At 36.4% G+C, this 72,089-nt stretch overlaps 3 protein-coding genes and 1 long non-coding RNA gene across 4 annotated transcripts; 2 read left to right on the forward strand and 2 right to left on the reverse strand.

Annotated features, from left to right (window-relative positions):
- Window positions 1–1,786: 1,786 nt before the first annotated feature.
- LOC143609428 (uncharacterized) lies at window positions 1,787–2,377 on the forward strand. The gene is made up of 3 exons (XR_013149419.1): window positions 1,787–1,967; window positions 2,073–2,163; window positions 2,252–2,377. It is a non-coding gene; the product is annotated as an uncharacterized LOC143609428 (long non-coding RNA).
- Window positions 2,378–15,075: 12,698 nt separating this feature from the next.
- LOC143609424 (uncharacterized) lies at window positions 15,076–15,543 on the forward strand. The gene has a single exon (XM_077084180.1). The coding sequence runs from the start codon at window positions 15,076–15,078 to the stop codon at window positions 15,541–15,543; it is 468 nt and encodes a 155-aa protein (XP_076940295.1).
- Window positions 15,544–45,243: 29,700 nt separating this feature from the next.
- On the reverse strand, window positions 45,244–45,690 carry LOC143609425 (uncharacterized). Its single transcript, XM_077084181.1, has one exon. It carries the CDS (start codon window positions 45,688–45,690, stop codon window positions 45,244–45,246), a length of 447 nt encoding a protein of 148 aa, XP_076940296.1.
- Window positions 45,691–64,524: 18,834 nt separating this feature from the next.
- LOC143609429 (uncharacterized) lies at window positions 64,525–65,915 on the reverse strand. The gene has a single exon (XM_077084183.1). The coding sequence runs from the start codon at window positions 65,839–65,841 to the stop codon at window positions 64,732–64,734; it is 1,110 nt and encodes a 369-aa protein (XP_076940298.1). The 5' UTR covers window positions 65,842–65,915; the 3' UTR covers window positions 64,525–64,731.
- Window positions 65,916–72,089: the final 6,174 nt, after the last annotated feature.

Here is a 72,089-nt window from a genome sequence, read left to right on the forward strand (position 1 = left end):
ACCCCTGAAAAAGATTTTGCAAACTGTGGACCATTGGATTTCTTGGGCGGGTCAGTCTGTCTCCTTGTCGTCAGTTGACCGTGAGTTGACTGACCAAAAAACATTAAAATTACCGTTTTACCCCTGAGCCTATAATTAATCCTAAAACTAATAATCCAAATCGTGTAGAGTGTGGGGTTCGAACCGGCGACGTCTCAGATAACAACAAACAAAACAAATCATTTGAACTAAACTAATGTTTGTTATATCTATACAACATGAAATATATATTCCTCACTTCATTAAGACTTCCTCATCATCATCTCCCTATCTCCAGCAATCAAACTAAATTAGATAAACAATCAGATCAAATGAATCTGAACCAGATCATACGAATATTTATATTAACCTATTTATCGAAACATAATGGAACACTCATTGTTATTATTATGATTAAAGAAGTGGTTTTTTTCCCATAACTTGTCTTCACGTTTGCGTTCAATGTCGGCAACTAATGGGTCGAAAGAGATGTGGTGGTCGGTGGTGAAATTGGACCGGAGTCTGAGGCGGCGGTGGCGACGGTGGGTGTTCCGGTGAGTTGAATTATCTAGGGAGTTGCTCATCTCATCGGCCGGCGGCAGTGGTGGTGGCGGCTGCGGCGGATTAATGGGTGGTTGAAGATCTTGATCAAGAATCAAGATTTTGATTAAAACTTTGGTAGATCTGTGTTCCGTTATACTATTATTATTATTATTATTATTATTATTATTGTTATGGTGTGAGATCTGCAACACCGTCGCTGGAATATATCTTGATCAAGAATCAAGTTTTAATTAATATTAACTATCACTTGCCATTATTATTATTATTATTATTATTATTATTATTATTATTATTATTATTATTATTATGGGACGTGTTAGGGTTGTGGTTATTGTTATGGTGGCGGTGTTGTCGGAGAAGACGGTGAGGATGTTATTGATCTAGGGTTTGGAATTGGATTGAATTGGGAATTTTGAAGGTGGAAGAAATCGTAGATCTGATAAGAGATGGGGTTAATATAGAAGATCCTGATGAACTGTGAAGATGATGATGTTGGTTGAGAAGATGATGATGATGATGATGATGATAACGATGATGATGATGATGATGATGATGATGAACTGAGAAGATGACTGGGAAGATGATGATGATGATGGTTGAGAAGATGAGCTGCTCTATTATTATCATTGTTGTTGTTGTTATTATTATTATTATTATTATGACAATGACAACTTTACCCTTCACCATTAACAGTCAAAGGACGGTCAACTGACGATAGGAGTCAAAGAAACCCGCCCGAGAAATCCAATGGTCCAAAGTTCGCAAAATCTTTTTCAGGGGTTAACCCATCGCGCGACGATATAAACCAGGGAGACAAAATGCAGATTTCTCAATAATTTATTCTAATCTTTTATATTTTAATTTTATTCATAGGACAATGGAAGCTCAAAAATTTACCATGCTTAATGATATTGATGTTCTCAAAACATCACCATCAACTCTGAAGGTTAGAGTTATAAGACGTGGAGCATAAAAGACAATAAAAATGTGAATGAGGATTTTCTTATAGAGATGGTGCTCATTGATGAAAATGTACGTATCTAATTATGAATCTGTATCTAATTATTGATTGACTTTTAATTGTAATTCTCATATATATTTTTTTCTTTAAAGACAGGAGAATCGAATCCAAGCAACCGTTTACAAACAGGATATCTTTAGATTCAAAAGATCCCTCAAGGAAAGCTCAACTCTGACTATAGTTAATCCGAGTGTTGGTTTAAATGGATCGAACTACCGTGTGATTGACTGTTCCAACAAATTGGTGTTGGGACCAAACACACATGTGAATTCATGTCAGGAGTTTGATGGTCGTCTGTTTGGTTTTAAGATGATTTCTTTTGAATCACTAATCAATAAAGATATTTATTTGAAATCGACAGCTGGTATAAAATAATTTTCTGACATGCAAATATATAGATTTATAATTTTAGCGTTAGATTTCCATTAAAACTGTTAATTAGTTATTTATTTATTTTTCTTTGTGTTAGATATTATTGGTCACGTGGTTCATGTGTTCAAGAGCAATGCTTCAAACGTCAAGGACAAAAACAAGCGTACAATGGAGATATCTGATTTACGGTATTACTATTACACCTAACATTTGATTACATATTTTTGTTAATAAACTTTATACTTATGACTGTTTGTAATGCTTCTGTAATTTCAGTGGAAATTGTGTGTATCTCACACTATGAGATCATTATGTGTCTGAGCTCTCCAAATATGTAATTGAACATTTTGATGAAGGCCAGGCCATTATTGTACTGCAGTTTGGTAGGGTTAAGTATTACACCGGTTCTGATGGTAAAGGTAACTATGTCTACTATTTTTAACTTTCTTGTGTTTTAACATGTCACTAACTTAAACTAATGTGTCGTTGTATAATTTTCATTTTTTTAGTGAAAGTGTATGTGTCAAATTCTTTTGGATCTAATGTTAGTCGTTTCTTTATAAACGACTTTTTATTTGAAATAGAATAATACAAAAACAGGTATATTATTAAACCAATATTGTTTTAGTTTATGTATTTAGTTTTTAAATTTCATATTACGTTACTTATTCCTAAATACATTAAATTTTAAATGTTGTAGTTTGGTGGATCTGCTAAATGGCAATAATGTTTCTGTTCGTAAACCGATTCCGGTGAAGATGCTTTCGTCTGTTGATGATGAGTTTTTTAGAGCAGCAGATTTTTTTAACATCGGTGATATTTGTACCATTATATTTGTAAGTTAAATATTACAATCTTTATTTTATCCTAATTATCTTTCAATACTAATTGAATATTTATTAAGTGCTTTTGTACTATAATGCAGCCTAAAAGTATCATTATCCTTGGTACAATTAAGGCAATCTGCCAAGATACGGAATTGAATTACATTGGTTGTAATACTTGTATCCGTAAGCTCATGGAAAATAATGGTGAAGGTGGAAAGGAGTATGAATGCAAAACAGTAAGATGCAATGTTTTAGGTCTTATCCCTACACCTAGGTATTTATTGAATTCAAATTCAAATATGTAATTAGTGCATTGTAAAAGTATATGTTTTTCTTTCTATTTACCTATTTATACACTTTTGTAGGTTCAAGATCAAAATAAGGGTGCAGGATTCCACTGGAGTTGTGTCGTTGACTCTGTTTGATAGAGATGCTAAAATGTTGACTAAGAAAACAGCAAAAGAATTGATTGATTCTCAAAATGAGGTTTGTTTTCAATTAAAATACTTTATTATTTATACATTGTCATCTATATAAGAGATGGTAAGTTTAACAATGATTAGTATTATATTTGTTTCTTTGTCATCTAATTTTATTACAGAATAAGGTGGAAAATGGTGGATTCCCTGCTGATTGGATTGTCTATTAGAAAAGATATTCGCTTTTAAGGTCGATGTGGCAGATTTCAACTTCAGAAACAATGTCGAGGACTATGGTATAAACAAGCTTACTGATGACAGCAATATTATCACAGAGTTACAGAAAAGGCTTAATGGTCGTTTGGTAATAATATAATCTGAATGTTAATTTAAACACCTAAATTTAATTTTATAATTATTTCAACTAACATATGTTGATTTTTCATTTTTTGTCTTATCAGCAATCAGATTCTAATTCTGTTACATTGGGAGCATCTATTTCTGAGTTCCAGTCATCCGGTTCTGTTTCTATTAAGGTATGGATATTTTTTTAATATAATACTTCAAACTTATAAATATAGTTAATAGAAAGATGTGTAACATGATTGTATATTGGCTCTTACTATTTTAATAACAGGTTTATGATATTGGAGATAATCAAACTCCAAGTTCAAATGTTGATGCTCAGGATGTGGCAACTGACACAAAAGGAATGTCAACGTCTTCTGACGATAAACTTAAGAGAAAACTGGTGGAAGTTTTTGAAGTTGAAGATGATACTAGCATGTCGGCCACTAAGATGAAGTCTAAGACTACCGAAGAGATGAGGACCACCAGTGAATCATGTGAAGGTGCAACACTTTTAACTCCTAAAGTGGAGAAATAATCTAAGTGAACAATTTCATTTTTGTCGGTTTATAGTTATGTTAACCTTTTTGAGAGGTTTGGAAATTTTATGTTTGGTTTTTCTCTTTTGTTTTTTTTAACGTGGTATGCTTGAATGTTGGTTGATTTGAACAATTTATTCTTCTTTGGTTGTAAGGTGATATTTATGTATGGATTTAATTTTATATTAAATTAATGTTTACTTGCTTCATGTCTGAGTTTGAAAACAACTTAAGTTCATATTAGTTTATTAACATGTTTTCTATTTTTCTTTTATACATTTAATCTAAAATAAATTTAAATTTCAAACCTTTTACTTATATGATAATATATTATAGTTGATTTTATCTATGCTGTCATATAGGTCCTTTGCATTATATAACTTATCTTTGCTTATCTAATGTCAACCATTTTGTAAACTGGTACTTTATTTACCTATATTTAATGTTACATTTGATTTTTGAAATCTGTATTTATGTATAAACTTTATGAGTTAATATATGGCTATTTTGGAATTGTTGTTAATATAATCCTTTTGTTTGTTTGGTCTGTATATAATATATTAATTTATAATATGCTATACAAGTAATCTTTTAATGTGAAACAGATATGTTTTATAATCGAAACATAATTTAATTTACAATAACCTTTTATTTTTATAATACGAAAATGTGTTTTTTCATTAAAAGTAAATAAATTAGTGTTTCCTTTTCAACTTTTTTTAATTTCTAACACGTATTTAATATAACAATAAATTAGTTTTTTGCTTTTCCACTTTTGTCTAATGTCTAATTTTTTATACAACGGTTTCGTTTTAATTTTTGTATTACAAATATATAGTATTTTGTATAATAAATTACTAAATGTTACACATTAATAAAAATGTTATTTATTAATTAAGTGTAATATATATTTATCAATATCTTTATAAAATACTGAATTTAAATTTTAATTTTGTAACAAATCAAGAATAGAAATTACTAATTAACTTCTATAAGTTTGTTAAAGATGTTGCCTAATTTTATAAACTTTTAATATGATCCAATACAAAAAGCCCATTCCATTAGGCCCATACCCATATTTTCTGTACACATTTTTTAAAATAAACGACTCTTTGTTTATTATTATTGTTAATTATCATCAAAAATTCTATTACTTCGCTTTTTCTAGAATTTCCTACCATTTGAACAGAAGATTGACCCATCTCTTCGAAATCCTTCTTCCTGTTTGATATAGATCTCAATCCATGGAGAATGTAAGTACTATTATGTGAGATACTTTAATTTTATTAATTTTCTTATTTAATAATGTTCTAATCTTTTTAGCCCTAATTTATATTAACCGAAGATGATTATTAGTCACAATCTTTAATGTTGTTGGTTAGGGTTTAGTGATAACATCAAGTTTTTCTATTTAGTTCGTCTTCAACTATTTTATAAACTGATTATACTCTCTGTGCATGCTTGAGGGTGTTAACAGTAATATTTGTATGTTTAAAGTAGACAGAATTGTGTTATCAGTTTGTTGATAACAACTTATTGGTTTTTGATTCTTAGTTTATTATTGTTATGTGTCAATGGATTTGTTTTGTTAAGATTTTGGCATAAACATGTTTTAATAGGTCTAATTACTATATTAACATAATCATATAATTATCAATGAAAGTATATGTATATATAATTTACATAATAACATATGAGTTAGTGTCTTTAACATTTTTTATTAACTCATAGTAAATTTTAACTAAACAGAATGTTATTCCTACGGTTTGCATTTTCTATCACAATTTAAACGGAGAGACGGTATGTATGATAAACTCTTTATTCATGTTTCAATTCTTGCATTATACTTTACCAACCACATTAAAATAATTTTAGACACTTCCAGCCGTGTTTTGTCAAGATATTTTTGAACCAGGTGCTAATAAACACCCGGTTGTTTTATATCACAAAGAAAAAGATTGATTTATTCAAGTTGAATTCACAAGCGGACGTTATGTTTTTCAAAATGGGTGGGCTCAATTTGTTGTAGACAATCAGTTGATGTTTGGAGATGTCTTGGTTTTTTCTCCAATTAACGAAAATGAATGGACATTCGTTTACGTTAGAGATCATTCTGTGCATGACGACATGGTTGTTGATGCTGTGGTTCATTATCATACTCTTAAATATCTTGTAAGTAACGGTGTAAATGAGTTATTAAATATTGAACAAACATTTTAGTCATTTATAAAAGGATTACCCTTATAAAATACTATTGTTTTTTTTTGTTTGTAGCCATTGAGAGATGATCACGTTAGAAGCTACTTTAGTTTACAGCTAGGACAGTATGATGAAATCATTGTTGAGTCTGTTGATGGATTAAAATGGAATCTATACATTCAGTGTGTCAAACCGACTACTCCGAGATTTGGTTTTACTGGTATGTTGGAAGACATGTCCAAGCATTGTAAGCTTTCTGTTAATGATTATTTGGTGTTTCAACGTCTTCAAGGTACGAGGACATTCAGAATGTATGTTTTTGATAACCGTGGTATCGAACGTGTAAATTTTAATGATTATTTGGTATACACTGGTCCAAATCTCCATCCCGAACTCGGTTATGTTCCAATGGTTATTGAGATTGAAAGTGATGACGAATCTGAACCTCACAACCTTGATGAAGGTACTTTTATCAATTTTTTTATATCTTATATATTTTTGTACACTTTAGTTTATTAATTACTTTATAACTTATATGATGTGTATTTCTAGGACTCAATGTTGCTATAGAAGATGTTGGTATAGAAGATGTTGATGAGCCAGTTTTGGATATTATTGTTCCTCATGTTCATGAAGATAACATTTTGGAAGTGATAGTACGGGATAGGCTGGTAAGTAAACTGATTTTATACAAATAGTTTAATTTCATATGATGGATGTTCAAACAAATAACTTTTTAATTCTACTTTTATTTATACTGTTTTCCTATTGAGTTTGCACGGAACAATAACTTGGATTACGAATCAGATTTGGTTTTAATAAATCCAAATGGTGTTGATGTCTCCACTGAAATTTCTATTGAAATGAATGGCTATAATGAGAGGTATAGGGTTAGAAATTGGACAAGTTTTGTTCGGTTGAATGGGCTTCAATATGGAACATTGGCGGTTTTCGAGTACAACGAGGCTACTCATTCGTTGATACTCACTGATGTTCTTGGTTGATGTTGAAGTTGATAATGGATTATTTTTTATTTTGATACATTAGGGTTTAAACACTACAATTTTGCTAACAGGTTCTATGTATATTCTGTTAGCTTTACTTATGTAAATTATCCTACTTATTATCACTTTATGTTATGGTTTTTTGGTTATAAGTATAAGTTCATTGTCATTAGTTTTCTTGTATGTATCTTTTATAAGTGAATATATATATATATATATATATATATATATATATATATATTTGTAAGAATTATTACCTATAATATTTATTGTCAGAAGTTCATTAGGAAACAAATATATGCAACCTAAACTTGAATGCCATTAAATATTTATTCTATACAAGAATTCCTATATAATTATCTATGCTATAAAATATTTATTTAAAAAAAGCTTTTAAATTATTAAATACGAATACTTATATGTTATTTATTTTTAGAAATTAATAATTAAATTAACTATAATATCGTAAAATTTATTATCATACATTCAGTGCAGGATTTTTTTTTTATTTTAGTCCTCATATTTCTAATTTATTATTAGCATATTTCTTCCAAAATTAAACAAATCCTAATATTATGACAATTATTGTTTCCATTCAAAGAATATATTTTACATTTTTTGTGTATATATACTTTGTCACTTTTCATTATAAATAAACTTCCTCAACAGCATAACTTAATTTTCGTTCCTTCATATTTGTTCTTTATAAACCAACCGAATTATTGATTTTGTAAGTCTTTTCTACATTCTATATTTATTTTCCGAAAATTTTTTGGGTAGGATGTGAAGCATGTCATAGGTTTATGTTTCGCAGAAACCAAACATTGTTTATATTCAAACAATAATTTCCGGATTAATTTTTCGTTCACAAATACCAATTATAAAGTTTTGTTTTTTTTTCAATTTCATTTTTATTTAACTATTGTGCCGACTTTGATTTTTATACAAATCCAAATATATAGATATATAAAATTGATTCTTAATAAAGCAGTTGTTAAATTTTGGTTTTTTCGTTTTTGTGTTTAAAATTTTATTGTTTAAGATATTCCGATATTCTTCATTTACATCGATTTTCATTTCGAGTTATATTATTTAATGGTGTTTTGAAGATTTAATCTATAAGACTTTATTTTTGTATCTTATGGTTCAGTAAAGTAGGCTTGACGCAACTTTGAGGGTTGTTATCTATATTTTTTGAAGATGTCTACATCCAAAAAAACAAAAAAATGAAGGATCTTCATCTTCTCAAAATAAGCTAAGTAATAGTGGTAGGTAGAATTATTTTATTTGTTTCTACCCAATTAATAAGTTTTCAATGGTTTTAATTTGTTTAACGGTGCAATAATGTTATTATTTTAATTTATCATTTTTTTTAATGTAGGCCAAAGTCAACGTTTACCATTGTCTACCATATCCAATAATAGAAACTACATCCATTATCAATCAACACCGATTGTCACTTTACCATATCAAGCAAGTATGTAAATTTTGTTAAATCATGATTTTCAATTTGAAATCACATTTTAAATAAAATAATATTTGATATTCTTAAATTTAGGTGGTTGTAATTTACCGCTTAATAGTTACCAAGATAATATAGATCGTTTATCTAATAATACAAATTCTTATCCGCATCCAACCTATTCCTCCTTTAATCCTTGTGTTCCTGGTACGTTAATAAAATAATCGTTATTACTATATTATTGATCAGTTTTTTGTTTCTCATTATGTTTTTAATATGTAAACGTTATAGTTATTCGCATCTTTGAGACCTTGCAAAATATTTCATCATCAACACAAGTATCGTGTTTACAATCTAATAAGGAGAACGTGTCTCCATCAACAATTTCGAATGTCTACTCTTCGAATGTAGTAAACAACGGTTAGTATTTACAAATTGTTTTCAACATAAATATACTCTTTGAATATTTTTATTAGTTTTTAAAACCTTTATTTTGGCTTAAATACTGATATTACAACCTTTGTAATTTCAAGACCCTCAAATATGTACACCATTTTTCAACTCAGTTAAGTCCAAAAGGAAAGAAAGACGATCAATTTTATATGCAAAAAGAACTTCCTCCGTTGATGGGAAGAAAAATGTTCTAAAAAATACCTGTTCAGGTATATTGCATTTTCTTTATAATTATTATTTTGCTTTTTTTGTATTATTTTTAAATAAATGATAAGCATTGGCGTAACACAATTTGCAAGTTTGTAAATTGTATTAAAATTATTAATTTTTATTATAAAATTTATTTATAAATGAAAATTAACAAAATCAAATGTCAGTTGCAGGTTCTTCTAATATACCTGTTAGTGGTTTAAGAAACAATCAAAATTATTTTCCCCATAGAGCATATAACTAACTCATTTATTCCTTGTGTCCCTGGTATGTTATTAAATTGTTGTTCACTATGTATTGTTGTCATCAAATTTGTTTCTCATGTTTATGATTAATATTTTAAACGATACAGTTAATCGAGATTTTCACAATTTAAAAAATATACACTCATCCACACAAGTAACGCGTGTACAATCTAATAAGGAGAACCTGTCTCCATCAACATCGCCAATGTCTACTCTTCGATTGTATTAAACAACGGTTAGTGTTTTAAAATATTTAAAAGTAAACAGCTTTAAAAACCTTTGTTATGCTTAAATATTGATATTATTACCTTTTTAATTTCAAGACTCTAAAACATCAACACCATTTGTGAACTCTGCTGCGTCCAAAAGGAAAGAAAGACGATTAATATTAGATTCCAAAAGAACTGCTTTTGTTGACAGGAACAAAACTGGTGTCCGAAATAACTCTTCAGGTATATTTCGTTTTAAATTTAAGTATTATTAACATTTTTTAGGTCTCTTTTTTTTAATGAAACACTTAAAAGTAAATGGAATGCTAATAAATTTTAAGAATAATTTCACTTTAATAATAAGCCTTCTATTAAAAAAATTATTATATTATTTACATTTTCAAGTTCCATCCGGATTTTACAGCAACAAATAATTTTAACATTGTATAATCAAACGTTTCATAATTTGTTAACTTAAAGATGTTACAATTTAACACAAAATAATATTTCATATAATATAATTAATACGGAGTAATTAAAAATTTAATTTACAATTTTTCTTTTAAAATATCATATGTGTAGTTGTCAATATTTTGTTGACAACTTTTATAATATTGAATAGGTCATATAAATAAATATAATGTTCAAGAAGGATCAAACGCGTCTTGTGTTGTTGATGACATTCCGGAGTCGTCTATAACCTTTCGTAGAAGGTCAAGAAAAAGAACCCCTATAGTACCTATACCTATGGCTGATTTAAATGAACATGCTACAACTATTCATTATCAAAATGTTGTAGATGTTTTTAAAGGAATATCGTTAGGTATGATATATATTTCATAATTTACTTTAAATCATTTATTATGTATCTATGTATATTAAGTAACTCCAAATGATTATATTTAAATTTTACTAGAATATCTTGATCATGGAAATCAATCCGTTATGTGTTCAAGTTGCAATGCTTTGTTGTGGAAAGCCGAAGTTAACAGATCAAGTAGTAGTAATGAAGAAGGAGCTTTTTCCCTTTGTTGCTATAATGGCAAAGTCGAACTTCCCGATGTTTGACAACCAGATGATACTTATCTAGAATTATTTCGTGGTGATAGTGCCATCAGTAAGTATTTCTTGAAAAACATTAGACGTTTCAATTCGATGTTTTCGTTTAAGTCTATGGGAGGAAAGATTGACCATTCTATGAGAAAAGGCAATGCGCCATATACGTTTCGGCTTAGCGGTGAAAACTATCATTATTTGGGAAGTCTTTTACCATTACAGGGTTGTAAACCACAGTTTTCTCAACTTTACATTTACGACATGGAAAACGAGGTTTCAAACCGTCAGGGTGTTTTTGGGTAAATACTTTAAACGATATTCTTCCACTTTTGTTATGTTATTAATTTTTAGTATAAGTTTTATTACTTATAATCTTAGGAAATGTATTTTTTTGTGGGCAGTGATAATAATTCAATGGACGATGAGCTGGAGATGCATATTATTACTTATTTGAAAACGATGTTAGTTTCAAATAATCATTTGGTTCAAGCTTATCGGATGGTAAGATATTGTTTTGAAGAAAACCCACAACTCGATTTGAAGTTGCGTATTATTGGAACAAGACAGCATGATGCGAGACAATATAACTTACCATCCAGTTCTGAAGTTGCCGTTGATATTGGTGACGCTGTCGATAACCGAGATATAATTGTTACCAAGCAATCTGGTTCCTTAAAGCGTATAAGTGAACTTCATCCATCGTATACACCTCTTCAATACCCGTTGTTTCATCCTTTTGGTGAGGATGGTTATCATGTTAATATACTTCATAAGAATGTTTCATCTTCATCAACCGCAGCACGAAAGAAGGTTACAATGCGTGAGTTTTTTGCTTATCATATTCAAGATAGGCCAAATATGTTTTCAACCATGTTAAATGGTAGGCGTTTGTTTCAGCAAATATTAGTTGACAAATATACGATGATTGAGGCACAAAGATTACATTTTATACGCGGTAAACAACATGAGCTTCGATGTGATACTTACCAAAGTTTACGAGGTGTGCAATCTGTTGGAAATACTGATGTTTCAACCGCTGGTCAACGTGTTATTCTACCATCCTCATTTACTGGTGGAGCAAGATATATGATGCAAAATTACCTAGACGCTATGTGTCTCTGTAGATGGTTTGGTTATCCCGATTTTTTCATAACCATAACATGTAATCCAAATTGGCCAGAAATTAAAAGATTTCTTAAGGATACAATGTTAAAATCGGAGGATAGACCTGATATTTTATGTCGGCTTTTTAAGGTCAAACTTGATGCAATGATTAAATTGGTGAAGGATAAGTCTTTGTTTGGAAAGGTTCAAGCAGGTAAATTTATTTAATTTGATGAGTATAAATTTATAAACATGATCTACTTTGATATTTTACTTTGTATAGACTTAAAATTCAATTTAAACAAACAGATTATTTGTTTACCTATTAAAACTTGTGGAATATTTACTTTTATTATGTATATTGCAGTTATTTACACGATAGAGTTTCAAAAAAGGGGGCTACCGCATGCTCATATTTGCATATTTATGCATCCATTTAGCAATATTCATAATCCACAAGATGTAGATAAATTTAATTTAGCTGAGATTCCAAACAAAGACAGGGATCCAGACCTATACAAGCTTGTATATGATCATATGATTCACGGTCCTTGTTGTGATGCTAATCCGAAGTGCACGTGCATGGTAAACAAAAAATGCTCCAAAAGTTTCCCAAAAATGTTTAATGATGAGACAGCTGTTGATTTGCAAGGTTTTCTGGTATACAAAAGAAGAGATGACTGGCAATATGTTGTTAAGTCAGATATAATGATGGATAACAGAACTGTTGTTCCATACAACAAGACTATATTAAAACAATTTCAAGCACATATTAATGTTGAGTGGTGTAATCAAGATGGATCGATAAAGTATTTGTTCAAATACATTAATAATGGTCAAGACCGAGCAACAATTTCTCTTGTACAAAATAACAATAGTGATAACCCAGATCCTAATTTAGATGAAATCAAAGCGTTTTATGATTGTAGATATGTCTCTGCATGCGAGGCAACATGGAGGATATTTTCATTTGATGTGCATTATAGGATTCCGTCTGTTATGACACTTTCTTTTCATTTACCCGGTGAGCAACAGGTAATATATGGTGCTAACGAAGATATTGAAGATATTTTAAACAAGACAACTAATGCTTCTTCGATGTTTACCGCCTGGTTTGAGTGTAATAAGAACCATGGCCTTGCAAAAACTCTCACATACGCAGAGTTTCCAACAAAGTATGTCTGGAAAAAACAGTTACGTAAATGGGAACCTCGCCTAAGGGGTTTTGCAATAGGTAGAGTTCATGCTGTTTCACCCGCATTCAACGAGGCTTACTATCTAAGAATATTATTAAATAAGGTTAGAGGCCCAGAATGTTTTGAAGACATGCGAACAGTTGATGGAGTTGTGTGTGAAACTTTTCGAGATGCATGTTACAAAAGAGGTCTTTTAGATGATGACAAGGAATATATAGAAGCCATTGAAGAAGCAAGTCATACATCAACCAGATATTATTTAAGAAATTTATTTGCTACAATGTTGATTACTTATAGTTTATCTAGACCTCATTTTGTTTGGGAAAGCACTTGGCAACATTAGTAGACGGTATACTATACAAACAACAAAAAGATCAAAATAACCCCGGTACGATTTACTCATCTTTTAATTATTTCAATTATGGAAAATAGCTAATATCCATTAATATTTCATAAATATTAATTTAATTAATTTTTTATTTTATTTTCAGGTTTGATTCTTAATGAAAAACAGTTAAAAAACCTAGCACTCCTTGAAATTGAAAATTTTCTAATTTCAAACAACTCCAGTCTTAGAAGATATCAACAAATGCCATTTCCAGATATGGAGACAATTTCAAGAGCAACTAATCCATTAATGGTGGAAGAGCTCTCATATGATACCGAGACCACGAATAACGAATTTAACAATCCGTTTGATTCGTTAACAGATGAACAACGAGGGCTTTATAACGAAATAATGAGTGTTTTAATTGATAAAAAAGGTGGAGTTTATTTTGTTTATGGTTATGGCGGTACTGGAAAAACTTATTTATGGAAAACCTTATCTGCATCGATAAGGTCAAAGGGAGAAATTGTGTTGAATGTCGCTTCAAGCGGTATAGCTTCTTTGCTTTTGGAGGGTGGAAGAATCGCACATTCGAGATTTTTAATACCTATTAATTTGACCGAATATTCCATTTTTCCGGTAATATTACAAGCCAGTTTATGTTAATTTTTATATTAATGATTTTTTTTATTATATATGGCTTTATTTGTTATTCCAATATCAATTTACTTTTAAATATCTTACTTTGTTTATGTTTTTTTATTCTTTCATAAAATAGGTTAAAGGAAATACCGACGTATATGAGTTACTGAAAAAGACAAGCTTAATAATTTGGGATGAGGCACCCATGATTCTTAAGCATGCTTTCGAAGCGTTGGACAGGACTTTAAACGATGTTATGAATGGTGATTCTGGTAATACTTCCTAAGCACTTTTTGGAGGTAAGGTTGTTGTTTTTGGTGGTGATTTTCGGTAAATTTTGCCCGTTGTAACCAACGGTACAAGAAGTGAATGTGTCAATGCTTGCATAAATTCTTCTTATATCTGGTCAAAATGTAAAGTTCTTAAACTAACTATGAACATGAGGCTTACAGTTGGATGTCGATCTTCAGACGTTGAAAACATCAGAGAGTTTGCTGATTGGTTGTTAGACATAGGTCAAGGAAACGTTGATGGTCCAAATGACAGACAGTCTGTTATTGATATTCCAGACGATCTTTTGATTTTGAACTCAGTTGGTCCGATGGGTGATTTAATAAAATTTGTATATCCTAATATATTAGATAGATTCAACGAACTTACTTACTTTCAGGATCGTGCACTGTTAGCACCTTTGAATGAGGTTGTTCAAGAAATTAATGAACGTATGTTAGCCATATTTCCTGGTGAAGAAGTCGAGTATCTAAGTTCCGACAGTTTAGCTGAATGTGAAGACGTTTTAGAGGATTTTGATCCATAGTTGTACTCTCCTGATTTGTTAAATGGTTTAAATATTTCAGGAATGCCTAACCATAGATTGGTCCTCAAAGTTGGTGTTCCCATCATGCTATTAAGGAATATTAATCATAAAAAGGGTTTGTGCAATGGAACGCGCCTTCAATTCGTTAATCTTGGTAGGCGTGTAATTGAAGCTAAAGTTGTCTCTGGTACGAATATAGGATATCGGACTCTAATTAGTCGAGTAAGTCTTACACCAACTGATAAGAAACTACCGTTCAGATTAAAAAGAAGACAGTTTCCTATCACAGTATGTTTTGCCATGACAATCAACAAGATTCAAGATCAATCTTTGTCAAGAGTTGGATTGTATCTTAAAGATCCAGTATTTTCCCATGGTCATCTTTATGTGGCTTTGTCAAGAGTGAAGAGTCGAGATGGCATTAAGTTAGTGATACTCGACAAAGAATCAAAGCTTACAAATAAAACAACAAATATTGTTTACAAGGAGATTTTTGGAAACGTAGAATGATAAATAGTAAATTTGTCATCTATTTAAATTGTTCTATTCTACACTTATGGTTATCATGTAACTTTTTTTGTTATATACTTTTTTTATTTAGTTTTAAAACGTTTTGTATTTTTGTTTGTTATCATATCTTATAAATTGTTATTAAGTTATAAATAATTATTTAATGTTAATATATACGAAAAAACGGATCCAAATGTTTAATAAGATGCCATTGTTTATATGAGTATTTCAATTTTTAGTTAAAGTATTTAAAATAGTAAATATAATATCTAATAAAATATTACAAATATAGGGTAACTGTACATGATATACTCATTAGATAGATATAATCATTTAGATCTTTGGAAAACTAAACCGTCACTTCGTTTATATATTTTATAATTATCAATTTAATTCATCATCATCATCTTCTTCTTCTTTTACACTCTAAAGGTTTTACGTAAGTATGAATTCCTGTTTAGCGATTTCCTCATGATACACAAAGATAATATTGAATCTGTTTAATAACCTCCTTAAACATCAGATTCATGAGATTGGTGTTCGAAAACTTTCTCCATGTATAGAGGAAACCAATCTCATTAATCTTTTACATCATTACCTTGATGATCTTCACCAAGATGTTTTACCGTTTGAACATGTTAGGGATTGTTTTTTTTATCCTAATCAAAACAAAGTTGTTATCAAGTTTGAGAATGGCCAGTATAAAATTTGAATCCTAAACAACTATTGTCATGTGATGATTTGTTCCTTTTGAGAGAGCTAGATATGTTGAAGTTATCTAATCATAGAAAAGAAATTGCACATCTTGAGTTGGAAATGGAGGTTGGTTTGAAGGTTAAATGGTTAGATGAATGTGCAAACTATAAAAGTGATTATGATGGTTTCCGGAAAGTTTGTTGTCCAATGACGAAGGAGAAGGTAATATATTAATGCTTTAGATATTGTTCATATATTTAGTAAAACATGGATATTGTCAACATCTTTTTAGACAAACTAATAACTATATTTATGAACTTTAGATTTTTAGGTTGTACATAACAATTTTGTAATGCTTAGATGTTAGTAATTATTAAACATGTTGTTATGTTAAGTTTAATTTAATTGAATATTGTGTTGTTTTTATAACTTCTCAGGTTATTAGGAAATGAGAGTTTTTATGTTGGTATAACTTTTGAAGAATTTGATGATGTTTTAATATCAAAGAACATGGTTAGTGTTTTTGTTAATGTCTTTTGGTTGTTTTGTTTCATTTAACTTATTATAATTTTGAAGTTTGAATGTTAAGACAATGTAATTTTATAATACTTTTGTAATAAATATGAACAAGTAGTATGTTAACCTAAATCTATGTTTAAATAGATTTTTTGTAGTGACATGTTATTTCACCCGCATGTCACGCGGGTCAATAAACTATCATAAAGTTTTCACATGCCACATGTCATTCTCTGCATTATTATTCTTTCTTCCCGTCTCTCTCTCCTATTATACATACTTTTAAAAGTTATTTTTATATATTTTTTGTTTAATGATTTTTCTAATTGCTTTTACAAAACATATTTTATATTTTTAAAAAACGTTTTATGAAACATTTTTATAAACTGAACATTTTCATTATTCAACGGGTTCATTGTTAAAAACACGTGGATCTTTAATTGAACATGGTCTGCCTTCTTTTCACCTGTAACCGTAATATCTTTCTTTCTATCCATATTTTGTCGATCAAAACCTTAATGATTCTCCTTTACTGTACATTCTTCAACTAATCGAACATTTTCTTCTATTGATGATTTGTTCGTATTGTTTCGATTGTACCGTTTATATTCTCATAATACTATTGTACTTTAGTTGTTACCATATTTTTAGTGTATTATCTAATGTTGTATCGAAAGAAGTTTAGAGATTTATGATTTATTTTTAAGTTTGTGAATAGTAGTTATAATTAAATTTCGGACTTACTTAGTGTATTCTTTAATTTTATTTATAAATAGTTATCACCTAAGTTGTTTAGCTTGTATAAGATACAGATACATAACCTAGTTTTAAATTTATAAGTTGGTATAGCGGTGTTAACCTTTCTAATTAAATGGATTAACATATATAATCTAACGTGGCAATCCAAACATTTAAATATGTTAACCAAAACACAACTTAGTTACTCAGCATAGTTATTCAATATTTAAATATCACAACTTAAAATCGCAATCTCTCATATCTGATAAGTAAATAGTCATCCTAATTTCACTTAATGTCCTTTTCATTTTCAGTTTTTGGAGTATGTAATTGTAGTGTTTTATTTTCAGTCTTAGTCTTTTTGCAGTACCTTTTATTTTAAATCTTAGCCTTCGGGTCTAATGGCATATATAGGGTGGGATGACGGTTAAAGCTTGAGATCTTTGAAGTCTTAAGTTTGGAACTTTGAGGGGGTTTCCCACAGTGGTGGATTTCCTCATGATTTTCTTGGATGAGTCAGACGTAGTGTGCTAAAATCAGAATGGATGGTTAACATTCTGTCTCATAAGACTCACTCAGGTATTTGAGATAATTCAGACATTGTTAAAATATATATATATATATATATATATATATATATATATATATATATATATCCAGTTTTTCAAAGAGATTATGTCATCAAACAAGTTAAACATTGATTATTATATAGAAATAACGTGTTGTCTTTATTCAAGATTAATAATTCGTTATTGTAACCAGAACGCGTGGCCTTGAATGCTATCAACTACATATAATGTTAACGGGATTAAAAAAATCGCTAGCCTCCATTATTACCACGAGAATCACACTAGTTATAATATTCTTATAAGGCAATTACGAAGAGAATAATCAAAATCATGTTAAAAATTTGAAGTGAATAAATATACTGATTTGAACATAGACAATTGCTTTTTATGTGAATTATATAGATAATTATTACTGGGTTTGTATTCTTCGTGTAAGATCTTTCCAACAAACCAAATCATCTTTAAACCATAGCTAAAATGAATAATACATCATACTCAAAATTATGTGGATGGTACAACAAGGTTGTGAACATTTTATAGAAAATGGATTAACGTTTGTCAACTTGTCCCAAATATATGGTAAAACATAAACTGAAGCGCTTTTATTAATTATCATATTTTTTTGTTATGTGCATCTATGTAAGAACAAATATATTTTATATATTTATTTATATGGCCATCATTATCATTTATGTTATATTAGATCAAAATATTAACTATACCTTATTATATATTAGTTTGGTAATTGTTGATGGGCCATATTACCTATAATTAACTAATAAAGGGTTTCCCCTTGTGTGTATATAAAGAGAGATAAATATTAACATCATAACACTACTACAAAATCGATCAAAAGGTGCGAGGGTCAAAATCAAAAGGTGCGGCTTACACCTTCAACCGCATCTTATGCTAAAAAATCAATTTTAAATAAAAGAAAATATGTGTGAATAATAGAGATGGTCAAAAAAACCGGTTGGGGAACCGGTTTGCCGGTTTAAACCGGAAACCGGTTTTTACGAAAACCGGTTTTTTAAAAACCGGTTTGACCGGTTTACAAACCGCCGGTTCGTATTTCGGTTACAAGTTTTAGAGCCAAAACCGGTTAACAAACCGGTTAATGAAAAAACCGGTTTTTTTTAATAACCGGTTATGGAAAAACCGGTTAACCGGTTTTTTTATAAACCGGTTTTTGACCGTTGTGGAAAAACCGGTTAACCGGTTTCTCCATAACCGGTTAACCGGTTAAAAACCGGTTTTTGACCGTTGTACAACGGCTATATGGCCGTTTTTTTTTTACCGTTTTTTTTTTTTTTTTTTTTACCATTTTACCCCCACAAACATCTATATATAGTTTAGGTTGGGTATTGGTTAGATCACACTCGATTATACAACTCCAAACGCTCTAAACGTTTATTTCATACGCGATTATTTTGTTATCTCACGCTCAATTATACCACATTACCACTCCATACGCTCTTATTTCGTAGTCGATTATCATGGCATCCCAAAGTGTTGCTTCATCCGTCAACATGGGTGCCTCGAACAAGGGAGAAACGGTCGTTCGGGTCATCCCCACGAAACGAAACCAAGATGTTTGGCAACATTTCGACCTATGCGAAATGTCTAACGGTAGCCAAAAAGCTCGATGCAAACATTGTTTGAAGTTTTATGGCAAAGATGCAAACTCCACTTTAAAAGCGCATGTACAAAGGCCCTTTTGCAAGGCCTTGAAGGACGAATCGGGAAGTAGTTCGCAGCCGGAGATGACGAATCAAGGAGCGGTGTTTACGTACGACCTTGAAGCGGTACGTCAAAAGTTTTCAAACTTTGTGATTCAACAAACACTTCCTTTCAACCACTTCGACAACCCTCAAATCACGGAGATGATGCAAAAGTATGTTCAACCACGCTACCAACACGTAAGTCGTTCGACCCTTAGAAGAGATTGTCTTAAAGCATGGAAAAACGCTAAATCCGAACTAATTTCATACTTTTCAAACTTACAAACTGGTGTAAACTTAACAACGGATGTGTGGTCGGTACCTCATGGTTCGCCCGACTCATACATTTGTGTGACGGCTCATTGGGTTGACCCCGAGTCGTGGCAAATGATGAAACGAACCGTTGCGTTTCAATTGTTTGATTACCCGCACACGGGTAGAAATATTTTTAAACTCTTGGATAAAGTCATTCGACAATACAAGATTGAACATAAAATCTTTTCAATTTCGTTTGATAACGCGTCCAACAATACGGCCGCGGTTGGCCATTTAAAATTAAAGTATAAACCTATTTGTGATGGAGCGTTTTTTCATAGCCGATGCATTGCACATATTATCAACTTGGCCGTGCAAGATGGGTTAAACGTGATCGAAACGCAAAGAAACAATTTTAAAAGAATGTTACGAGATGTTTTTAGCAACAATAAAACATTTTCAAGATACAAAAAATTTTGTGTAGAAGCTAATTGTCAATGGTTGGGGCCAAATTGGGATTGTCCAACAAGATGGAACTCGACTTGTGATATGTTTGAGAAAGCCATCCAACAAAAAGAATCATTAATTGCGTTTCATCAAATTTTGTCAAGTAGGGGTAAATGTGCACCGTACGATCCTAGAAACTGGTTATTGATTGAGATCGTTACGGAGGTCCTTCAAATTTTTAAATCTTGCACAACTAGTTTATCCGGGGTTTACTATCCGACAAGCCCCATTGCTTTACCAAAAATTGCTGTCATGTGCACAAAGTTGAGTGAACTTCATTGTAGGGGTGCACCTTATTTTGATATGGGTGTAAAAATGAAAGAAAAATTTAGAAAATATTTTCAAGAACTACCCGCTGTTTTGACATGTGCTGCTGCGTTAAACCCTTGCATCAATGTTGGTGGTGTTGAAGCTTTAATAGAAAAAATTTGTGATGAGCTAGAGTTAAACGACGATCAAAACCCCTATTATAGCCAAACTTTAAAGAATGCTTTCAACACCACCTTGTCAAACATGTATGATGTTTACCTTACAAAATACGGGTCGTCTTCCCAAATTCATGACTCGTTAAGAGCTGTTGCCCAATCCCAATCCCAAACCGACCTTGAAATGGGGATGTACTACATGATTTGGGAAGACGCCGGTAAACGTCAAAAGGTAAACACCCCAAGCAGTGAACTTGGAAGGTATGGTGGTACCAACTTTGTGAAACACATGACTCCGGATGAATTTAGAAGTCTTGATTTGCTGGCTTGGTGGAGAGGTAAGGAGGATGAGTTTCCGATCCTCGCCGCCATGGCCAAAGATTTACTAACGGTCCAAGCTTCCACGGTAGCTTCGGAGTCTGCCTTTTCTGTTTCTGGCAGGGTTATATCGATTAGGAGGACTCGACTCACTCCACCAGCTATAGAGATGTCGATTTGCTACAAGGATTACTTGGACTCTTTAGATAGGGCACAACATCAACGCTCACTCGAGGGGGAAATGGAGTATGAGGCGGGCTTGTATGAAGACGAGGTCAATCAAGGACACACTCAACCAATGACCGATGAAGAAGCCGCGTACGACGATTACCTAAGGAATAGCTCGGGATCGGGTAGCGAAGAAAATTAGTTAAAGAAACAGCAAACATGGAGGCAAATAATGAGTAAGAAACAGCAAGTTGTTCATGTAATCGTGTCTAAGCATTCTTTAATGTTTGTATTTTTGAGTTACGAATATGCGATAACGATTTAATGTTTGTATTTTTAATGTAAAAACTATAAATGAAAGTTATGTGTTTTTAATCTTCCAAGCAAAGAACCCTAACAACGAAAGCAAAGAATGGCTTCGGTCAGTCCGTTTTGCCTTGTAGTTACCGGTTTGCCTTGTAGTTACCGGTTTGTTTATACTGTGAAAAAATAATGGTTATTTAAAAAAAAAACAAAAAAAAAAAACCGGTTAACCTAAAAACCGGTTATTAAAAAACCGGTTAATAAAAAAACCGGTTTCTAAACCGGTCCTAACCGGTTAGGGTTTTGACATACAAAAACCGGTTATTAACCGATCCGGTTATTAACCGAACCGGTTTTTTTCCGGGCCAAAAAAAACCGGTCGGTTAATAACCGAACCGGTTTTTTTAAAAAAACCGATTTGTGCACCTCTAGTGAATAACGTAAGGTGCGGTTCAACCCAGATATTTTAGCTTCTCTCTATCAAGATATCATTTTCCCTCTTCATTTAATTCCCCCCAATCCAAATAACCCTCAGACGACCAGGGAACCATTCACAATCCTCACCCCAATCGATCCTCCATTTCACAGCCAGCGACGGTGAAGCCTCAATCGACGATGACAAACCCGACAACGTTCCATCTTTACTTCTCCTCAACCCTTAAATTGACAAAGAGGTGATGATATATAACCTCATAGATAAATTTCATTATATATATGTATGGCTTGTTATGCAATCTTCTAAGTGTTTGCCTGAGAATAATTGTTCAATTGTTTGCTACTAATCTCATTTTCAGATTCTGGTAGCCCTTTATGGTGTATTGTTTAACATATCTGCTAGTAATTAATTGTCGAGTTGAAGTTTAATTTGTGTTTATCTAAACTGTTTTTATTATTTTGTGGGTGCACACCAGGTGTTTGTGAAAAGTGTTGAGAAACTCTAATTCCAATTTATACCAGTAATGTTTTTTTTGAGCTTCATGAACGTCTACGGTAGGGGGGGGGGGGTTCCGTTGTTGGTGGTTATTCAACAACGTCTATGGTAGCGGGGATTTTTCGTTGGCGGCCGCCGTTCGACGACGCTTGTGGTAGCGGGTATTTTTCGTTGCCGGCGGCCGTTCAACGACGCCTGTGGTAGAGGGGATTTTTCGTTGCTGGCGGTTGTTCAACAACTCCTATGGTAGGGGGTTATCCATTGTCGCGGTCGTTCGACGAAGCCTATGGTAGCTTGCAATCGATCCCAAGAAGAGGTCTTCCGATAATTCTTGTTGCGTTTGTGTTTAATTTTTAGGTTTTAATCTATTTGATTGTTGAGTTAAAGTGTAATATGATTATCTGAAAAGTTTGTAACTCCTAAAAATACTGCAGTTGGATTTACTTTACTTCTTTCTTACACCGATCCGTTTTCCACTTAAGAGGGCTCACATGTGATTAAAGGCGAAACAGGTCAGGTGAAAAATTACAGCCATTGCTTACTGAAATATGCATGTACTTTATTTGCATGGTTAGTTTATTTGTGTTTTTTGACCTCAAGCCACCTCCAATCAGATTGCACACACCCAATAAGCACATCACAAACTACTATGGGATTACTATTATACTTGGTTTGGTTTGGTTAATCGTTTGGGTTTTCAAGTTTCGGGTTAGGCCGAATAACCCGAGGAGGTATCACTCACATTTTTATATAATATATCAACAGACCATTTGTTAATGATCTTAGTTGCCTAATATTTAAGCCCATTTGTTAATATGTTGTTATTATGATTTGATTATCTGTCATCGTATGGTTGTATTGAATCTTTGGTGGTTTAGGTGATTCATATTTGATCATCAAAAATCTTGGATTGGTGTGATTGTATTTTGACTAGTTTATATATAATATATAACTTTGTTTTGTTAGCTAATTTTTACGGTTCGGGGCTTTGGGTGAAGATGCCGGTTTAGGTTGCAAGTATGAAGACATCGGTTTCGGGAAGTTATTGTATATTATTTTCATTTTTAAACATATATATGTGGTATTATGAAACTTCTTTGTATATTTGAATCTTTTTTGTATAAAATTTTCATGCTTAAGGCATCTATCTTGGTGTTTATTGGGTTTTGTAAATCAGCTTCTCTATATCGTGTTTCCAGAATTTTAGGTAATTAAAAAGAAATGGTATTTTACCTTATCAAAAGGTGCGGTTCACTATTTTATGTAATTTTAACAAAGGTGCGGTTCCATTGTAATTTTCTGAAGATGCGGTTCTAATATCAAAATATTCGAGTCTATAAGATGCGGTCCTTCCACCGCACCTTTAAGCCAAAATACCCGCACCTTATGGCAACTTTTGTACTAGTGTAACCTAATCACACACACATAACAATTTTGTGTGCCTCCTCTCTCCTAAAACCGGGTTCCTCTCAAGAACCCTAACACCATTCTTAACTATACATCCTAAAGGGGAACTCGACCAAGATGACAACCATGTCGTCTACATCCTTCTCTGTTGCGGTTACTACTCTCCATGCTGTAACAGGTACACGTATAATTATAGGTTTATCATATTATTCATGTTTTCCATTATCACCATGAGAAATTGATCAGCATGTGGTATCAAGAGCGATGTTTTTTAATCGGTTATTCATGGTTTTCCATTAAATCTGGATTTAAACTGGAAGACTTGAATCTAAAATCTTGATAAAACCTAATTTTAAATTTTTTTTTATGCTTGTACTCATTGAAATCGGTTTATAGATAAACTGTTTAAATCTTTTAGAACCTGATTTCACATTAAAAACTTGTTAAATTTATGGTTTTTCGGTGATGTTCTTCGTGTTCATCATGGGTTTTTCGAAAATAATGCATATTTTGGTTAAAATCTAGATTATGATTGTGTTTTTTCCTAAAATAATTGAAAAACAAATCTCAAAAGATTTTTTGAAATCTGAATAATTATTAAGAATATAAATTTCAAAATTAAACAAATCTTGGAGATAAAATTAATCTCTAACAATTTGAACCAAAATATTATTACCTTAAATAATTTTTGGATTTTAATGCTTACCGAAATTTCGGTCAAACTGAGATTTTATCAAAACCGAAATCTCATTAAAACCGAGATCCCATTAAAAACCAAAAATATTAAAAACCGAAAACCCAATAAAACTGAGAACTCATAATTTGACCGAGAACTCATTACTAGAATCGAGAACTCATTACAAAACCGAAAACCAAAACTTTTCTAATCCAAACAGGTTATTATTAACTAATTAAACGTTTTGTAAATACTTAAAACTTAAAAACCTTTTACAAAACATAAAAGTTTCACTTGAATGAATTTTGATGTGTCACTTCTGCCCAAAGGTGATGTGTTACACATCTACTCCTCATTCAAGTCTAATTACAAAGCTTTGTTAATTTTGTCTACATGATTTAAATGTCTCATTTCTGTCCAAAGGTGATGTATTACATTTATATCCAGCAAAGTTAACTCGTGCATAATTAAAATAATTGTCTCACTTCTGCCCAAAGGTGATGTGTTACAATTGTTTTGCACACATATACTTAAATAAATTTTAATTCTGCCCAAAGGTGATTTATTTTTTGTTTAAGTAGAACTTTTAATTATAGTCTATTAGTTTGATGTTAATAATATACGTATCACATCTTCAATAAAATATAATGATCCTCACATTAATGATCCTTCATTAATCTAATGATCATAAATTTTAATATGTATTATTTTAGTATCCCATAACATTACTCACTATAATTTTCTTTTATAAATAATTATCTCATTCAAATCATCCACTCTAATCTCAAACCCAAATATGTTTTGCTTCATAAAGAGTTTCATTAACTTTTAGCTCTTCTCGTTTTTTGATTATCCTCAAGAGATTACCATCTCGTTGCTCCTAATAATAGTAATAAATAAGAAACCTAGAGCATGAAAAAATGGGATGAGTCAAACATAATGTCTCTTATGATAATCAATAAACTCATGCTATCAAATAGAGTTATCTTAGATTTAGTTTTTCCTAAAACTAATCTAACATCTATTAAATAATTAAAATAACTCATAAGATGCATGTGCTCCTTGAAAATTCTAACTATAAGGTTAAATGGCATTAACGAATACATCATAATGTACAGTACCATGACCAATAAAAATTAAGGGATCACACATGGAAATAGGTACACTTTTCTTATGCATTACATACTAAAATTTTCTATTATTACAATTTGTTGCCTTTAAAATCAACTATAACACTCACAAATACAAAAGGAAAAACGAGTATGTTGATTAGCAACACATGTAAAATAAAAGGATATGGCAGTGGAACATAAGATGTTATTCAACTCACTACCACTAAAACCTTAAAGAGGATAATTATAATGTTCATTGACAAAATACAAGTATTACTTCCAGCTTTAAGTTCTCTAAGGAGAAGTCTCACTGTAAAAATATGTCATGATATTAAGCATAAGTAACAAGACTATCCATAATTCAAAGAATATCTGGCTAAATCAGTAGTCGTATTAATGATATTTAAGTATGCTAATCCTAATATTCCAATTAATACATGATAGATTGAGTCTAGTTTTATAATTTTCTTTACTGATATCAACAAATAACTAAATTGAGTGTTAGTGAAAAAATTTAAATGTTAAAGCTATTATAACCATAAAAAAAATGTCTTCTAATTATGCTTTATGATACCTTAAATATTCTAGAGATTAATTAGAATTTAGTATCATACTTAAGCTACAATATGACAGTTATGAGGTTTGCATAGCCAACATAAAGTCACACCTACCTTAAACTCTCAGATGATTTGTTATCAATATCTGGATTGAAACATTTTTAAAATAGAACTAGATGATATTATATACTTTCACAACTTTTGTTACCATGCAAATAAAAAATATAACAAAAGACAAATGAGACTTATAAAATTCATCCATTAAAACCAAATTTCATGAGAAATCATGACATGGTTGATGAGGGTGATTTTTCATCTAATCCCATTCTTAGTGATTTTAATCATGTGTTAGATGCCCTAAACATTACTTGGCATAAGGAATAAGTATGGGTCCACCATAAGTTATATTTCACTGACATTCGCGGAACTTATTCAAACGGAATATTCAGACATAATACTTTTATCATTTAAAAGGCTTTTACTTGTATCTAATCTGTCTTCTATGGTCCACGGTCTTAAAGAGATCTATTCATATATACTTAATACGATTTCTTCTAAATATGTCCCTAAGTTTATTATGACATCTGGACGTTAATGAAATCAAATCAAGTCTAGCATATATATATAACAGATTCCCATGTCACGTACATCATTGAAACTTCTCTTGCCTATTTCCTAGAGATATTAAAGATCAGTGGGAGCCTTAAGTGTCTCAATCATAACTTACAAGATTTGCAAGAGGTGGGGGAGTGAAAACTTTATATTATCTCAATTACACCTCTTGTACAAGACACTGCTCCACACAACACTATTCTATCAAAACTTATCTCTTTTGAATTTACAATCTCTTACAAAATTTTCATTGTTGCTTAACGTGGGCAAATTCGGATTTCTTACTAAACTAATCCTCAACAAGAGAAACTCCAACAATTTATATTATTAACTTGTTTCTCTGTTAGAATCTATTGGTTTATAAATATTGACCCTAAGCATGCTAATTTCCTAACGGTTCTAAGGTCAGTGGGAGCAGTAAAAGTCCTTATAATGACTTGGCAAAAGTACAAGAGGCAGGGGGAAGAGAGTCATTAAATTTTACTCCAAATTTAACTCCAATTACACCTCTTGTACACCATACTGTACCAACTCTTACACACTTAGAATCCTGAAAATGATAGCAACCTAACCAAGAGCTAATTCATATAACTGAAACTTCAAATAAACCAAATTATCAACTTAGGAGGTCATCTAGGTTTTAAAACCTACTAACTTTGATGATCATGTAAGCTCCCTAACTAAAGTTGAAATGGATGTTGGAAAGTTTAATGATCATACCCCTTCTAATTAAACCATTAAATCAATCAATATTCTAAATAGAATAAAGCTATTATTAGCAAATTAAACTAAACTTCATAAGTCAGAATAACGTTTATGATTTTGTTGAAACACCTAAGGGTGTTCATAGCTAAATTAAATCCTAACACAAACGTTAAGACACAAAGAAGCATGATTGATTGTTAAAGGTTATATTCAAGGACAAATCAACTATCAAAGAATCTCCTTACCTATATTACAAAAGATTTCTTTAAGTATCATTATTGTTCTAGTAGCTTATAATAGTTAAGAGCTACATTAGATGAACATTAAAACAACTTTCGCTAACAATTGACTTACATATTTATATGTTCATAACACAACCTAAAAGTTATAAACTGAAGGTTAAAGAAAAGTTAGTCTATAAGTCAATAAAATCCATATATGGGTTAAAGCAAACATCAAAATGTGATGAAATCTTTATACAATTATTTTCATCAAAAACCTAGTGGATTAATGTACCTACCTCAAGATGAGTGAGAGCAACTAAAAACAAACTTGTCCTTATATAGATGACATTCTTCTGACAAGTATATGTTACATAAGTCAAAGCATTGTTCGTACATACTTTTATGTGATAGTTCTCAGAGATATCCCTTACATAATAGATATCATAACATTCTGAGATAGACCCAAAGGGACGTTAGTTTTGTTCTATAATTTTTATCTTAAATGGGTCCTTATACATGTAACAAGCAATATTGCTCTATTTAGAGGATAATAGGATCATTAAGATTATTACTTTATGCTTCATTAAGTAGAATCCTTATGTAGGTTCAAGTCTATACTCGTTCAGATATTACTCAAAATTGCAACACACTAGATATGTCTAGATTAATGTGAAACATCTAAAAAGAGTAATAAAATATCTTTAAAAGAAACGAAAGACTATAATTTAAAAGAAAACGTGAGAATTCAAACCGGTAGATTAATCTAAACTTTCTCCTATTCAAAGATAAGAAAATGTAATTTTCGGGATATATTCTTATGTCAGAAGATAAATTTATCTCATGGAGGAGACATAATGAACTGATAACAACAACTTAAGTCATAACGACATAATATGTTGATTAATTACAATGTTATTGAATATTTATTAGTGAACTCAGAAGTATTATTAAACTCCAGATAAATTATATATTGAAGACTAATGGTGATAAAGTCAGCTACCATGTTTTCTCAAACAGTAACAGTTTGAGAGGTGCTGCATTAAATTTCGATATGAAACTAATTATTCATTTATGAACGAATTGAGGAATCTAAATTTTCGTATCGAATACATTCATGATATGCTTAAGGATCCTATAACTAAAGGTCTACCCGTAAGTATTATGAAAGCGCTTATAATCATGAGGGGTTTATTGATGACCATGTACAACTGCATATCGTACTATGAATGATTAACTATTAATATTTCCTCACTAGTTTTGATTTTGTATGTCTCTTAATATGTTCTGCATGCATAATGACATATAGACAAAGTACTATACAAATCAAACGTTTGAAGGGCTTACTTGAAAATTTTGATCATAACTACTTAGGTTTTAAATAAGGACTGCGGTATGATTAATGGGGGTCTTGAGCTGATGTTCAATTCAATGACTGTATTTCTCTGCTCCAGTTTGAGTTTAAAACTAAAATGAGTGTTAACTCCTGATCAGGCTTATCTAATACTCATAATAAATGCTTACTCGGCCAAGTGGGAGAATGTAAGAACAAATATATTTTATATATTTATTTATATGGCCATCATTATCATTTATATTATATTAGATCAAAATATTAACTATACCTTATTATATATTAGTTTGGTAATTGTTGATGGGCCATATTACCTATAATTAACTAATAAAGGGTTTCCCCTTGGGTGTATATAAAGAGAGATAAATATTAACATCATAACCTAATCATACACACATAACAATTTTGTGTGCCTCCTCTCTCCTAAAACCGGGTTCCTCTCAAGAACCCTAACACCATCCTTAACTATACATCCTAAAGGGGAACTCGACCAAGCTGACAACCATGTCGTCTACATCCTTCTCTGTTGCGGTTACTACTCTCCATGCTGTAACAGGTACACATATAATTATAGGTTTATCATATTATTCATGTTTTCCATTATCACCCTGAGAAATTGATCAGCACATCTACACATAAATTTCAAAGTGAACTACATTTATCACCCTTGTTTTAAGCTCTGGCTCATACGAATTTGCCAAATAGAACTGAAGAAACACTAATCCAATCCACTTAACGGGTCCTGGATCTAATGAGTCCACAGGGTAGGATACTAATACAACCGACTACGATATGAGCACAACCTCCGGAAGTCCAGCGATAGAAACCTGCAAAACAAGCACCGTGAGCTCGTTACAGGAAGAACAAGAGAGAGGGTCTTCCTGTAACCACCCTCCGGCGTGAGAATAAGTACAGTTCTAATGGAGAGAAAGTACATAAGTATTGAGAGTAGATCGTGGAGAGTGAATGAATACCACATGCAGATTGTGATGGTATTTATAGCCGAAGAGCGTGGGAATGTGATTGGGCCAGCTGTCCCGTTATAAAAGATCTCTCATAACCGTCTAGACACGTGCCCACATATGATAGGTTGAGCTATATGTCCCATGTGCATGGTTATAACAACCTGGACACGTGTCTCTTTATGATAAGACAAAATAACCCTGGTATGTGCACGGTTATAGCAATCTGGCCAGCTATCATTCATTCATTGGTTGATGGGTCACGTATACTCCAAGAAAAGATCTTAGTAATTCTTCTAGAAGGTAATTAGTTAATTACAGCTGTCCTGTGGCATTGACTTCCGGCCATCCTGGCGGGTGAATGTGCTACCCTGCGGATGACTTCTAAGGGTACCTGGATGCTTCAGCGCATGGTCTCTAGGACGTATTGTTGCTCTTCCTTCAGTGAGTTATGCGGGTGATCCATTTATCCCGCGAGTGGTACTTAAGGGTATTTGGGTCTTTTTGGTACCCTACCTCTATAAGTCCCCCCAGTCCATTGTTTCTTCCGTGTAAATTTTTACGCGGGTGAAATTTTGGACTTAAGATATATTTGGAGGTTTTTTGAATTTTGAAGTTTTTGGCAGAAATATCTTCTGTTGTGGTGTGGATAACCATGAAAAAGACAATTTGACAACTTGCAGGCGCGTGAACAGGTGATGAGACTTTTATGCCGGCTGTCACTGTACTCGACTGTGTACCTTTTTCTCTTTTTCGAATTTCCCGTGTGACGTGGCGTCTGCTGAGTGGACGACGTCTTTCTCTCTCCACTGTTCGTATCCCATCGCATTAATTGCGATGGGTATAAATAGTGGAGGTTATCTTCTTTTTGAAGTTTTATCGCCTTTGATTTTTCATTTCTTCTTTGCTTTTTACTCTCGAATTCTTGATTGAACCTTTGATTTTATTCAAAATTGCTCGTTGCTTTCCTTTTACTTCTGAATCGATGGCCGGAGATAGAAGGTTAACGCCTGATATTGACACTGTGGAGATCAGTTGGGACAGATCTGAATACGATGAGTTGGTTCGAGCTTATGGAATTCTGTCAGAGTGGGGTTCGGAATTCCCCAACGCTGGGTCTATTGCTAGCATGCCTCATGCCGGCAAGATGGCAGTTTACGCCAACTTCTTTACTCATGGGAATCTTCGGTTTCCGATAACCAAGTTCCTCATGAAGGTACTTAGTGCATATGGGATCCATCTTTCCCAGTTACATCCACTAGCGCTTACGCGAATTCGTGTGTAAAGCTAATGGGATGGTGCCACGAATTGACCGATTCCCAATCTTTTACCGGGTGACTAATCACGGCGGATGGTTTAAATGTGTTCTGATACCTGAAAGGATTATCGGAATTGAACCATCCGGCGGTGCTCAAGAATGGCGAACCAAAAATTCTTTCGGATTTCAGAAGATGTTGTTCCAGTAGCCATGGTCTATCGTCCGGCCAATGAGGCACTGCCGGATGTTGTTACGGCTTCACATGAAGGCCAGGAATGGTTCCGCATCAAGATGTCCAAACCAACTCCAATGCGGGCCCTTTCGGAAGGAGCCTTAGTGTGGGCGGATATGAGCCGCCTGTGGGCGTATCCTGATCTGGAGCCATTCCTCATGAATGTGGATGAAAGTGAGTCTTATTCTCTTTGTGACTATAGCTTTCTGTAAAAACTCTGTTTTGAAGTTTCGTTGTGTATGTTTCAGGTCAAGGGACTATGCTTAATGCCCTTTATGACGATAAGGGTTGTCCTCAGAAATGTATCAAGGACGCACAAGTATTACCTATTCTAGACAGGACCCGAAATCATTTCCTCTTTCTGACTAAGGTGTGCGCAGAACCTATAGTCTCGGAAGCTATCTTCCAAACAGGTGCATACATCCTTAATCCTTGTCCGCTTAATTTCATTACATTTGATGGGGTGATTGTACTTCTGTCCTCAAGTGAGGAGTCAACACCTCAGGAGGAACATGACTCTGATTTTGCTTCTGAAATCTCATCTGTCTCGCATGCGTTGACAGAGTTAGAGAAGAAGAGGAAGTTTCAGTCTCCCAAGGCAAGTGATGCGGGTGTAAGCCACGCGGATGCTAAGGGAGGGCCCACAACGAAGAAAGCTAGGACCCATCGTCCAAGAAAACAGAGGGTCAAGCTTGGTGATCGCATCAAGGAGATGTCTCGTAAGTCTTCCTGAACACTTTACCTTTCTGTTATACTTTAAACTCTGGTTAACTTTTTATCTTGTTGTGTGCTGAGCCAATTGGGGCTACTGGTGGGAGTACAACGTTGGAGAAACCACCATCCTCACCGCCAGAAATGGAGAAGCCACCATCTCCTCCTCCCGAGAAGGAGAAGCAATCATCTCCGCTGTTTGAAACGGGGAAACCACCGTCTCCACCGTCAGAGACCGAGGAAGGATCACTCCATCCACCAGAGACCGCAGAAGCACCAACGACTGTCATATCTAGTTACGCTTCCGTGTTTAAGAAGCAGGAAATAGTCCTGGCTACTGAAGGACTAGTGGCGCATGATGCGCCACATCAATCATCATTTCTTCCTCCTCCATCTCATTCCTCTTCCTCGGTACGCCCCCAATCATTAAGCTTTGACTATTATGGGGTACCCAATCTAGGAGAGGATGGCCAATTACACATTCCTCATTGGAATGTCACAAAAGGATCTCGATTCACAGATCCGGACACTTGTGCTTCTTTTGTTAGCCAATGTGTCCCGTCTGCGGAACGGATCATTCAACATGGTCGTTCCTGTCATGATCTTCAAATGGATTTCTCTTCGTCCCTAGCCAACACCATGGCTAGCAGGCAAGAAATTTTACGTGAATGGCGCTCCATGGGTGAGATGTGGGGCGAGATGTCTCGGGCCGCGAAAGAGGCCAAGAAGGAAGCTGGCGAGTATCGTCTTGCGGCTAAGACTGCTAAGTGGAAGCTATCTTATGCCGAAATTGCTTTGAAGGCTGAGAGAGACAGACAAGCTGCTGCAGCTCGCCAGTGGAAAGAATCTTGTCAGAAGCAAAATGACCTTCTTCAAACTGCTCGGGACGAGACTCAAAGGAAGACCTGGTTAAGGAACTTGAGGTTAACGTTGCGTTAGAAGCTCAAGTGACTTGCCAAGGTGCCATTATTCAAGCCCATGAGGTGGAGGCCCAACAACATAAGGAGCACGCGAAGCTCATGGGAAAAACAGCTGCTGAGATGCAATCCGCATATGACTCGCTCCTGCAAGTGCGTGAGGAGGCAAAATCCCGTGCAGCCGAATATTTAAATGACAAACAGAAAATAGCTGACGGGTTCAACGTCCACGAACTTCAGGAGAGAGCGGAGCGGGCTGAAAGGGAACGATGATGGCTATTGGGGAAGGGCCTTAACTCGGTATGTTGCCCTATTCTTCATCCTTTAATTTTTATTGTACCGCTAATGTTTATGAATCTCCTTTGCTTTGCAGGTTATCAATCATATTAAATAAGAAAGTGAGTTAATGGACACTCTCGCCTTCCTACTCAATGCCTCTTCTCAATCTGGTCGCCTGATAGGCTTTAATGAAGGATTACAATACGCTCAGGCTGGCCGTCCCATTGAGGAGCACCCGATACATGGCCTTAATGTCCAAATGGAATATGACATGCACCTGAATGAGTATGACAATCTGTCATTCCCTCTTCAGGGCATGCTTCCAGAGTTCGCGGCGGTGAGTGATGGAGTGAGCCGCCTAAAGAAATTCTTGGAGGAAGATTCGGAATATGCTCCATCAACGCCTCCCTCCTCACCAAAAACCCAAGAGCAGGAGGATGCATCTGCCCCTGCCTCTTAGAATAGTTTACATATTTGTAATTTGTTTTTTGACTTCCTTATAATTTTCTTTTGATATGAATAAAAAGAGGTTATCCGCCGTTTTGTGAAATCTATATTGTGTCACACTTAGGATATTTTATTTTGAGATATTTTGGATTTGCAGGTGGGGGTAAAGCGATGACGTGGCGGAAAAAGGACTGTTGCTGGACAATTGATAAGACGTGCATGACGTCTTTCTGTAGTCCCTTTTTGCTTTTTCGTCTTTCCCGCCGGACGTGTCATCTTCTGGTTGGACCACACTTTTCTCTCTCTACTGGAAATCCATCCATCACATTAATTGCGATGCGTATAAATAGGGTGTTTCCCATTCAACTTCATTCTTATTTCCTTCAACTCTTTTCTTTCCTTTGAACTTTTTTTGATTCTCAGATCTATTCTTTGCAAACATTTACAAGAATTCTTCGTTTCCCGATCTTCACTATTACAATGGTTGGAGAACAGAAGAGCAATCCTTCCATTGATAACGTTGTTATCCACTGAAAGGAAAGGGATTTCGAAGACATCGTAAACATCTATGGTTTAGCATCAGAATGGGAACCTGAATATCCAGTGGATGGTTTCACTGCCGATCCTCCTCCGGCCAAGAAAATGGTCGTATATGCGGACCACTTCACGACATTAAATCTTCGATTTCCTATAACAAATTTTTCAAGGCCATGTTAACGGCATATGGAGTTCACCTGTCGCAGGTCCATCCTTTAGGGATGTTAAGAATTCGCCACTTTGAATTTTGCTGTCAGGGCCACAATTTGGAGCCATCGATTTGCCGGTTCGTTGTCTTCTACAAGATGACCAGCCGTGGCGGGTGGTATAGCTGGGCAACCACCGGAAAAGGCGTTATTGGTACTGAATGGTACCGGAGTCTTCATGAATGGCGGCCGAAGTTTTTCTGGATTCGGGAGGACGTTATTCCCTTTGCGATGACCTATCGCAAATCAGATGTTGCGATGCCCATGATCCATGCCATCACGGAGTTGAACGTTCCGTGGTTCAAGACTTTAACCCGCACTCCCACTCCTATGCGTGCGATACACGAGGGAGCACTAGACAGTGCCAAGATGAGCCACATGTGGCCTTTCCCTGACTTGGTGATGTGTGTATAATGATGCTCTGACAACTAAGCTTTTAATTTATTAAACGAAAATTCTAAAGAAACCACACAAAACCGGCAAGTGTACCGATCACTAATAGTATAGCACTAAGGAAGTCAGAGTATCGAACACAAGGACACTTGAAAACGATAATGATACTTAACCCTAACCAAGACTCACCTAAGAATATTAAATGATTTTTAATATAATCAACTACTTAACCTAACTTACTTTAACTAAATTAAATGACTTAAATTAACAAGACTATACGAAACTTTAAGAATACGATTTATCAATGGAGACAACGTCTACCTAGGTAAGAATCCTATTGAAGGTATAGTAAGCTAATGGATTTTAGAATCTCACGACACTGGTTCCTAAGGATGACACAACTAAGGTTCACTCAAGAAAGCTAGATCACCTCTCGGTCTCACTAACAAACCCTAACCTACACCTAGTTGATTTTAAAAACTAACCGGGTAATGAATTGCTAAAATGCTCTAATGTCGACTCTCCTCTCGGTCTCACCGACACACTACCCTAATGGAGACGAATACTACGCAACCAAGGATAGAGGAACAATTTAGTTTAACTTAAACTAGGTCAACTAATCGCTCACAAACCCAAACCCGACAAGAACCGAACCCGCTCTCGCGCGATCCTAATCCTAACAAGTAAAAGATATGAGACGAGTTTACTTCCTATCACCTCTCAGTTTCTAAAAAGGTGTCTACCCGCTGATTTTAACTAATTAATATACCCACTTAAACCCTACGGTTGTACTTCCCGCAAACAATCTCTACACACAAAGTAAAGAGTTTAAACAAGCTAAAATCAACTAAAACCGATTCAATCAATCAAAGCAAGAGGTAATGAGTATTATTAATCAAAACACAGCCACTAAACACAACCTAATTCAATGTTAAACCAAACTTTACATTAACAATTCCAGCCATGATCATCAACAATCCAAACTACTTACTAAAACCTAACAATAATCATCTAACATAGGTAGAACTAACTACTTTAGCCTAACATTGGTTTTGGACAGCAGCTAATACTTAAGTTAAACATCATAAACATCAATAAAAATAAGTAAACTCATTCAAAATTTAAGAACAATCAAACACAAGTCAATCTTCAAGTTACTTGCAAAACAATCCAAAGCAAACGATCAAATCAACTAGTTAGGGTTCTTGAACAAAAACACAAAGTTTATGAATGTATTACTCAATATTATGGCTGAGATTATGAGTGTATATGGTCCCTAGCTGCTGTCCACAACCGTCCTTAGCCTCCTCCTTCTTCCCTTGGCTCAAGAATTGCAAAAAACGACTTTCTTTAACCCTAGAAGCTGTCGAACGAAATTTTTATGGCTGGTTGCTGCTAATTTCGGGATTTAGGGCTTGTTTGGGTTCTTATTTTCTTTAATTAACTTAATATATTATGCATAAAAGGCTTGGATCTAGTGGGCTTGGGTCGGGCCTTGAGTTATAGTCTTCAAAATTGATCAAAAAGGCCCCTAAAGTCTTTAAACTTAACTCTTTTTTCCATCAAATTTCATAACCTACAAGTAACATTCAATCTTTGTAAAATCAAGCAAAAACCACCCATAACTCTTATTAATTAAATAATTAAGCATGTAAAACATGATAAAAAGATATGAAAAGTAAGTGTGTTTTGCAACACATCAAACTTCCCCATACTTAAGACTTTTTCATCCCTGAAAAAGTTTGATGCAGTTGAATCAGAATCGGAAAATTACAGCCTTGCAAACATACAGGTTAATTTTTAAAGCTCAGAAAAACGCAAAAACCGTGATCACCGATATTGTTGTCCACTTAAACCCATGCCTTAATCTTTACCGAGACAAATAAGATCCGACAATAATATTACTCAGTGGTTTACACAATTAAGACCCACTTATTTTCAGCTTTTACCGGACCAGACCACCCCAAATTGACTTAAACCTCAAAATTAGCAGAATTAAAATTTTTGTTGCTATATTTTTTTCTTGAATAGTTAAGACGATCAAGGGTATTGTTTATCGACCTAAGCTTAAGCATCAAAGTCTACCAAGCAGCCATTAGATACGATTAAGGTTCAATTAATTAATAGCTAGTGTTCCCCACAACATGACATACCCCCGTTATCAAGCAACACACCAAAACCATCACCATAGGTGAGTATGCTAAATTTCATCTGTAGGGCTTACATGTAGCATGTCCCTTGTGGTCCGTTTCTTAATGGTAATGAGACACGAGCAATGGGACTCCACATGGCTAACAGCGTGGATGATCAAGTCTGTAGTGTATTTGTACTTTTGTACTTTTGTGATCATGTTTAAAGACTTATAAGGGTTTGCTCTTTTTGGCTTTATTTTAAATATCCACAACCCCACTTAGGAATTGTGAATACCTAGATGAATAGATTGCATACAGACCCATGGTCTCCGGACCCGAAGTATACCATCAATACAAGATTTAAGTTTATAAAACCATACGTCAATGAGGTGTAAAACACTAAACTAGCAGTTTAAGATTTATATCACAGGCTACACAGCATACTCTAACGTTAAACCTACCCAAGCATCATACGATAACGTATTCAAATTTTTAAAACTCATGATATATCCAGTTTTTCATACCAAAATTTGAGGCATGAGTATGGCCCGACCTTTCATTACTTATCTTCCAAGGACAAAACGCTTTACCCACAAAAGATTTCCGTTTTAACCATTTTATCAAATTTTCCCTTTCATTTTCAAGGCTGAGCCTACCGACACATCCCAAGTTAAGTGCGTTTTCTTTTATTTTTCTCATATTATTAGTAGTTTGAAAAACCGATTTCCGATAAATATCATCATCTCCCACTTTAACGCAAAAAAAAAATCAAGGGACATTTTTCTTTAAAAATATTTTTGTTTTTTTATATTTTTATTTATTTATTTTTTTAATTTTAATTTTTTTAAACTCTTTTATTTTTCTTAAAAATGAAAATGTCAATTCCCCATCCCCACACTTAAATTTCACATTGTCCTCAATGTGAGACAAGGAAAAGACAAAACTAAACATAAAGAAAAATAAAGTGGAACAGACTCTCCTTGCATATGTGATCATGCAAATGTGCGGTGAATCATGTTACTCACCCTCCTATTCGAACGCATGCTTAAAACTCCAGTGCTCTCTATCAAGCTATCACTAACGAACGAAAGCGAAAATCCTTAAGCAAATTGCATCCCCACACTTGCTTAAAACTCCAGCTCATAAACCGTCATCAACCAACCAACGAGTAACCTGCAAGTAAGAGAAGAAACACCCGGCAAAACTCGGAAATAAAAATAAAATGAAAATAAAATAATAAGAAAAGATATTACCGGGTTGCCTCCCGGGAAGCGCTAAGTTTATTGAATAGTCTTCAGCCGGACTCGCTCCCGAAACCTCAATCAGGAGGCTTCTTCATTATCCTCTTCCCATCGATGCTCCTCAATACTCTCCTCTTACAATTGGTCGGGAAGAAACCAATTGCACAACTCTCATGGGCACGACCATATGAATTAATCTCGGCTCACCAACTCTTAGACTCCCCAAAAAATGATCCCCTAAAGTGAGACGGGAGTGACGAACTCTTCTACACACCATGATCTCTGAGCCTAGATATCCTCCTTATTCTTTTAGCCAACTTTTTAAACCTCGACACGTCCCGAATGGAGATTAAGTACGGTTCATATTTTAGTTTTTCACATTCAAAGTGCAATGGTGGAAAGACTGATTCACCAACCACCTCATGGCTCTCCTCACAAGGCTCATTCTTGATCCCCGCACCTGGCTCGTTATACAATAGATCCTCAAGCAACTTTAAATTGCCAAGTGGGTCAAACTCTCCTTCATCTGTCATGGTAAAATCCATCAAATCTTCACCAAACTCATCCTTAAATTCTTCCTCTTAATAGGGAACATACTCCTCTACTCTCTGCTCCTCCATTCTGATATCTTCAATCTCACTCAAGTTTCAAATAAAGGTGGATTCAAAGGTGGAATATATTTCAAATCCTTTCTAATGGCAAATAATACATCGTCCATTATTGATTCCAATTCTGGGGTTGGCTCTAATATATTTCCTGATAAGTCTTTATACCCTAAGAAGTTCCCCATTTAATCATATGCAAATTGGTATGGAGGAGGCTTTGCTACAAGTGATTCCCATGGAGCTTTCCGTGCCTCGACTTCTATCCTCCTTCGCACATAAGCATCATGTACCCAGTGATCTCCGCCACACACTTTGCACTATGGCGTTCCAACGTGTCGTCCGAGCAATTCCCTTTAAAGAACACTCAAAAGAAAAGGATCACGGGCACCAGATAAAAATAGAATAGAATACTTAAAATAAAATTAAACTAAAACTAAACTAATTAAAATAACTAATCTAATCTAATATACGAAAATACAATAGGTAAATCCTAACTCGGGTCGTTCTCAATACGCCTCTAACCGTGTCCCCGGAAACGGCGCCAAAAACTTGATGTGTGTATAATGATGCTCTCACAACTAAGCTTTAAATTTATTAAACGAAAATCCTAAAGAAACCACACTAAACCGGCAAGTGTACCGATCACTAATAGTATAGCACTAAGGAAGTCCGAGTATCGAACACAAGGACACTTGAAAACGTTAATGATACTTAACCCTAACCAAGACTCACCAAAGAATATTTAAATGATTTTTAATATAATTAACTACTTAACCTAACTTACTTTAACTAAATTAAATGACTTAAATTAACAAGACTAGACGAAACTTTAAGAATACGATTTATCAATGGAGACAACGTCTACCTAGGTAAGAATCCTATTGAAGGTATAGTAAGCTAATGGATTGTAGAATCTCACGACACTGGTTCCTAAGGATGACACAACTAAGGTTCACTCAAGAAAGCTAGATCACCTCTCGGTCTCACTAACAAACCCTAACCTACACTTAGTTGATTTTAAAAACTAACCGGGTAATGAATTGCTAAAGTGCTCTAATGCCGACTCTCCTCTCGGTCTCACCGACACACTACCCTAATGGAGACGAATACTATGCAACCAATGATAGAGGAACAATTTAGTTTAACTTAAACTAGGTCAACTAATCGCTCACAAACCCAAACCCGACAAGAACTGAACCCGCTCTCGCGCGATCCTAATCCTAACAAGTAAAAGATATGAGACGAGTTTACTTCCTATCACCTCTCGGTTTCTAAAAAGGTGTCTACCCGCTGATTTAACTAATTAATATACCCACTTAAACCCTACGATTGTACTTCCCGCAAACAATCTCTACACACAAAGTAAAGAGTTTAAACAAGCTAAAATCAACTAAAACCGATTCAATCAATCAAAGCAAGAGGTAATGAGTATTATTAATCAAAACACAGCCACTAAACACAACCTAATTCAATGTTAAACCAAACTTTACATTAACAATTCAAGCCATGATCATCAACAATCCAAACTACTTACTAAAACCTAACAATAATCATCTAACCTAGGTAGAACTAACTACTTTAGCCTAACATTGGTTTTGGACAGCAGCTAAAACTTAAGTTAAACATCATAAACATCAATAAACATAAGTAAACTCATTCAAAATTCAAGAACAATCAAACACAAGTCAATCTTCAAGTTACTTGCAAAATAATCCAAAGCAAACGATCAAATCAACTAGTTAGGGTTCTTGAACAAAAACACAAAGTTTATGAATGTATTACTCAATATTATGGCTGAGATTATGAGTGTATATGGTCCCTAGCTGCTGTCCACAACCGTCCTTAGCCTCATTTTTCTTCCCTTGACTCAAGAATTGCAAAAAACGACTTTCTTTTAACCCTAGAAGCTGTCGAACGAAAGTTTTATGGCTGGTTGCTGTTGATTTCGGCATTTAGGGGCTGTTTGGGTTCTTATTTTCATTAATTAACTTAATATATTATGCATAAAAGGATTGGATCTTGTTGGCTTGGGTCGGGCCTTGAGTTATAGTCTTCAAAATTGATCAAAAAGGCCCCTAAAGTCTTCAAACTTAACTCTTTTTTCCATCAAATTTCATAACCTACAAGTAACATTCAATCTTTGTAAAACAAGCAAAAACCACCCATTACTCTTATTAATTAAATAATTAAGCATGTAAAACATGATAAAACGATATGGAAAGTAAGTGTGTTTTGTAACACATCACTTGGAACAATTTTATGAGAAACCCCAACAAGAGTAAGTGTACTTTTATTCTTTAAGGTCCTGCTTAGGTATTAAATGTTTAATTGTGCAGGTGAAGGATCAATCTTCAGCTCTCTGCTGGACCATGATGAGGGTCTTATGGTGCGCCGTCCCATAGATCCAAAGGACGAGCCTATTCTCGAACGCACCCGTAACAACTTTTTGTTTTCTACCACCCTCCGCCAAGAGCCTGTAGTCTTCGAGGCAATGTTTGCCAAATGTGAGGAGATTGTCGCGAAAGGTGAGGGAGTTTTGAAACCTCGTCCTCTTACTGCACTCACTTCTAGCGGGGTGATAGTACTTCTTTCTTCTAGTGAGGAGTTATTACCCCATGAAGAAGAAGAGTTATCTGTCAATACTATTGATGCCGAGAATGTCCCGCGTGCAACTGTAGGTCTGACCCGCAAGCGGAAACAAAACTTTTCCACTAGTAAGGATGTGGTTACAGGGGAGGACATTGTTGATGCTGCTACTGATGATGAGCATCGAGCTGACGATGCGAATGCCCCAAAGCTCACCGAGAAAGGCAAGTCAAAAATGTCTAAGCCCGCTGCTTCCAAAAAACATAAAGGATGAAATTAGGAGATCTCGTTCATCAGCTCGCATCGGCGACTGTTACTCCAGGTAACACACTCAGTGTCTCATATTGCCAACTATTTCTTTTATGTAAGAGCACTCTGTTGATGGGGTGGAATGCTCTGTGGATGTCACAGGGAAGTAAGCCAAGGATCAATCCCACCAGGAGGCAACTACACCACTCTTATCACCATCGAAAGGTGTTAAGGATCCTATTATCCTTGAAGACACCCCTCCTAGTAAGGGTGAACCGAAGGGGGATCCAGTCAGCTTCAAGGAGCCTATCATTTATGTGCCTCCTAATTCCCCTCTTCACATGGAGAATCAAGAGGTACCGAGTGTTGTAACCAGTGATCTTCATGCTTCAACGTCCCATCATGAGGAGGATCCACTGATACACCGCCTACGTTGGTCAGTGCCCAGGGATTCTACGTTTGCAAATACTGATGTATGCCATGAATATTTGCAACAATGGATCCCTCCCGCGGAAAGGGAACGCCAACGCGGGTGCCCTCGCTCGGAGCTGGTGAACTCCTATTCTTATACACTAGCAAATGCCATCTCTACAAGTCAAGAGATATATCGAGATTGGCTAGGTATGAACGATGCTTGGGAAGATTTGGAAGCCGATAGGGAGAAGATGAAGAAGGAGGCTGAGGAATCAAAAAAGAAGCCGAGGACCACCGCCAAGCTATCAGTACTGCTGAAAGGCAACTGGCCGATGCGAACAAGGTATTAGAGGCAGAGAAGGCTCGACGAACCATTGCTGAAGAAAGCAATGCTTTCTTACAACAAGTGGACACTTTAAAAGCCGAAACGTCCGCTAAGGATGAACGTCTTTCTAGCCTTGCCTCTAAGAAGAGGGAGAAAGCCCTTGAATGTACTGAGCACAAAATGGATTCATCCGGTCTAAGGCGGACAAGAAATGGCTAATTGCGTAAGGAATTCCCCAAGTACCTCTTCTCTCTTTACTTCCATTTAATGAATTTATTTTTACTACCTGCTTACACTTTCTTTGTTTCATGTTATTGAGCACATCCATGAAGGTGCTGAACTTGGAAACTGTCTTGCTGCTCTGCTTGTTGCATCTTTACAAGCTGGCCGCCAAGCAGGTTTTCAAGAAGGTGTGAAGTTCGCTGAGGATAAACGCCCAGTTGAAGAATTCAAGCTTCACGGCCTAGATACCACCAAGATATATGCTGAGAAAACAGAAACTTTCGACAATCTTAAGTTTCAATTTGAAGAAACTGTGTCGGAGCTTGCTGATCAAGATGACGGCGTTGAACTTTTGAAGGCCTATTTTGCTGAAGATGATAAGGAAAAACAAGATCAAGAAGATGAATACGAGGATGGGGATGAAGAAGATCCGCCTTTGTAATTAATTTTTTGTAATCTGCTTGTATTCGTCTTTCTTGTAATTGTAATCCCTTTTGACTTAAATCTAAGAAGTTTTCCTTCACACTTTGTCTTATGTAAATAATATAAGTGTTAAGAGTTGTAGGATCTTCTTAATTGTCAATAAAGGATTCCGTGAAATCATCTTCCAGGGACACGTGGGTCTTTGCTGGCGTATGGGCCATGGATTTTTCTTTGAGAACACGAAGATCCTCTTTTGGCGCACATGCCATGGGAAATGTTGTTAATATAATACACTTACATAAGTTCAACCAATTTCCTTTAATAATCAAGGCACGCAGGCCAGAATATATTACAAACGACGACATTACATGCCTTTTTACTAATCTACTGGAGAGCGTATGCCCAAAATAAGAAAGTAACTAATATCATACCTAACCTAAATGTAACACTTTTTCAATTGTGCCACATTCAATGTTCTGGGGACTTCAGTCCCATCCAATTTTTCTAACTTGTAAGCGCCCTTAGATAATACTTCTTTAATTTTGTAGGGGCCTTCCCAATTTTGGGCTAACTTGCCCGGAGGCTCTTGTCCAGATGCCTCGTTGTTGCGGAAGACAAAGTCTCCCGCATCGAAAGTGCATTTTTGGACCCGCGAGTTATAATACTTTTGTAATTGACGCTTTTAGTTATGCTCGCGAATCAATGCTAACTCTCTCCTTTCTTCAAGGAGGTTTAGGTTCATCCACAACTCTTTATCATTGTCGTTGATCATCAAAATTCGTGCGGATGGAATCCCTATTTCTGCTGGGATCATGGCTTCAGTGCCATACGTTAAACTGAACGGCGTTTCAGAATTGCTTGAATTCATCTGGGTGCGAAAGCCCCAAAGCACATGGGGCAACTCATCAACCTAGCCGGTTCGTTTGATTCCTAATCTTGCTTTAATCCCTTCTTTGATTGTTCGGTTGGTCCTTTCTACTTGACCATTAACTTGCGGATGAGCTACAGACGTGAAAATCTGAGTGACTTGAAGTTCTTTCAGCCACTCTTGCAACCCGCTATCCGCAAACTGAGTCCCATTGTCACTCACAAGTTCTTGCGGAAGGCCAAATCGACAGATAATGAATTCCCATTGGAATTTCTTGACACTTGATGCCGTAATGGATGCGACTGGCTTGGCTTCCACCCACTTGGTGAAGTAATCAATGGCCACAATTAAAAATTTGACACATCCCGGGGCTTCTGGGAAAGTTCCCATGATATCAATAGCCCACTTTTGGAACGGCCAAGCGGACATTACTGGTACAAGCTCGTTCTTCGGACGCAGCGTGTTGGGAGCATGACGCTGGCAAGAATCGCATTTTCGAATTTCTTGCACAGCATCCAAGTGCATCCCAGGCCACTAGTATCCAACGTTCATGAGTTTTGCTACCACCATTCTCGGGACTGCGTGTAGACCACATATACCTTCATGAACTTCCCTGATCAAGTAATTCACGTCCTCGGCGTCCACACATCTCAGAAGTGGGCCGAGGAAAGAAAGTCTGTACAGGATGCCATCTTGCATTTGGTAGTTCAGGGCCTTGTGCCTTATCTTTCGAGCTGCGGCCTTCTCTTCTGGTAAAATTCCTGATGACAAGTAAGCCATGATTGGCGTCATCCAGGATTCAACGCCTGTTTGAATTACTAACACATGATTCTGCGGGACGGATGGTCGATCCAGGACTTCGACACGAATGACATTAGCAAAGCGTTGAAAATTGGTTGAAGCTAGCTTGCTAAGAGCATCCGCTGATTTGTTTTCGCTTTTTTTATGTGAATGACTTTGCACGAAGAGAATTGAAGGATCAAATATTTCGCTTGTGACAGGTACGAAGCCATTACATCATTTTTTGCTTCATAAGTTCCATTGATCTGTCCCGCGATCAACATAGAATCTACCCGCGCTTCCAGGTGTTTTACCCCAAGTTTTTTAGCTATCCTCAGGCCGGCCAAGAAGGATTCATATTCTGCTTCATTGTTGGTACTCTTGAAGTCCAACTTGATAGCATATGTAAATTTATGACCTTCAGGATTGACTAGCCTAAGGCCTGTGCCCGAACCTTCACTGCTTGAAGCTCCGTTCGTGAACAATAGCCAAATCTGGCCTTGTTCAGGAGGAACCGGGGTTTGTTGTTCAACTAAGCATTCTTCTTCTTTGTGTTGCGGAATTTCCATGACGAAGTCCGCCAATACTTGCCCCTTAATTGCTGGTCTAGGTTTGTACTCAATTGCATGATCTCCCAGTTCGATTGCCCTCTTCGCCAATCGCCCAGAAAATTATGGCTTGCTTAAGACATTCTTTAGCTTGTATCTCGTTAGCACATTAATGGGATGACCCTGAAAGTATCTGCGGAGACGCCTGGAAGCATAGAACGGTGCCAAAACCAATTTTTCTAGCATTGAATACCTAGTTTCCGGCCCAATCAACGTGCTAATGACATAGTAAATTAGAGTTTGAACGTTCTTTCTGTCTGTCAGTAGCACGGCTCTATTGGCGATGTCAGACGCTGATAAGTATAGTGTCAGAGGCTCTCCCGCCTGTGGTGCTGTTAGGGTAGGCAACTCCATTAAACACTTTTTGACCTCCAAGAATGCTTGTTCAGCTTCCGCGGTCCATTTGAAGTGCACTTTCTTGAGGCAATTTCTCATAGTCGAGATAAATGGATAAGACTTAGCCGCATGATAGGCTAAGAATCTGTTCAACGCCACCAGCCTTCCATTGAGTGTCTGTACTTCCTTGAAGGAGGAAAGTGAAAGCATGCGGGCTACTGCCTGAACCTTGTCTGGATTGGCCTTAAAACCCACACCCGTTACAATGACACCCAAAAATTTTCCCTCCTCCATCTCGAATGAGTACTTGGCTGGATTCAATTTCATGTTAATCTGTCTAAGGGTCTCAAACGTTTCCTCTATATCTCGAAGCATCTGATCTTCCTCAACACTCTTAATTACCATGTCATCCATATACACCTCCAGGTTTCATCCGATTTGTCCCTTGAATGCTACGTCCATCAATCGTTGATACGTTGCACCCGCGTTTTTCAAACCAAAGGGCATCATCTTGTAATAGAATGTGCATTGGTCTATGCGAAACGTTGTCTTGTCCTCATCGCCCGCCGCCATGCGGATCTGATGGTAGCCTTTGTAAGCGTCGAGGAAACACCTGAAATTGAATGGGGCTACAGCATCAACTTTGATATCGATTTCCGGCAGTGGATAACAATCTTTGGGACACGCTTTGTTCAGATCCTTGAAATCTATGCACATTCGCCATGTCCCATTGCTTTTGGGGACAATGACTGATTGGCCACCCAAGTCTGGTATTGTATCGAGCGGATGATTCCTGCATGTAAGAGGTCCTGAACTTGTTCGTTCATTGCTTTGGTTTGTTCCGGACCCATCTTACGCTTCTTTTGCACTATTGGAGTAAACGATGGGTTTACTCGCAACTTATGCTCTGCAATCTCCGCGGGACACCAGTCCTGTCCGTGGGCTGCCATGCGAGGATGTCTATGTTCCTCGTCAATAATTGCTTTAAAAATGTGCTCACTATCTCAGAGATAGCGGGTCTGATCGTTACTGTTTGATCTGGGAACTTCTTGTTGAATACCCATTTTTTGGCTCGGTCCGTCGAACTTGCTTTGGAACCTTACTAGTTTTCGAAATTTCTGTCGTGAACCAATGGCGATTAATGTGGATAATAACCACACCAGTGCGAGTTGGGACTCCCACCGTGCCGTGTGTTGTAGAAGGATGATCATTAAAGTCGCCAATCGCCTCACGAACCAAGATGATGTCGTGCTTTGATGTCACTGGTAGGACTAAAAATTCAACATCCTCCGTTCTAGAATGAATCCCATCACTCGGTGTGACAGGGAACGATATTACCCCCGTGGGTGCATCACTTCACCTCCGAATCCTGACACAGGTGCATGAATCGGCTTCAACCTCACCTTGTCGTCTTCTTCCAATTGTTCGAAGCACTGTTCGTACATTATGTCTGAGGTGGATCCCGTATTGAAAAAGACGTAATGCGAACGATAATGGCCTGTGAGGGAAGTGATTATCAGAGGGTTCTTGTTACAAGGTCCTCTTCTGACCCACGGAAAGATTACCAGCTCATTTTTCCATTCCTCATCATCGAATTCTATCCTCTTTCCTCCCACTTTGTGTCCGCCTTGTATCATGTGGACATTCAGGTTTTTAACTTGTTTCTTGGGCGGGCCCTGGTTATCTTGCGCGGGATCTTTACCAGTCCCTGGTCTTGCACCTTTGACCAAGTGTCCAAGATTTCTCGACTTCACAACCGCCTCAATCTCTATTTTCAAAGCTATACACTCGTTCGTATTGTCTCATATGCCGTCATGAAACGAATAATGTTTCATAGCATTAAGGAACGATCTCCTTGTGAGTGGCTGCGGTTTCCTAAAGTTCATGTTTTCCGTGCTGAGGATTTCAGCAGGAGTCTTCGACAGTGGGGTCCAACTATTGTTGACCCGCGCTAAAGAGTTCGCTTTGTTTTTGTTGTCAATCAAAGATCTGGCATCTAATTGCTTTGATGATTCTGTAGAGGGTTGGAGCCTTGACCAAATCATCCCTTTAACCTGTCTGTTCGGTCGTGGAGTTTGAAACTCCACCTTTGGCGTTTGTTTCTGATTTCCAGAACTCAAAGTCCTTTCGGTTCTTGCATACAATTTTGCTGCGGACATTATCTCGTCCCATGTTTTGGGCATCCCGTCCCTGCCAGTCAGTGTTCTGATTGATATAATGCTAAATATATATGTTTACCTTGTTCATTTTAATTAATATTTTAATAGTTTTTGTTCGATTTTAGTCAAGATTTGTATACTACTAATATTTCTATGTATCGTAGGTTCCGGGATTTTATCGTGATTAAAAAAGGGCGAAAAACGAGCTAAAACGAGCCGAAACGGAGATCCGGAACGCGTCAGGAAGAACCGGAACAGAGAACCGGTCAGACCAGGCCGGTCTGACCGCCCCCCTTGGAAAAGTTCCCAGCCGGATCACACAAGAATATCTCGTAACACGAGGGTGCGGAATCCCCACGTAATACGATATGAGCGTAAGATAGATAATACGTTGAACCGATAAAACAAACACACGGCACAATACTAATAAACTCGATTGTATTGCAACACTTCAACACGTGATATCAATAATCACTAACACACGTTCAGAGAAAAAAACCATCTTCTTCGATAAGCCGAAGTGAGGTTTAAATAGACCTCGACAACTTCGCCTAACATACTAGGCGAAGTTGTCATTACTTCGCTTATCCTCCAAGTTCGCCTACATCCCAGGCGAACTTATACAAAACAATATTCAAAACGAAACAAAAAATCTAAAACGATTACAGACACATACAAAACCCAAGATACTGAACTACTGACATTATGCACCAACAGACTCCCCCTTGGCAGTAGCTTCATTTCTTTATCTTCATTCTCGTGTCTAGTAATCCCAAAAATCTCATGCCACCCGTCTCAAGCATGAACGCCCTGTCTTACACAGACAGAGACCACCCTCTGGTACTTCTTGGCTTCATCTTTCCACGCAGGAATGTAGAATATCTTCTTATCGTTTAGTACCTGCAAATCAGCTTGAGACAAATTTACCAAGTGCATGGGATCATACACTCTCAGAATCTCCTGTTCGTCCTCATCTTCCATAAAAGCTTCAGCTGTTTGACTATCAACGTACCACCACTTGAGACTCTTTAAAACATCCTTGGGCATTATCTTCATCGGCACTTCTTTCAAACACCGAATCGGCTTATATTTCATCACCATCCAAGGTTTGCCATTAGCTCGCATTCCCCTTTCCTTATCTTCAACTAACTTCCCTTTCTGAGGCTTTAACAACTCAAACTTCTTCTCTTTCACACTTTCTTTCCACACGATCTTCCCAATTATTCTAGCCATATTGTCATCACTCCTATTAATCAATCTCAATTTAGCCAAATCCTTCACCTCACACTCAGGAAAGGTATTGAGCGATCTCAAAGTCTTCTTAAAATACTGAATCCCATCAAAGCGTTTAATCACAAATAACTTTAACTGCACATCATACAGCCAGCAAATAATACCTTTCTTCGACTCAGCATACCCCTTGATATTGTAACTCTTTTTGAACAATGTTGGAACCGCTGGCTTCTTTGTCTTGACAAACCACTGAGCACAGTCTTCTTTCCATCTCGGCTGTTCTTCCCACTCAGACTCATCTGATACATCCATATCTTGACTCACATTCACCTTGTCAACATCTGGAATATCATGTTCTACACTATCATCCACAATCTCACCTTCTTCTATCTCACTATCAATCACAATCTGTTCTCCTATCTTTTCAATCTCATCAATAGTTAACACATCATCTGTTAAATCATCATCATCACCCAACATTTCCTCATCATCAACAACAACGACATTCTCACCACCTGATCCACCTGATGTACCAGTTGACTCCCCCTGAGATGTGGAAGTCCCAAGAGTTTGTTCAGTTCTTGGCAACTCGCCACCTGCACCTTTCGATGCATTGGGATCATCGTCTCTATCTTGTCTCTTCTTGGTTCTCAACTCGTCGCCCTTGCAGCTCGTCTCCCCCTGAGATGCTAAGAACTCTTTAAGGGCATCAAATAATTTATCGTGTTCAACAAGGAGGGACGACTGTAACTGGTTCTCTGCCACAAGTCTCTGGATGGCATGAGTTTGGATGAGATTAATTCTTAACTGTTCAGCAACCACCCTTTCAAGAGCTGCTATCCTCTCGGAATCTGATAAAGTAGCATCAAAATCAAACCTTATGTGAGAAATGTCTTGAGCATACGGTGGAGGAATGCCCAAACTAACTGGAATATCAGAAGTAGTCGGAAAAGTAACTGCGGGTGGTATTGAAACAGGCATCCCCGCAGTACCAACCAACGTTGACTCAACAAATCTTGCAACAACCTCAGATAGAGTGACAGTAGGAGGTGGCAAGGAGACTATCTCCGGTGCTGTAAATTGAAATGTGGTCGGAGGAACCAAAAGATGACGATGTGGTCACCACGGGAACACTTGAGGTAATCGGTACTGTCACAGTCATAGAAGCAGGAACCATAGTCATACCAGATAACGAGGGTGGAGAGAAACGAACCACCCTTGAGCTTTCACCAACTCCTGAACTTTCACCCGCTCTGACCTTCTTCGATCTTGGTACCAACCTGTCTAACTCCTCCTCATAGTTAGATTCACTGTCATCCGAGTCTTTCTTTCTCTTGCCATGTATTCTTTCTTGTCTGACCAGAATCTGTTGTGCTTCAACGATATCGTCAGTGGAGGAGTCAGAGTCGGTTCTCTCAGAATCCGCCACAGACGTAGCGACCATAAAAACATTCACACCAGATGCCTCAGCTACTGGGGCTCGAACCTCAGCAGCTGGATCAATTTGTTCCTCGTCAAAGAACCCTTTCCCTCCAAAGGCGACTTCAAGATCAACTTGTTCTTCCGGAGCTGCAACAGGGTCAGCAGGCAGTGCTTGCTGCAACAGGGTCAGCAGGCAGTGCTTGCTGTACCACAGGTGGTGGTTGAACCACATGAGGTGGTTGAGGAACATTAGCCTGTTGCGGTGCCGGGTCACGAAATTCATCTCCTTGAGGAGCAACATAAGCAGGATTCACCAAATAACCAAACAATGCAGTGTGCCGTGGATGAAGTTCTGGATTGCTACGAGCACTTGATGACCTACATTGCGCAAAAATTCTCTTACTCACACTTTCAACATAACGGATAGGACGTCGTTGAGGCAGCGTAGGGGCTACGTGATTCAGAATCATCTGGAGGAATCTCGGGTACAACAAAAATCTTTCCCTGGAGACCGCGCGTCTCTGACTATCAATTTCATAAAACACCGTCCGACTAAAGCTCTAGGGCTTGTTGTAAGTCAGGGCAGTCATTGCAGATTGCATCGTTGCCCCCATACCGTCTGTACCAGCTTTACGACCATACATGCACACTATCATCACGTGCATCAGAAAACGCCACTGATCTAATAAAAATCCCTTTCTCCTTTGAGTGTCACCCAACGGACCCGAATAACCCATGCGCAGAAACTCACCATCTCTGAATGGAGCCGGAAAATCTGTTGGATCATTTGTAGTTTCAACCCCGAACTGTAAAGCGACCCTTATTTGACCTTCCAAGAACTGTACCACCTGATTGTTCATTGTAGCGCGCATAACCAGAGGATCAACTCTGCAGTCATATTCAACCGTTCGCCAAAAGTCTTCGATATTTGGTAGTGAAATGGGGAGAGTAGTCGTGATGGCGTGAAAAATACGTGAGCGAACGAGGAATGAAATGATCTCACGATAGTCGTCTATACCACTAGCATCCGGATCCAAAGTGATATACATGTTGTGACCCAGAAAGAACTGTCGGTTGTTGTCACCACCTTCGTCACCACCAGCACCACTAGCCCCTGCCACAGCAGCCATATCTGCACAACAAACGGTCTAAGTTAGAACATTGACGTAGCAGATCATAACTTCTCCTATTACCATGAGCGAAGTGATGATATCTTTAACTTCACAGAACCCAACTTCGCCTGAGTAAACAGATCAGAACACTTAGGTAAAATTTGCATGTACAGGCGAAGTTAGTAATATGGCGTAGTTGTGTACAACTTCGCCCTAAACCCTAACTTCGCCTTAGAACAAACCAGAATACTTAAACAAAATATTCTTGAGCAGGCGAAGTTAAACATATGGCGAAGTTGAGTACAACTTCGCCTAAACCCTAACTTCGCCTCCATCTGAAACGGCGTAGCACGATGATCCTTTCATGGTTTTGTTTGGTAGTTTTTGAGAATGAAAACATGAAAAGATTGTTCAATTGAGATCTAGAAGACCAAATGGGTTACAAGCACAGTAAAAACAGATAGTTTATCGAGTGTTTAAAGGGTTTCACAAACTATGTCACAAATCGGATCACCAAGGATCTGATTATCACCATTAATATGAATTACAGGTTAAACCGATCCTACACACCTTTATCACGGACAAGAAACAGATAATAATGAGGTTCGATTCAAGGTATAAGTTCGCCGAGGGTTAGAAGTGTGTGGGTATAAGTTCGCCGAGGGTTTATAGTTTGGAAAATATTTGACCAAGTTGACCACCGTTTCACCTTATATAGTTTTGAAAATACATGGGCGAAGTTATGGTTAACTTCGCCCCTTTCACAACTTCGCCCCTAAGTCAAACAGCCGGTCAACTTCGCTGTAGTTATAACTTCGCCAGATCCAACTTCGCTTAATAAACAACTTCGCCTTAAATGAGATTAAAGAACAAGGAATCAAAACTAGTAACCAAGTGTTTATTAAAATGTACCAAGGTATAAAACATAAAACAAAGTAAAGATAATTAATTAAACGGGATCAAATTTCAGTCTTGATGAGAACCTGCATGTTTTAGAAAAGATCCGAACAGGAATCATACTAATTAAGTGGCTGTCACATAGATCCATGTTCAGCGGTATTATGACATAAAGAAACAGGTTGTAAGCAGGTATAAAACTTAGTATGGTTTTCATCGCTTCTTTGATACGGATTAGGTTCAATTAAGCTCAAACTTTAGATGAACATCACATGAGAGATTGTGATGCCTCCTATCTATTCTCAAAGCGTATTTGGCTTTCCCCAAGTCACCCCGTGTTGACTTCGACCCGTAGTGTCTGATTAGTCAATGTGCACACACCTATCTTTGGAGTCTTCTTCCCGTTCACTCTCATGCTTGAAATATTCTTTCTTGCCTCTTTCTTGATATTTGACACAACATAAGCTTCAGAAGGCTTAACAATATACACGTTTTTTTTAATAAAGACATTAATACAACTTCAAATTGTAGACAACTGCAAGTCCCGAATCTGGATCACTGCAGGTACTTGACACTATCTTCTCGGGAATCATAACACTCACGGGCTCGTGTATGACTGGGTAATCACTTTTCTGCCTATCATTCGGAAAGATGTATATGAAGACATGCACAACTCAGAATGATTCTTCACATTAAATTGAGAAGATTTAGTTTGTATCACTTCTACTTTTACGTACCATAGAAAGCTACCATAACATACAATGACTGTTCTTGAGTCTTTTAGGCCTAATAACTTCACCAGTTAAGCACACAAAAACAGTTTTCTATCACTTTCCAAGGTTGGATCAATTTTCTTTTAAACATTGTATTGAAACTTCTTACGAAGATATAGACTTGAAAAATTATATCATCTCCCTAAAAAATTTTAAATTCTATCGCCCCGATCAAGTCAAAGTCTTCAGGTAAACGGCTATCCCGAAGATCCAATGGATCAGCTGGACCGACCACATACGAGTATGTGTCCTTCTAACTAAGTGTGAACGACTATTTTTCAGCGAAAGAATAAAAGCCCATCATAAACCGCCCCGGTCACTTTCAGTCATCTGGTTAATGGTTATCCTCATAATCTACAAGTAGAAGTAAGGACCAAACATATCCGAAGATAAGTCCTTCAAACTTAAGCAACCGACATAATTTTAAGCGATAGTGATGTTTTTTTTTTTTTAATAAACCAGGTTACTCTGGATGGATCATCCCATTAAGCTCAACAAGATTTTGAAAACGGGATCGGTCAAACGCTTTAGTAAAAAGGTCGGCAAAATTATCCAAAGAATCAACCTTTTCAAGCACAATTAATTTCTTCTCAGCACAATCCCGTATAAAGTGATGACAAATGTCAATATGTTTAGTTTTGCTGTGTTTGACGGGATTGTTAGTTACTGAGATTGCAGCAGTGTTATCAATGCAAATAGGAGTTTGAGTGAAATTCAGACCATAATCCCGTAATTGCTGTTGTATCCATAGAACCTGGGAGCAACAGTTTGATGCTGCCATGTACTCTGCTTCGCAGGTTGAAATGGCTACTGAGGTCTGCTTCTTGCACTGCCATGACACCAATCTTCCTCCCAGAAACTGACACCCACCGGTTGTTGACTTCCTGTTCTGATTGCAACCTCCATAGTCAGAATCAGTGTAAGCTACCAAATCCAGTTCTCCCCCTTTCGTGTACCACAATCCCAACTTAGGCTTGCCTTTGAGATACCGCAAGATTCTCTTCACTCCCTTCATGTGAGATTCCTACAGGCTTTCCTGAAAACGAGCACAAAGACAAACTGCAAACATAATGTCAGGTCTAGATGCAGTTAGATACATTAAAGAACCTATGATTGCTCGATATTGGGTGGGATCAACGTCGTCATCACTGTCAGAATCAGCACCCAGTTTATGGTTGACGCAAACTGGAGTGTCAAATGGGGTGCTATCGTCCATCTTGAAGCGTTTGAGCACATCATGGACATATTTCGTTTGATGAATAAACATCCCATCTTTCTTCTGATCTACCTGCAATCCCAAAAAGAAAGTTAATTCGCCCATGGCGCTCATTTCAACCCTCTTTTTCATGACTGCTTCAAATTCCTGACACATGGTGACTTTTGATGCAGCAAAAATGATATCGTCCACATAGACTTGAACGAGTAGAAAATCTCCCCCTTTTCTCTTGACAAACAGCGTGCTATCGATCTTTCCTCTTTCGAACCCATTCTCAAGCAAGTAATCGGACAAGGTTGCGTACCAGGCACGAGGGGCCTGATGTAGCCCATATAAAGCTTTACTCAGTTTGTACACATGATCAGGAAAATCTAGGTCAGGGAAACCCGGAGGTTGTTCAACATACACCACCTCATCGACTTTACCATTAAGAAAGGCACTTTTCACATCTAACTGGAACACTTTCATCTCTTTGTGTGCAGCAAATGCCAAAGATAGTCGAATTTCCTCCAATCTTGCCACAGGAGCAAACACTTCGTTGTAATCGATTCCTTCTTGCTGATTAAACCTTTTTACTACCAGTCTTGCCTTGTTCCGTATGATTATCCCTTTCTCATCTCTCTTACATTTAAAAACCCACTTTGAACCGATAGCATTTATGTTATGTGGTTTTTCAACTAATTTCCATACTTCCATCTTCTCAAACTGTGCTAATTCTTCTTGCATGGCTTCAACCCACGAGCTATCCTTTAGAGCCATTTGATAATACTTTGGTTCAATCTGGCTGATGAAGCAGGTGTACAAGCATTCATTTATGATACCCGTGTCTTTAATGCTTGCGTAAACACATGTGTGTTCATCCAAACTTCTTCTTGTTTGAACACCGTCAGACAGATTACCTATCATGTTCTCCAAAGGGTGATTTTTGTGAATTCCAGTAGTCTGAACCGGACCGACTTCCAGATTGTTTTCTAAATTTGAAGAGAGTTCATCAGTGTGTGAAGCAATTTTCTCATCAACTTCTGCAAAATCCAAGTAAGGCACATTAAAAGATTTGAATAGTTTATCATAGTCGAAAGCTTCAGCAGGTCCCGTGCTAGGCCTTGGTGATTTGTAACTCGTAATGTCAGTGTTACAGACCACCTCAACCTTGTTGTTCGATAAATTAAAGACTTTTATGTTGGGAGTCCCAACAACATATCCGACTAAAATACCTTTGTCGGCTTTCTCACCAAATTTCGAGTTTGTCTTTAATATCGAACATGGGGACCCGAAAGGTTCGAGACCATTCAAGTTTGGCGTTATACCATGCATAAGTTCATAACAAGTTTTATTTAATCTTTTAACAGTTAAAACACAATTAAGGATATAACAGGCTGTGGCAACAGCCTCAGTCCAGAACACCACGGGAAGTTTAGCATCTTCCAGCATGCTTCTGGCTCCTTCGATTAGCGTTCTATTCTTCCTCTCAGCTACTCCATTTTGTTGTGGAGTATACGGGGCACTATACTGATGTTCTATCCCTTTCTGTAAGCAGAACATCTCCATCTGATAGTTCTTGAACTCTGTACCATTATCACTCCTGATGTACTTAACCTTTCTCCCAACAATATTTTCAACCTTGGTAATCAAGTTAATTACCAACTGAACTGTCTCATCTTTTGTCTTCAGAAAGTATACCCAAGAGTATCGAGAGTAATCATCGGTTACAACCAAGCAGTATGACGTTCCACCTAGACTCTTTACATTCACAGGACCAAAGAGATCCATGTGTAGTAGGTCTAGGGTACTGACAATTGAGTTAACCTTCTTGGAGTGATGAGGCTTTTTGTGTTGCTTTCCTTTCTTGCACGACAAGCATTGATCTTCAAATTTAAAATTCTTCAAGGGAGCTCCAAGTACCAGCCCATTCTTGATAATGTAATTCATTTTGCGAAGATGTATATGTCCCATTCTTCGATGCCATAACTCTGACTCAGACTCAGTTGCCTTTGACAGAAGACATGACTCTTCTGTTGTCATCTCAGTTGATCTCATATCCATTACATACGTGTTCTTTTCTCTTGGAGCTTTCATCACTACCCAGGCCTCTGGTATCTTGAAACCAGGATAAAGAACGATTGCCTCATTTTTTTTGTAAAATGCACCGTGTATTCTTTGTCACAAATATGAGATACACTCAACAAGTTATGCTTCAACTCTTCCACAAAATTCACCTTCTCTAACTTCATTCTTCCATTCATCACAGTTCCAATACCACTGATTCTACCTCCACTTTCTCCAGCGAAACTAACCCTTCCTCCTTGAACAGATTTCCAGTCATGTGCCGGGAACAGCCACTGTCAACAACTCACATATTGTTTACAGCCCTGTTTGACTGTTCCTGCACAATTAAAGAAATAGATTAAAATCTGGGGACCCAAGACCTACTGGTCTTGGGTCGATTAAATCTGTTGTCCGGCATCCAGTACTTTGGTTGCCCAAAGTCAGTTTGAGGATGGTTTCTGTAAGTTCTGAAAGGAAACCTTCTAGAGGACTGGCTATGAGGCCATCCACATCTTAGTGAGTTAACTGAATTATAATTGTTGGATTGGTAGTTTACTGGGAAATAATGAGACTGATATCTTTGAAATCTTGGATTAGTCCAATGACTGAAATTTTGGGGCCTCATACCTCTAAATTTTCTCTGTTTTAGAGGACAATCAGCAACAAGGTGTCCTACTTTATTGCATCTGAAACAACTTCTGTTTTGAACTTTCGTCTCAACAGTTGTTGCAGATGTCGAGGTTGCGTTACTACCCGTTTGTCTAACATATGGTGGGACGAACGGATTTAGGGAAGAATTCTTTTCATTGCGTTTATATTCCTCCCCACGTTTTATTAACACTACCTCTTCTTTTATCTCACCCAATTCGGATGACTTGTCCGAATTTGATGAGACAGAGCTAGGGACAGAAATCTCAACATTAGAACTTGACTTACTCGTTTCGCTCTTATTAACTTCAGTTTCTTTAGTCGAAATTTTGATTGGAACTGTCTGACTAATCTCAACATTAGCAGATTGCTGATTACTAGGATCATAAGTATAGTTATTGTTATACGGTGGTGGAACTTCAGAAAATCCAATTCCTCCTTTGTTAACCGGGGAACGTTGAACACTTATGATGTGATCTAGCATTGCTGAAGAATTTCTAAATTGTTCAATTTTTCTGTTTAGTTCCACCACTTTTACCTGGTAATCAGCTATATGTTTATCTTTTTCAGCAATTAGTTTGGTCTTTTCTTCTAACACTACATAACTAAGATCAATTACTTGTATTTTTTCAGCTAGACTGGCTTTAAGACTTCTGATATCCTTTTCACTAGCTTTTATTTTTACCGAGTAACTGTTTTCTCTAGTTTTAGTATAGTGATGATCTTCTTTTAAGGTTTTAAATTGTGTGTCCAAACTAAAAAATTGATCAGTTAATGTTTTCAATTGTTCAGACAGATTTTCACATTGTTCAAAATGAAGTTCAGAACTTACCTCAGAGAGCTGATCGTTCACTTCTGCCATATACGCTTGATTTTCGCCCGTCTCCCTCTCACTTCCTCCAGTTTTGATGTTTACCAAATTAGCCTGTTCGAACACTTCCTCAACTTGTATATTCCAGTTGTATCCACCATTCTGTCTAGATACCATAGCCCTATTTTCACTACCGCCCCCATTCTGTTGTGCTGGCCTGTTCTGACTTCGTTCGACTCTCTCATTTATACATTCCTTAGCAAAGTGACCATTTTGTAGACAGTTGTAACATCGAACCTTTGATTTATCAAACCCTGGTCTTTCTCCAACGAACTTTCTACCCGTTTTCTTCATGAATCTCTTTACCCTTCTTACTATCATAGCCATCTGCCACTGCAGGTCCATCTCTTCCAAATCATCAGCATCGATCTGATCATAGTCTTCATCCAAAGTTGCAGAGTCGACTATTTTACCTTTGATGTAGTTCTCATAAGATGCAATGAAGGATGCATAGAGAGCAAACTGCTGTTCAGCTGATTTAACACTCATGGGCATCTGTGAATAGTTGTAGCTTGGAACATTTGATGAGAAATTTCCAGTTGTGGCTTGAGGTTTTGAAGGATTACAACCTCCAGCTACGAAACATACGTCACCATCCATATTGAGAATCACATGACCATCTCGAGTTGAGTTTGAGTTTGATTCTCCCTTTGAGTAGTAGGCAGAGGATTCTGATTTTGAACTTGAGCTTGGAGTGACTTTCGAACCATACATTCCTGGATCCTGAACCTGATCAGTTGGTGTCTCCTTCCGAACCATGTTAAGTTCAAAATTTCGTAACTTATTGACCACTGTTTCCAAATCAATCTTGGCAAAGTCTTTATCTTCTCTCATCAGAACAGTGTACATTTCACATTTTGGTGGAAGAGCATCAAGAAGTTTCTCTACTACCTCTTCTTCCTTGTATTCAATGGAGTAATTACTTAGTTCGGTCATCAAGTGATAATATCTAGCGATGATATCGTCAAGTGATTCATTTTTCAAATACTTGAATACAGAGAATTGGGTTTTTAGCAGCTTTGTCTTGGAAGCACGTATCCCCACATTACCTTCATATCTATTTTCTAGTGCTTCCCATAGCTCTCTAGCAGTTTTGTATTTCTTGAAGGTATGAAGAATCTCTTGTGGAAGAGCCATTGTTATAGCTGCATGCCTCATACATTTTCATTTCCTCCTCTTCCATCTTACTGTACTTCTTAATCTGTTCACGACCTTCAAACAAGGATGTTGGTGGAATGTAGCCGTCTTGAATGCACACCCACATCTTAGCATCTTGATACTTCACATACTGTTCAAACCGATCTTTCCATGCAACGAAATCGGTACCCTTAAGCATTTTTGGAGCTTTAGTTGCTGAACCGGCTTCAACCTTCATCTTTACCAGTTCTGTGATGTTTATTGAAGTCATAGTTGAAAGAAACACGACTCGAAATAAAAAGAAAATACTTTCTGTGAACAGTGAGCAGATAGCGAAGTTGTTACAACTTCGCTTGAAGCTTAACTTCGCTTGTAGCTTAATTTAACTTCGCTTGAAGCTTAACCTCGCTGCTTCCTAACTTCGCCTCTTATTAACTTCACATTCACAGTAACTTCGCTTAAACCTTATAAGTTCGCTTAAACCCTACGTAAGTTGACGGCAACTTCGCTTGATGAACACGAGGTTTTGCAGGTTTTAATTGGATGTATTGCGATGTATGCGAAGGTGTTTTGGGGTATATTTGATGGTGGAAGATGGGCAAGACACAAAAACTAGGTATTTCAACGTAAACTTGTTCCGCGAATAGTCGAACAGAACGATCTTAACACCCGTGTGATAATCCCGAACCACACAATCACGAGCAAAAGCTCTGATACCAATTGAAGGTTCCCAGCCGGATCACACAGGAATATCTCGTAACACGAGGGTGCGGAATCCCCACGTAATACGATACGAACGTAAGATAGATAATACGTTGAACCGATAAAACAAACACACGGCACAATACTAATAAACTCGATTGTATTGCAACACTTCAACACGTGATATCAATAATCACTAACACACGTTCAGAGAAAAAAACCATCTTCTTCGATAAGCCGAAGTGAGGTTTAAATAGACCTCGACAACTTCGCCTAACATACTAGGCGAAGTTGTCATAACTTCGCTTATCCTCCAAGTTCGCCTACATCCCAGGCGAACTTATACAAAACAATATTCAAAACCAGAAAAACAATCTAAAACGATTACAGACACATACAAAACACAAGATACTAAACTACTGACATTATGCACCAACAGAAAAGCACGCCGCGCCGCGCCTAGGGGAAAGGCAAAAAGCCCTTAGCGCGGCGTCTAGGCACTACTGATGGGTTTTTAATTCGTTTTTGGTTATTGTTGGGCCTGGTTTTTGCTATTTAAAAAACCTTTAACTTAAACCTGACATATCCTGAAGCCACCAGACGATTTTGGAGAGTTCTTGGAGCTATTTTACGAGTTTGTTGGTGATTTTGAAGACACGAGAACAGCCGGTGAAGAGCTTTATGTTCAAGATCGAAGACTACGGGTTTTATCGCCTTTAATCTTTCGTTTCTCATTATTTCACCATGTTTTTAGTTTCTATTACTTTGTTTGATTTAGACTTTATGATGCTAGGCTAAACTTCTAAAACTACCTAGGTCGTGATGAACCTTTGTTCGGTTTGATTTTGATTGGGATTTCTTTTCGTTATGGATTTTATGTTCTAAGTAAAGTGTTGACTTTGAATTAATTGATGCGTATGATTGCTTGGTTTTATTTACTTGGATTTATTGTTTCACATTACCCTTGGTGATTGTTTCATAGGATAGGGTTTTGTTAGGTCATTTACTGTGTGTTCTTGACTAGTTTATGATTGATATGCATTAAAATCATATAAACAGTAAAATCAATTAAATAGATAAAAGTGAGCTGCTAGCCTAGAAAGCTGTAAGGTGATAGGTTATTGATAGATCTTTGTTAGTTAGGATTGCTAGATTTAGTTCTTCGTAAGGAGTCCGTCTAGGTTTGATTGTCAGCTTAGTCTATTAAGTCAATTGAGTCTTCTTAACTATCTTTGATTTCAGCGCTGTAAGGTAGGATTTCGTCATAGAGATACTTAGACATAAATTATTAAATAACCGTAAAGAAGTTTAATTTATAAAACTGGTGAGTCTTAAAACTTGTTAGAAATCCATAGGTGTCTTCTTGAAGGTCAAGGGTCCTGTTCGGGTTTTCTGTCAAGGGTCTATTTTACGATCCCAGTTCCATAACTTAAGTTTCCCATTTGATTGATTGTCGTGACATTGGGGATTCTAGCCTAGGTAGTTATTTTCATCATCTGAGTTAATCTAAGTGTTTTAATAGTTTATTATATTTTATTTAATTAGGGTTAGGTTTAGTTAATTAATAATTAGTTTAACCCCCCCCCCCCTTCAAACATTATTATTAAATAGTCACGTCTTGTAGTTGAGTCTAATTAGCTAGTATACGTAATTTATAGAGTCTCGGGGGTTCGATATCCGGACTTACTTAGCTGTACTAGAGTCGACCGGTACACTTGCCGGTTAGTAGTTTAAGTTAAGTTTAAGAGTCTAGAATTATTACTTAGTGTCTAGATTAGTATAATTTTAGTTATTTATTTTATAACTACTTTTAGCACATCACTGATCAAATCATCACTTTTCACATTTTTGCAGAAAGCTCCTCGCAACATATCTTCACTGACCCTGCCGATATTGAGACTTTCGTGATTGAATCGAGTTATGAAGTCCTCGATGGATTCATTACTTCATCTCACTACGTCTAATATCTCGGAAGGATCGCGAGTGTGCTTTTTCTAGCTGACTGCAATGCTGGGAAAATTTGGCTACAAAGTCATCCCAACTTTTAATTTGTCGTCTGGCAGCTTCTCAAACCACTCCCGTGCTGCACCAGTGAATGTTAATGCAAACATGTGGCATCAGTAGGGAAGAGTCCAACTGCTGACTCCTCCTACAGCCACAAAGTTAATTAAGTGATCACTGGGATCAGTCATCCCATCGTATTTCCCTACAGATGTTGGGATTTTCGCATTGACTGAGAATGGGACAGTTGCAATTCGTGCAATAAACTTTGATTTTTCAACGAAGACTGCAAGACGATACGGCTTGGTAAAGTCCTCATCCGCGTCACTATGTTATTCAGCATGGCGAACTGTCGCACGCGGGCGACTAGTTCCCTCCCAACCATGGAGTCTGCTATCTCCGCTATAATAGCTGAAGCACTCGGTTGGTATGAGGGATCGAAACTTTCCAGTTCTTCTCTGTAAGAGGGTGGATGTGTAATCCTAAGAGGATAACCACATCCTCTCCTCACCAGATCGTCTTCCGGAAACCCCTCAGTTTGAAGGCTTCCGCGTATTTGACTGTTCCTCAAAGTTGGAGGAGGAGAAGGGGACCTCCTGGGAGATTCATCGTAATTCAGAGTATGAGCGCGAAGTCGCTCTTCACGCACTGTGCTCTCATACTCTGCTACAACATTCGCCTGCTGGGTACGTAACCATTTCTCAGGAGGGATAACTCCTTCAGTTCTGGATTTACGACGAGGAGTTCTCACCGGCCCAGAATTGTCGGATTCGTCTTCCAAACCCAATTTTGAACGGGTCCGACGAGTCTCCATCGTGTGACGTCCTAAGTCACCCGGAGTAGGTACTCCAGGTGCCGTAAGATGTCCTAAGCCAGCCGGAGTAGGACCTCCAGGCTCCATCACACGTTCTAAGCCACCCGGAGTGGAACCTCCAGGTGCTTCGATATCAGCAATACATCTAGCAAATATAAAGGTTTCCATTGGCCCTTTAGGAAGCTTACTCATATCAAACGACCCAAAAACCAACAGAAAAATTTTGCAGTTCTAACACCAATACGGATGGCACCAATGAAGAAACACTGATCCAATCCCCTTAACGGGTCTTGGATCTAATGAGTCCACTTGGTAGGATACTAATACAACCGACTACGATATGAACACAACCTCCACAAGTCCAGTGATAGAAACCTGCAAAACAAGCACCGTGAGCTCATTACGGGAAGGACAAGAGAGGGTCTTCCCGTAACCACCCTCCGGCGTGAGAATAAGTACAGTTCTAATGGAGAGAAAGTACTTAAGTATTGAGAATATATCGTGGGGAGTGAATGAATACCTCATGCAGATTGTGATGGTATTTATAGCCGAAGAGCGTTGGAATGTGATTGGGCCAGGTGTCACGTTCTAGAAGATCTCTCATAACCGTCTGAACATGTGCCCACATATGATAGGTTGAGCTATACGTCCCATGTGCATGGTTATAAAAACCTAGACACGTGTCTCTTTATGAAGGACGAAATAACCCTAACCATGTGCACAGTTATAACAACCTGGCCAGCTGTCCTTCATTCATTGGTTGATGGGTCACATATTCTCCAAGAAAGGATCTTGGTAATTCTTTTAGAAGGTAATTAGTTAATTACAGTTGTTCTGTGGCATTGCCTTCCGGCCATCCTAGCGGGTGAATGTGCTACCCTGCGGATGACTTCTGAGGGTGCCTGAATGCTTCCGCGCATGGTCTCTAGGATGTATTGTTGTTCTTCCTTCAGTGAGTTATGCGGGTGATCCATTTGTCCTGCGGGTGGTACTTAAGGGTATTTGAGTCTTTTTGGTACCCTACCTCTATAAAAACCAATTCCAAACCCAATCCACACCCGAATTCATTTTCGAAACACAGCAAGAACTCATTGCTCGATCACAACAAACAAACAATCGTAAAATTGGACGGAAATGGATGAACTTGCATTTGCAAGGGCAAGGTCTTTTGACTATAACCATTATCAAACTTAGTTCAACCTTACAGATCAAGTCTACTTATGCAACTTTAGGTATTATGTACTTGATGGCTAATCATGTCTACACTATAACCGTCTCCATGAAGAATCCCTAAAGACTACCAGCCTATTGTAACAACAAATAATAATAAATATAAACAAAATATCTTTCAAGTTTAAAGTCAATGCTATGTTAGACAAAATGGAAAGCAGCAACATGCAACTTCAAATTTTTAAGTACATACCATATGCTAGTTGGTGACATAAAGTCAATTATCCAAACCAGAATAATAATACAAATTTCAGGACTATTACACTTACTCTCTAACTTTATCATCTACTCTTTGGCAAACAGATCAAAACCATTTGAAAACTGATACAACTGTCTGGCGCTAACAATTCAGTGTACATGTAGAACATTTCAATAAACAAAAGGGATAAACCTGTACCTCACTTTCTACATATATTCCGTGTACCCATCTCCAAACGTCTCCACCATCAAACCCTCCTCTAACTTCGCCTTCTGATCATAATACAACAAGCAAACCGCAATAACAAAAACCGAGCTGAGTGGCGCTTGGATTGCAGTAAAGTAACTCAAAAACAGAAGCCCGATAGACGCGTATATCGGGTGCCTGACCCATCTGTAAGGCCCAAACTGCACAACCGCAGTCAGCACCACCACCTTTTCAGAATAGTTTGCAAGATACAACGAAGAGTGATAATGTAAAAACACAGTTGACATTATCAACCCCCAAATCCCCAAATTCCTCCATCCTCCCGGAATCAAGTGAAGTTGCGGTGCTTCAAACGCAGCAAACCAATGCGCAGCCATGACTCCCACACAAAACAAGACACGATGCCAACCGGGAGTCGTAATATCCCACTTGGGATCATGCTCACGAAGATAATAATCGCCATACAGCCGTTTACGGATACTAACATTCAAAAAGAAGACATAATGGTACACAAAAAAGAACACAAAAGGCCAACCTTCAAGGAAACCGTTTGCAACACCAGGCGGGACTAACGTAAGCCATGTAAACACAGAACTTACAATACCAAGCTGCTCAATTACACTAGCTTCACCCTTTACGTGTTTAATAAAACCATAAATACCATAAACAGCTAGACCAATTGCAATGTACCATGGCCAAAACACCCAAGTCCAGCTAAAATACATCCAAAAGAAAGGACTTAATAAAGTATTAACCACCCATTTCAATAACCCAACTGCAATAGACCCTAAAGTCACCCACTTTAAAACCCTAATTGGGTTTACATCGGTAAAAGACTTTTTTACTGAATCAATTGAGAAATTACCGAAATTGGTTAGTGTAGTGTTGTCGAATATGGAGCCAGTGGTGCTTGAATACGAGCTTCTGACTGGTTGAACGAAACGAAGCCTGTTAATTGACGGATACTGTAAAGTTGTTTTGAAAGAGTTATGAGTAGATAAGTGACCGCCCACCAGGTGTTTGTTGAAATGCGTCAATGAAATTTGGGTGATTTTGGGGGAAAACACACCAGGGTTTGAACCCAAGGAAATTACAACGGGTGATCCCATGTTGTGAAATGCAGAAATTTGAACACCGGTGTATTATTACTTGAATTTGATCATCGGATAACCTTTTGGGTGTGAACAATGAAGAAAGTACAGGATTGATTGACTGTATTTTGTTGAAATGCCCTAAGAAATAAGCAAAATCATTATTGGTTTTGAGTCTTTTGACCCAACTTTAATGGGCCATAAAGCCCAATATGAATTGTGTATCTTTGGATAGCGAAATACGTAGCAAAAGAAAATAAGATCGATAACCATTCCTCCAGCACACCCAAGTGCTTTTTCAAACAAATGCACATTTCCATCGATAAATCATGCTACTAACAAAGAAAACCAGAATATATCATGGTAGCTTGGACAGTTAGAAGATTATGGTGAAGGATTAATCTTGAATTAGTATTAAAGTAAAGGTTTATATTGTTATGTTTTAATTTAGTTATTTGAATTATAACAGGTTTAGGAAAGGTTTGTCTTGGAGAAGATAAGTAATTGGCTTGAAGAGCAAGTAGACTAAGACTATAAATAGGGGTCTAGTTTATTGTTTTAAATGTGTTAAGAGAAGTCCATTCTCCTTGTATATTTGTTGGCTCATAAATTGGTTAGACTGACGCATATCAAAAGGTCACGACGTGATCAAGACTAAAGTGAAATAAACGAGGACGAGTTGAAGAATTGCATTATGGTTGAGATGGTGTAATACCGAAATCCTTAGCACCGAAATCCCTATGGATTTCGGTTAGGCTAGTTTGGGCTTATCTGGGCTTGGCCTTTGGGCCTTTGTGGTAACCCTATATATAGTTGTTGTTTAATCATTTTAGGGTTAGATGTTAGTGGAGCACTTTGAGAGCCATCAGATTCTAGAGAGCAATACCAATTTGGGTAATCTCATGTACCAGACGATTTAATAGTATAATAATATATTATTATTACGTGTGCATTTGGAGTATTTTCGTGTTCATCATATTTATATTGTTCTTCATTTATCTCGTTCTTGAATCACCACGGTGTTAGAATTCCGCACTAACATCGTGTTCGAGTTGATATCATATTGTGGTGATCCAGATTCGGGACTTACAAGTGGTATCAGAGCCTATTGACCTATTCTAGGCTCGGTTGTGATATCAACGATTCAAGATTTGGATCTTTGTGTTTGTGGAGCATTTGGAGAATTCTGGAAATTGAAGAACAACTATTCTTCGTGTTCTTAGGGGTTGTTGAGATAACTTGGGAATGAATTTGGATTGATTTTGGATTTAAATTCAAATCCCATAGATTTCGGATTTTATTCCGTTACCAAAATCAGCTGGTCAAAGAAGTGTTCTCTGCCAAGAACAAGTGTTCTCTGTCAAGTTTTAAGAGGTTCTCGGTCAACTGTAAAGGGTTTTCGGTCAACTGTAAAGAGTTTTCGGCCATTCTCAAGAGTTTTCGGTTATCAAGTGATTTCGGTCAGCAAGGGTTCTCGGTAATCAAGTGTTTTCGGTCAGCAAGGGTTCTCGGTTGACTTGATATGTTTTCTGTTCACCTTACTGTTCTTGGTCAGATTTATTCGTTCTCGGTCTAAGTTAGTTCTCGGTCAGAGTTTCAGACAAGATTTTGAGTTCCCGGAAAAAAAAAAGTATTTTGGCGGGAAAAATTTTCTTGAACGAAAATTTTCGTGAATACTCCTTATAAGCGAGACTTTATTCTTGAAAATTTTGGCGAAAACATTTTTTTCGGGTGATTTTCGGTGAATTTTGGCGGGAAATTCGGAAAAAATTTGTCTTGAACGAAAATTTTCCTAGACACTTCTCTTGAAAATTTTGCGATCATATTTTCTCGAAAAATTTTGGCGGGAAAATCAGATTAATTCCTTTAATTACTCAATGGATTCTCCACAACCCATCTTAGTGTTTGGAAGTACTCTTAATTAGTCTGATCCCTCACAAGTAGTATTTCAGAGTTCGTCTACAGAGGTAAGTTTTCAATCATGTTCTCAAGATTGCGGTGATAAAATAAATTTATATAAGCTCCAAAATGATAACTTGATTAGAGACATGGAAAGAGTAAAATCTAAAAACTTTAAACTTAAGAAAAATGAAAAAGTTTTCCTAGATAAAATAGAAGCACAGAAAAAGGACATCTCTAAGCTTAAGTCTGATTTCAGTATAAAAATTTGTCACCACCTAGATGCCACACAGGAAATCGCTGAACTAACTGCTAAACTGGAAGCCTCCAAGTTAGATATTCTGAATCTAACTAGTAAATTTGAAAGGGCTGAACTTGATTCCAAAAAATTCGAGGGTTCCAGTAAAGTAGTCAATTCAATGATTAAAAATCAATTATGGTGGAAAGAGAATGAGGGTGAGGGTATAGGATATAGTCAGGTACCCCTACCATACAATGACAACTATACTAGTCTTCCTCTTACCAAAGAGCAGGAAGAAAAGGTAAAAGATATGAAATATGGTAAACAGGTTCAATCTGAAATTGTGGGATCATGATCCCTGGAGGAAATTAACCATGTTTTTAAATGTGTGAATAATTTTGATGCTTCTACTTCATGTGCAGATATAGTAAATGATGTTGCTTCTGATAGTAAAGGGGTTCAGGCTAGTGAAAATGAATCTTATTCTAACGTGTCATCAAACTCAGATGACACCACAACACAAAATTGTACTAATAATAATACACAGAGTTGTGGCAACAAAGGGAAGGCGTATAAGAAATCAACACAACAAGGACAGTCTCGTCCTCATAGATCCTCCGGATCTCCATGTGTTGATAAATCATTGGGTGCTATTTATATTAAGAGGCAAACATCTTACCATTGTGGCATGCTAGGACATATAGCCAGGAATTGTGTTCATCGTCTATATGTTCCCTTTTGCAAGCAGGATCAGAAGGCTTCACCAAGGGGCAAGAAGAATGGAAAAATCTTTCCTAAGAAGGAATTCCAACATGAGGCAAGTGCTTCCGTTGACATTAGAAGAAGGATGAAGGCGTGTTTCGTCTTTGGAACAGCGGGCATTTGGTAAAGGAGTGTCACTACCGTGCTGTTGATAAACAAGCTTCTCAAGTGGAAGGTAACAGGTTTCAACCGAATCCAGTGGTTAAACAAAATGCTTATTTTACAAAACCACGAGTATCTGTACAATGGGTCACAAATACTCAAGGATTCAAAGTTAATATGACAGGTTTCACTCAAATGATTTAGAAAATGTTTAAAGAAAAATAAATTTTCAGAAGTCAAAGAGTGTTGAGAGTTCTAAGAATTCGAATTCGAATTGCTCCACTACAAAGTCTGTTCTTTTTAATTTCACTAAACCAAGGCAGACTTGGAAACTTAAAACTCAGCAAACAGAATCTGTAATGACAAATGATTCTGTTAAAGATGGGAAAGATATGAATTGGCAAGAGGTCACTTATTTTGATGCTCAAGGAAACCCCAAGACATTTATGACTTGGGTTCCTATGTCCAACTAATCCCGCTATGCGTGTAGGAACAACCACAAATTCATTGTTTATTTAATGGATTGTTCCAGACACATGACAGGACAAATATCCATTGTTTTTTAAATCTATAAACCATAGAATGGATTATTTGTCGCCTGGACGGGAGTTTTGGGTGTTAGAACGTTTTTAATCTGCTCTCTAAGTGTGTAGGAACAAATCAGGGATGCATTGCATATTAAAAGTTTGTTCCAAACATTCAACTCGCAAAGGATGAAGAATCTCAAAACAAGCTTATTCTTAGGGGGAGATTCTCACAAATGGGAAAATGATGTCTTGAAGATAAAAGGTAACCATATCACTTTGGTATGAAAGATTGATCAGTCAAAAATATTTTAAAATTTAAAATTATTAAAAAATACAAAAAATATGTTCACGTATAGTTTTTCAAGTATAGTTTTTTTATTTTGTTTTATTTCAAAATGTGAAAATGACTTGATCGTACATGAGAAATGATAGTACATCAGTTGGCTGACTATCACACTTCATCTTATTTTTATTATTAAATACTACGTTTCGAGGATTGAGTCTTTTGAGGGTAAATTTGTACATATTTTATATTTGCATAAATTTAGGGGGAGAAAATTAAAAAAATCAAAAAGAGTGTGTGTGTTTTTAAGAGTGTGTGTGTGTGTGTGTGTGTTTATTATAAAAAAAATTAAAAAAGAGTGTGTGTGTGTGTGTGTGTTTACTATTAAAATTTTATTAAAAGGTCACTTATTCACTTTCGCTTAAAATCATGTCGGCTGCTCAAGTTTGATGAACATATACTTGTAATGTTTGGTCCGGTTATCTACTTGTAGATTCACAGATAACCATTTATCTAAAGACTGAAAGCATCTGGGTCGATTGTGATGTGTTTTTGTGTTTTGAATTCTTTCACTTAAAATTATGTCGGTGATTCCAAGTTGGAGGGACACGTATTCTCATATGTGTTTTGGTCCTGTTAACCACTAGTGGTCATACATGATAGCCATTTACCTGAAAACTGAAGAGTGACCAGGGTGATTGAGTTCTTAACATGTGTGTATTCTGTAAATCGTATTATGGGAAGTGATATGATTATTCAGTTAACAACTTTTTAGAAGCTTCAAAATATTTTTAAATGAAAATTGATCCAACCTTTGGTAAGTTTGTTTGTCATGACTGAACAACTGTTCTGTATCTAATCTTTTGTGTTTGATGAGCATTTGACTAGCGTTTAGTAAGTTTGTTTGTCATGACTGAACAATTGTTCTGTATATAATCTTATGTGTTTGATGAGCGTTTTGAAGTTTTATAACATCTTAGTTTTATGTGTGATTCACTTAAGCGAAAGGTTAAAACATACAGGTTACTGCCACGATTATAAACACATTATACATCTACTGTTGATTAGTTAAAACAAAGCAAAACCTTACATTCACAATCGTCTTCCATTTCAAAACCCTAAATCAAAAAATCGATTGAAAAAATGGTTCGTGTACTCAAGAGAGCTCAATTAAGAGTTTTCGGTACAAAAATTGTTTCGTAAATAAGAAATTGATTTTGATTAAATATAAATCAGGATCGTAACCGTTTATACGCAAAAATACCAAATTTAGATTACGAATCAAAAAGACAATCGTACCCTTCTCGCTTAAAATACACGGAATCTTCTCAACCGCTCACAACTGAATCGAAGGTGTAGATCAACGCTCCCAGATGTCGCGTATGGTTTTGTACGATAAGCATTAGCGTATATTCCATCTTTTCTCAATGAAATAATCTTAACTTTTATATTTCATAGAAACATCCAAACAATTTACAATGAAGTGGTAGGTAAGCGGGCAACAAGCTGCGCCGCAACCCCCTTTTGGATAGCAAATCCAATCCGACTAAAAACAAAATTTTGATTCTTATGGGCTGATATGTTACTATACAAAGTATAGTAACGTATATATTGTATATCTAATATTTTTTTTATACAAAGTATATATTGTATATCTAATATAGATAATTGAATTAAACTAGAAGGCGGTTGTTGATTAACAACGTTTATAACATAGGAGACATATATAATCATGAAACCATCCTACATGCTTTATCACCACGCAGCATAACTACAAAGCAAAAGAAGCCCAAATTTCATAACTGCAAATCAAAGCAAAGTAATAACTTTATTTTCATCAAAGTCTTCACACCTGAACTGGTGTTAGTAAACCTCTTTAATTATCTTCAGCATGCTTTTATCTTGAAAATATTTTGACCCATCTAAACACTATACTTTTTTCCCTTCCCATCTAAACAATCTTCAGCATGCTCTAAAGCACCTATGCTCATCATCATCATCATCATCATCATCATCATCATCATCATCCACCAAACCAAAGCAAACACTCACAAAATGCGATGAACAACTGCCAGTCAAAACCAAATCAACACAGAAATCAAGCAATTAACAATTACAAAACACCTAAAAAACAATATAAGCAACCTACATTACTAACACATAACCACACTCCAAACTAAGTTGTACTCAAAACTAATTGTTATACAAATTTAAATGCAATGCAAATCAAATTGTCACACACATTAAAAAATAACCTATTCAAATCAAAAAATAAAGAAAAAAAATGATGTTTAGTAAGTGTAGATTTTGCATTTCTCATGAAGAAGTAACACACCAAATGACACCAAAAATAAAAAGACCACCTATTTCCGATGTCAAAATAAGCTATAAGTATTATTGATGAAGTTTGAAACTTTGAATCACTTTCTTCTGTCATTCATCTTTCCGGCCG

This window comes from Bidens hawaiensis, unplaced genomic scaffold (assembly GCF_021521415.1).
Source record: "Bidens hawaiensis isolate Kalapana, Puna unplaced genomic scaffold, B.hawaiensis_p1.1 tig00419633_1, whole genome shotgun sequence".
Classification (NCBI taxonomy): Eukaryota; Viridiplantae; Streptophyta; class Magnoliopsida; order Asterales; family Asteraceae; genus Bidens; species Bidens hawaiensis.

Bases quoted from the DNA above. Each gene is read 5' to 3' on its own strand.
- LOC143609424 (XM_077084180.1), top strand. From the start codon at position 15,076: ATGCCTAACCATAGATTGGTCCTCAAAGTTGGTGTTCCCATCATGCTA.
- LOC143609429 (XM_077084183.1), bottom strand. From the start codon at position 65,841: ATGGGATCACCCGTTGTAATTTCCTTGGGTTCAAACCCTGGTGTGTTT.
- LOC143609425 (XM_077084181.1), bottom strand. From the start codon at position 45,690: ATGGAAATTCCGCAACACAAAGAAGAAGAATGCTTAGTTGAACAACAA.